At 37.7% G+C, this 72,089-nt stretch overlaps 2 protein-coding genes across 2 annotated transcripts in view; one reads left to right on the forward strand and one right to left on the reverse strand.

The window, feature by feature from the left end:
* Positions 1–14,926: 14,926 nt before the first annotated feature.
* LOC150086943 (sulfotransferase ssu-1-like) lies at positions 14,927–23,318 on the reverse strand. The gene is made up of 2 exons (XM_090371703.1): positions 23,244–23,318; positions 14,927–16,205 (listed from the first exon to the last, which is right to left on the reverse strand). The coding sequence occupies exon 2, from the start codon at positions 16,196–16,198 to the stop codon at positions 15,245–15,247; it is 954 nt and encodes a 317-aa protein (XP_090227829.1). The 5' UTR covers positions 16,199–16,205; positions 23,244–23,318; the 3' UTR covers positions 14,927–15,244.
* Positions 23,319–47,194: 23,876 nt separating this feature from the next.
* The window catches only part of LOC150086944 (protection of telomeres protein 1-like), a 186,486-nt gene continuing 161,591 nt past the window's right edge, over positions 47,195–72,089 (forward strand). The window contains exons 1-2 of the mRNA XM_090372328.1: positions 47,195–47,346; positions 55,619–55,694. Of these exons, the coding sequence (XP_090228454.1) occupies positions 47,221–47,346; positions 55,619–55,694 (202 nt within the window). The 5' untranslated portion in view covers positions 47,195–47,220. The remainder of the gene's footprint in view (positions 47,347–55,618; positions 55,695–72,089) is intronic.

Genomic DNA, 72,089 nt, shown 5'->3' on the forward strand with positions numbered 1-72,089 from the left:
TGGCAACCACTGGTGGATTTTTCTAGTGTGGTTATGCAAACCAGCAGCGTTGAAAATGCACAACGCAAGATGGAGTTAGAGCCATCGTTAGGAGGCATTATTCTCTCTTTCATTGTTTTTGTTCGTACAGGCTCCGCATTGCTTGTTGGACTGTTGTAGAAGGTTGAGGTAGCTGTTCCAGGTGACGCTAAATTAAGATGGTATTTGCAAAAGAACCGGAATCGCCGGTTCGACAGATGGAACAAACCCCTGTGTTACTACACTACTTCGAAACTTAACTGTTGGAACTCTTTTTTTCATCTTTCAGGAAGGAGCGAAAGATGGAAGAAATGTCATAACAGTCAAGCTTCGAAGTGGTCTGTATTTATTTTATATAAATAAAATGTGGTTTTTCTGCTCTCATCTACGTGAATCAACTTCATCCATCTCTATTTAACAGTTTAGTATTTTTTCTATTTTTGCAATTTAACTTTTAAGTATTTTTCCCCGAGTTCCAAATTTTTATTTTCATTATGAATTTAAATTTTGATCATCTTAATTTTAATTGTACTTTTAATTGTAGTGAATGAGGCGAAGATTTCAATTGTAGTGGCTGTTGCGTTTATTTTGATTTAGTTCTGTTTTCATTCATTTATTGTTTAAAATAGCGGTGTAGTTGTGATTTAATCTAATCTTATATTTATGTACGTACCATACGCGAGGACAGATATACTGGACGCAGTTGCTCCAGGTCCCCAAGGTGTCAGCATAGGTCGCCGTAGCTGAGTGGTCAAGCGCGCGGGTGCATAAGTACAAGTGCCTTGAGTGACCCGAGTTCAAGCCCGTGACTGCTGAATACGGTGCTGTTTCTTGTATTCTCTCTACCTTAAACTCCTTTTGTATTCTCTCTACAGCTCGCCTTTTTAAAAATTTGGATGTGAATTTGGGTCTGGAGAATCCTGATTAACTGAACACAGTTTTTGTAGCCTTATAAAAAGGAATTTTTATTTTTATTTTATTAATAACAAGATACACAACAGGTAACCATTAACAGTGTATCAGTGAATCAAACTGATCATGTGATAACCAATGCTGGTTATCACATGATCACTTTTCGCACCTGGCAGACTTACTGTAGTCCTCGCATGTAGCACAGTGGTTATAATCATAGTTCTCCCCATACTGAGTGTAAAAAGCCCTGCTTCGATTCGAATCCTGTCAGTGAGGCGAAGAACGTTATTGGGGCATTTTTTTTTATTTTTATTTATGAAAACCCCAAAAGCGAAAGGTATTAGAACCTACAGTGCTAAGTACTGTGCGTGAGTTGAAGGTTGGGAAGACAGAAACTTTGACATTAGACATAAATTCTGCAGATTGTATTTTTCAGAAAATACGCGTGAAGGCAGGTTGTTCCAGAAAGTTGAATCTGAAGTGAGGAAGAAGAAAAGTTGGCTCTATTAGTTTGAGAGTAAATGGACGATGACTGGTTAATGCATGTGTTCGGACATGTGAAAGATAATTCTCCCTCTCACTGCACGTGAGAAGGGGAATTACAGAAGCCAATTCAGAACAATACCCATGGAAGTATCTATATAAAAGGTATGCAGCAGAAACAGAACATCCGTGAGACAGAGTGGAGAGACTAAGAGACAGGCCATTAATTAATCTGACTGCCCGCTTTTGAATGGAGTCTAGAAGCCCAAGAGATAGATTTTGAGGACTGTTCGCCATCCCGGATGTGGAACAGTATTCTATGGTAGGATGGATATAAGATTGTTGTTTAGAAGAAAAGGATCGCCGAGAGCGAAAGAGAAAGCCCAGTTTATTAGATGCAGAGGAAGCAATATTTGCGATGGGCTTATGCCAAGAGAGATTAAAAGTCAGGGTAATCCCCAATAGAGATATGTGCTCTTGTATAGAATCTGAGTATCATCATAGGACCAGAAGAGTCTTTTTTTCAAGACATGACAGGACTAAGTTTTAGAAGGATTGAAATTAGTTAAGTTATCTTTTGCTGCACTGGAGAATCAGCATTTAAGCAATTGGTAATGGATATTCGGGAAGTTGAAGCTGTTGTGTGGAATAAGGTTTCTCCAACTGGAATGTGGAATGCAATGTGCTCTCATCAGCAAAATTGTGGATAGGATTTACAGTCAGTGCAAGTCATTAACATACAAGAGAAAAGAGTGAACTGAAGTAATGCTGATATCCCTGGGGAACGTCAGCATTAGTAGAGAAGTTAGAAGATTGAGAGCCAGCTACCATCACTCGTAGAGAGCGGTCAGAGATTTGTTATTGTTTTTTTTTTTTTATTTTTTTTAGGAGCATCGGCAACTAAGACCATGTTGCTCTGTGTATATTGTCTGTAATTTGCATGTGTTCCCAGGTCAATTTTCTGTTTGCTGGACGAAAAAACCGAGTTTCCGGGATAAAAAAGAAAAAAAGAAACCATGCTATCCTCCCCCGAGTGATCAGAGAGACAGCTTGACACCCAACTGCAAAAAAGCAATCGCAATCCGTAAGATGGAAGCTTGGAAAATCCTTTATTCCAAACACGATTGAAAGCCTTAGAAAAATCGAGAACGACTGAGTTTCAACAAACTATGGCTAATTTAGTCGTTCTCAGGGGAGGACAGCAAATCAACCAGAGAATGCGCGTAATTTATGGACATAATACACATAAGTAGAGGAGGTTATTCTGTTAATCATTATGAGATTTTTTTTAAAATTTATAATCTTGTTCTGTTCCAGCGATATCTGAGTGATCAAGTGGGAGGGGTACAAGAGTTCACGCACTTGTTCTTTTCCGTGTGGCTACTAAATGAGTATTGTTTATTACGGCAATGTTTGTTGTATCTTGTGAATTCTTCTGACCAAATGTGGTTCCCCCAAAGTATAAACAGAAAATTTATTTATTTCTGTTTCCCTTGTAATTGAATCCGCTAGTGAGACTACTTCTTGTAGATTCAGAGCATTCTGCACTGAGAGATTCAATCTCGGAGCTGGACTTCATTAGAGTGTCGCCTGGCATAGAATTATTGAAATTCTATGCATAGAATCTGGGTCTCTGTCGAGCCTCCAGTTAGATTTTTCTTAAGAGCCTCAATTCGTGTTCTGACAGCATCTCGCCTAGCAATACACCAGGTTGTAATTTATGGTCGTGGCCCTCTCTACTCCTAGCTAGCGAAAGCTAGACAGAGTTACAAGGAAAAAGGCCAAAATTTGCAGGTGAATCTCGTCAGTGACGATGTCCCAGTCGGTCATGACATCCTGTGACATGTTATGCGTACTTTATCCAGTTGAAATCATAAGTAAAGATTTAAGTAAAAAAAAAAAATCAAAATAAGCGCCGAGGAGTTATCTTTAAAAATGTCCGACTTGAAAATTAAACTAAAATTATCACAATGTATTGAAATATAAAGTATACAGATTTTGATTCAAAGTCCTTATCTGATTGTTATACAGCAATAACTGCAGTTCACACATTTTCTTGAAACATGATATAATAGTCATTTCATAGTAATCTTATTACTTAGAAATATAATGTTAATTTTAAGAAGACAATTTAAAACTAATTTAATATATTTGAAACGGCCTTGGATATCATATCGTTTATTCAGTGTTGTCGCGAGTCTCTTATTGTGAGAAGATACCCCACGAACTCTATTTTATTAGGAATGCCAGAGATAGGGCCGCTAGTAAGACTGCTACGTGTTTTCGTTTTTTTTTATGCATTTAGCAAATTTTATATTTGTTTAGATAAATTTTTAACTTGTCATTCTCCTTTGCGTTTGTAATTATTAAATGTGATTTGGTTAGCGAATTCTTCGTTCAGAACTTCAGCGGTAATCCTGAGTTTCCTTACTTCCAGGTACAGAACCCAGCCATTAATATCCGGATGGAATCCTGTTACAAATAACCTTTATTTGCAAGAAAACCTAATAAGATGTACTGAAACCTTTTTAACCTTTATAACGGCCTTTAATCTCCGTGAAACACCTTCCACCTTTTTTTTTTTTGTAAATCTCCGATACTTTCGGCCTTCAAAGTGAAGACCAGTTCAACCCTGTTTTTGGGCAGTATCTCCTCACACAGCATCCAACTATCCAATTCGTCCCTTAGGTTCTCTATAAGATTGAGGTAAGGGCTCTTGTTTCTTGCATTATATGCCGCTACTACTGCTATGTCCTCAAACCATTCCATCGCAACGCGATCAGTATGACATGGAGCGTTGTTCTTCTTATATAGGTATGGTCTTCCCCGACGTGCTACCACAACGTAGTAACGCATTATTGTCCAGGACGTTTAGATAGACTTCGGCATTCATGGTTTTGTCAGAAACAACCAATGCACCCAGATGATCACACTTTCTCTGTGCATCCGCCACACCCAGGTACGACAGTCAGACTGGCAAACTACTTACCCTGACTGGTCACTGCAAAGCACAGCTTTCCATTTGTGTATAGTCTAAAAACGGCAGGGCCTTACATCAAGCTAAACGGCATCTTGGATTAGTCAGTATCTCCTCACACAGCTGGTGGATAGCTGCACGACTGTGGTAACCTATATGATACAGCATCCAGCGCACTGTACAGTGCTGACATGTGTTCCAGTCATCTCAATGAGTGCCTGTGTGTGCTCGGACAATGTCAGCAAGCGTTTCGATTGGACGATTCTGTGCAGGGCTCTCCTCTCATGATCCGTTAGCTTCGGAGGTTTTCCGGGTCGTTTCTTGACGATTTCAGCACAAGTGTACTTTCATTTGCAGATCACATCACTAGTCGTCTACCTAGATATCTTCAGTGCCGTCGAAATGTCACATACACCAATTGTTTATGTGGGCACCCTATTTTCATTCGTTGCTGGAGGTCTGTGAATTCCGGGAACCTTGCATTCCAGTTGTAATGTCATCTCCTCGAAAGCCTAAGCATATTTGTAGTTGTATCTGACAATTGACGCATGGGATAGGACGTGACTGACTATCAACGAAGTGGTGTCCGAATATTGATGGTAGGGCAGTATATATGGTTATGACTGAATTTAATTTAAAAATTAATGGATGACAAACAGGAATTCAAAACCATCCTTTTGATAGTCAGTATGGCAAATTTGGACAAGCTCTATAATGCAACGAGATGCACTTCATCAAAAGGTGACAAGAAACCATAATTCCATCTTCTACCAATATTTTCTGATGTGTAGAATTTTTTTACAATAGTTTTTGATGTAAAGCTATCTCGGATAATGCAGAAAAAAATAAAACCTAGCATACATCTTAAATTTGAGCATTTTAAAACAATGCTTACTTATCTTTTAATGTGTCACTTTACGATACTTACCATTTTAATGTGCTGCGATTATACAATAACGGATACATCAACATCTTATTCCTATATCTTGTTATCTAGACTGCTAATCAGACAAAACGGTGGTGTAATCCTTATCGTATGATAGTAATACACGATAATCAATAAAACAGTGATATGGAAGTTACAATATGTTGTGATATACTTTTTTTATATTTTTATTCCTTTGTTAATACTGTCTACTAATACGCCCCACAATCACGAGATGCTTTACTACACCGTCATTTCCAGTATTATCTAATCTAATCGCTGTAGGATTTTCACAATAGTTTTTGAAAAAAATATGAAACAATAGTTTATGAAAAACAATAAAATGAAAAACATAATTTTTGTGTTTGCGTTTGTAGTGTAATTCATGTTTGGGTGGGAGATATTAAGGCCTAACTGTGCAGTCTAGCAATTTAGTGTGCTAGCAGATGTCGGTTCGCCTATAGATTTATGTTGAAAAAATTAAAATGAAGGAATATGAAAAGTACTTTAAAAATAAAGTACTTTTTATATTCCTTTAACTTTAATTTTTTATTTCATTTATTTGTGCGTTTAAAGCAACATAAAAAATACTCTTGTGGACATGGAAATACATTTTTCTGATAGTATTTGTATTAAATACTCCAGTCGATCTCTCTTATATAAGAAAATAACTAAGATTTATTATTTACTTTTTTTTTCTAATTCATAATATTTAGAAATTACGCAGCATCCGCTTTTCCTTTAATTATGTTTTAATAAACCGTCCTTGGCCGAAGTTGTCACTCACCACTCCGAATGAAAATGAAACAGCCCTTCGTGATTGTATACCTCTACATGCAGTTAATGTGAACACTCAATAGTAGTCGAGGTCAGTTGACAGTTCGCGGGACGAAAAAGTGGTGGTTGTGACTTGCCTCTTATTTATTTATTTTTTTGAAGCTTTCTAGTTTCACTTATCACTGAAGTACCTGAGTTGCAAACTTTCTGAATCTCAACCAAGCTGTATCTATAATGACGTTTTAGCTGGAATCCTTCTAGTGCATTGAAATACCATTGAATATAGGTCTCCACGCTCGTTGCTAGCTGACTTAGTGGGATGTCTGCAATTTATAGTTTTATTATGTTTATATGATTACTAAACACTGAGTTTAGTGAGAGTAGAAACTTAATTTCAAGACCTAATTACAAAAAATTGGGCTAATTGAAAATTAAAGTGATAGTTATAAATACTGATAATTACAAAATCGGTTTAACTCATTGAAAGAAGCATTTACATCATACTCGTCAATCGATAGTAATGCCCTCTTACAGAAGACAGTTATTAGAAATTTTAATTCCATGCGTTTAGCTGTGGTCACGCATTACAGAAACTTTGCCGACTAATCCAGATACATGAAATTTCATGCGAGTCTGCGAGCTGCCTCCTAGAACTCAAAGTAATCTTTATGGTTGGTAAGGACATTTCTTTGAGATATACCATGTAACAGAGACAGTAGCGATTATTGATTCCAAATAAGAATTTTCACTCGTCTAATTCAGGTTCTCAAAGTATGGTCCGCGGACCCCTGGTGGTCCCCGAAACACTTTCAGGAGGTCCGCGAGATCAAAACTGTTTTCATAATAATACTAAAACGTTATACACATGCACATAGTGGCCGTGTGGTACTATGTAAAGGTAAATGGGTCCTGAGATCAAAAAGTTTGAAAACCACTGGTCTAATTCATTAAGCTCAGTAGGAGCGTTCCAAATGTTTACTTTCCATCGATACTATTATGCCGTAGTATTCACTGTTTTCTTAAAACAAATCTTTTTTTTTTACAGAAATCATTGCATGCGAATTATTTGAAATCGAATAGTTCTGAGAGGATCGAAAAAAAAAAGTACAGTTTAAAACAATAAGGATCAGATCTGATTGGTTTTCTTTGTATCTGCATTCACGAAAAACTCTTTGCCCCCCCCCCCCCCCATTCACTGCTTTCTTAACCAGTGCTGCTTTCTCATACTCAGCCTTGGTCGCTCTGACGATTACTGTGGTACTATTACAGATTAACTTGCAGCAGTTGTAAGCTTCAGCTTTTCATTGTTCTGTAGCTTTCCCATGCTACCTTTTATTTGGCTGGCCAGCTCCATATTTATCTAATTCGGCATTCTCCTTGTGCTATATGATGTATATGTTTTCGTGGCATCTGTGTAATTATTCCTTTTAAAGATAGTCGATAATTCTAATGTATTCGTACGCCCTCCGCTATCTGTCCAATTGATAGTTACCATCTGGTAACTTAAACTGTGATATAATCCCCCTTCCTAAAATTAAACCCCCATGTCTTTGCCTTAAATAACTGCAACTCCTTTCTTCCTTTTCCATCTAAGGACAGCGTGATAACTTCCTGCTAATGGTTCCTGCAGCCCCATAATGTCATCTGGTATATTATAATTGTTAACCATTTGAACACGACTTGAGAGCTATTAAAGTTAAACATTATCATTAAGCCACTGAATGTTCCACAATTTTATTTTTGTTATGAATGAAATAATGTGTTTGAGTATTACTGTGCAGCGAATGGATAATGAGATGTTTCTAAAACGTAGTCCGTAATGGGATGGCTGCCATCATTAAGCAAACGTATTCATTCAACTTACATAAAAGTGCAATTAGTGCGAAATCCTGATTTGCGTTGTACCGAAATTTACGGGACTTTCCTCTGATTGCATGTGTTAAGTCATATGTCTAGTGACTCCTGAACGCCAGCTTAATAAACGCCGTAATAACACTGTACTGACACAGAATTTTGTAAAATATAGTCAGAAATAAGAGTAGTGATGTGTTCTTGTATTGTTTAGTTGTTTCTGGCTACTTTGCCACCTGGACACACAGATCGGGTCACCACAGTTCTCTTACACTGTCCTTAGTGGACTAATCCCTCACCTACAAGTGGTAGTGCAAATCTTCTGCTCAAATTGGTGGGACTCAATCAGTGGTATAAAATCAAACATTATAATAATAATAAACAAACGTCTTCTTTATGACAGTTAGCCTCTTCACTGAGGTGAAGAGGTTAGCTGTTCCCTAAAAAGGGACTAAAAAATAAATAAATAAATAAAATTTTAGCTTTTCACAACATTGAAGATGCCAGCATATCTTGCCCCTCAAAGGTGGACCAGAAAAAAAAATAATCATAAAATAAAATAATAAAGAATCCCACATCTTCATGTATTAAATTTTTTACCCTAAAAGGCAAATAAAAATAAATAGAATAAAATAATAAGAGTTACAGCGTCAGAGTATACAGGTCCCACTCGGCCTGGTCCAATTTATTCAAGTCTATCGGTCAAATCTGGAATAGACAAGTTCAGGGAGTCAGAAGCCATGTGTCTTCAATTGAAAAGATATTTGTTCTTTAGTTAATAATTGGTCTTACTACTGCATTGTCCATCCTTGTTTATTAAGATTTGAGTGAAGGATTTTTTTCCTTGAGAAGATGGAAGATGTAAAATTTTGAGACGTTTTAAAAGCATCTTTATTTTTCACAAACTGTGCATGAAGTTGACTATAATTGCAAACGTTTCGACTTTTAAGAGTGACAAACTGTTAGTCTGGAATTCGTTTCAGACGGGTACGCCGAACATTGAGCACGTTTAAAAACTAACAGAATTTCAGAGGGTGTATGATAGTTGGATGTCATATGATGGCAGGCGGTCTGGTCTTGTGTTGCTCATGAATTAAACATTCCCCACGGTGACAGCTAGCGACATGTTGAAGATATACATGTCATGTACAAAAATGACATTGAGTCCAAGACACGATCAAAAAAAAAGAGTAAAATAATGACTTATATGAGCCGACACAGCTTCTGACAGCTGATTATTTCATACCGCCATCAGACCATAGAGATTCTTTGTTTGGAGTTGCGAGTGGCTACGGGCAAACTTGAGTAATTCTACGACATACAGATAGGTGCATACCATGAATTTTCAAGGAAGAACTGCAGACCACAATCCTATGATTGCATACCGGATTGGTATGGTGCAATGCATACCGAACAGGGTCTGTGCATCGATGGAAAGGGTTCTGTGTAATGACGAATTGCAGTACACGCTATTCCAATCTGATGAACACGCTCGGGTACGGAATATTTCTGGGAAACGTTGGCTATTTGAGTGTTTTGTTCCAGCTGTGAAATTAGAAGGATTCACGTTATGGATGTGTTTCTCGTGGCATGAATAAGGTCCACTACTGGCAGTGTATAGAATCATGAATGCTGCATCCTATATCGATATTCCGGACAAGTCAATGTGCCTTAGTGTGCCAATTGTATGGAAGCGGTCCTTACGCCTTCCGAAGCGACAATGCTAGATGTGAAAAACGACAATTGTGAATGTGTGATTTGAAGAGAATAACATCCAATGATTTCAGTGGCGGGCACAGAGCTCCCTCCTAAACAAAATTGAACATATTTGGGATGAACTAATACGCTAAATTACGACAAGGCGAAACCGGCCTTCTTCGTTGGTGATCAAGTTGAATGGTGTACAGTTACCTATGGTCCTTGATACCAAATACCTGGGAGTTATTGTGGACAGTAAGTTATCATTTCACCAGCACTTATTATATTTAAGCAATAAAATCCGGAAATTTTCTGGTGCTATCATTAGAATTTCAAAGTCTGACTGGGGCCTATCACATAAAACACTGTTTCTGTATTACAAGGCAGTATTCCTTCCTATAACTACGTACGCTGCAGGAGCCTGGTTCCATAGAGTTAAAATAGGGCTAAACTAAATTCCATACAACGCATCATGCTTCTTGGTATTGTAAGAGTGTGTAGAACGGTGTCCACTGCCGCGTTGCAGGTGTTGGCCGGAGCGCTACCCTTGGATCTACATTTGTTGTATCGTGGTTTTTGCTACCGAATTAAGAGGGAAATTCCTACAGAACTTTTTGGTATAGAGATAAATATTCGCTCTGACTGCAGAGGCGAAAAGAAAAGATGTATGAATGAAATAATCAATTTATGGCAGACAAGATGGGATACCATAACTACTGGAAGAGTGACCAACTTGTTTATCCCGAACGTGACTTTTCTGAATGATAAAAAGGTTCGCAATTGGTTTACACCTAGTTTCCCGTCGTCATTTTTGTTAACAGGGCACGGGTCAATGAATGAGAAATTATATGCATTAGGACTAAGTAACACGGACCTTTGTTTTTGCGGGGCCAGGGAAGGCTGGCGGCACATACTATATGATTGTCGAATATATGACAATGCCAGGACAGCGATACGTGAAATTCTTGAGAGTATAGCTCCAGGAGAAGAAGCTATATTTTTAAGAGACTCTAGTAAGTTTCAGATGTTTCAGGTATTTGCTAAAGAAGTGTTTGAACTAAGGAAAAGTATGATTCCAGTGATACGAGATTGATCAAATCCATCTGGCTGGAGGCACCGAAGTGTTTTGATGCTGCCGTTCTTACTGGCTGCAACAACTGGAAGATCTACCCTTTTCTTGATCTCCCTCTCCCCCCCCCTTGGTTTTTCCCTTTTCACTTTTTGATATATATATGTATGTATGTTTGCGTATATATGCTAAAAACCAATATATATATATATATATATCCAAGTATGAAGATGCAAATATTAAATGTTATAATAAATATAAATATTATAATAAATATTATGTAGTCACATGAAATAAGCTAGTATATCATATTTTACCTTTAAAGAACTCTTACCACTATCAACTTAACTCATATTTATATATATATATATATATACTTAGTATATATTTTTATTATTTTTTTTTCTATTTATTTATTTATTTACTTTTTTTCTTTTCTTTTTTTTATTATTATTATTTTTTTTTTTGTTATCTTAGTTAATTATTTTTATTCATTTCTTTCTCTTCCTTTCGGGTTTTTTTTTTTTTTTTTTTCCCTCTGGAGTGTGGGCCCCAGAGAAGGAAAAAAAAAATTTTTTTTTTTTTTTTTTGTCTCATACTCTGAGACCATAGGTGTCCCATCTACTGGAACTGGCCCACCTTCCCGTGGTGTGGACGAGTACCCAGAATCATCTGTCCAGGTGACTGATACTTCTGGGTAGCCAAGCGGTCAGAACATACACATAATACACACACAAACCGACGTCACACACATATCTGGTTCATTTGTAGTGATACTGTTCTTCACAGAGATACGAGGCGGAGTTGTACTGACGTTCTAGGAGCCGCCCCTTACATAAACACATGTCCACATGTCTTCGTTGGTGAAGCTGAGAAATACAAATTAAGTAGGAGTGGAGTTCCCCGATTATAGTGCTCTAGTCCAGCGTTTCTCAAACTGGGATCCGCGAAACGTCAAGTAATATGTGTTTGTTTGTTTGTTTATTTATATATATATATATATATATAAGGTCCGCATAGATCAGTAGTCTGGGAGCCACTGTTCTAGTCCATTCCCATTAAAAGCCCCAGTAGGCTACTGACGATTGAAGCGGGACTGAATAGGGCGGTGGTGGGAGAGCCACGTGATTAATACCTTTACTGTTCTAAAGGAAGTTACTTCTAGTTATTTTCTTTCTTTTTGCTTTTTGTGCATAATTCAGCATTCTTAACCGTGGTCGTGAAGCTCCGACCATAAAATTCTAATTACGATTAGCAGATCCTGGAGCTGGAGAGGTTTTCTGTATGAATTTTCCCAAACAAAATGAAACAGGCGAAGAATATCAAGTGACATGATGTTCTTAAATTTAAACTGTTTTCTTCCGTGCTACCAGTTGTTGCTAACCTTGTTGCATGTCGGTTAACTCCTCTGGCTCTGTCATATCATAACTATATGTTTATAACTTTTCCCAGAAAAAAGGGAAAGAGATCAACAGAGAGCAATAATTTCCCCATAACCTTTTTCCCATAGTAGTTCTGTTATTTGGCTTGATACAACATCAAATTTAGTAGTAGTATTAACAATGACAAATGATGCAAGAAAGCATGCTTACTGTAACAGCAAAAAAAAAAAAAAAATAAATAATAAATAAAATAATAATAAATAAATAAAATTCCCATTTCACCTGTCAATTCCCCCCCCCCAGCAGCATTGCAGACTAGTTGCATGGTATCCTATCGATGATTTATCGAACATTTGCTTGTAGAGATAATAACGTCATAATCCCATTATATAAGTTCGACCACACTTGGAATACTGTGTTCAAGTATGAAAGAAAGACATTGCTTCTTGAAAGGGTCCAAAGACGGGTAACTCGCCTGGTTAGATCGGCAAAAGGGCCTCCATATGAGGAAAGACTTCGAATTTGTGGGTTGCAGAGCTTGGAAACTAGGCACCTTAGAGGAGACTTGATTGAGGTGTTTATGACTCTGAGAGGCATAAGCAAAATCAATTAGGACGAAATGTTCACGGTTATAAATGATTCTAGAACTAGGGGCCATAATTTTAAGTTATGGGGGGATGTTTAGACTCAATTGCAGGAAGTTTTATTTTAGCCAGCGAGTTATAAATTACTTTAATCAGTTACTTACATGGGTGGTAGAGGCTGACGGTTTGGGGAAATTCAAAGGTCAGCTTGGAGGAGGGAAACGCATAGGTTGTCTATTTCCTTTTCTCTTATTATTTTATTTTATTATTATTTTTTGGCTTGTGCAGCATAAGCCATAGGCTTCCTTGTACCATGTGGCCAATACTAATACTAACAGTTGTCTAATTCTTTTTTAAATTTATTAAAACTGCCCACCTCTACAACACCAGATGGAAGTTTGTTCTAACAATCGACTATAATTGAAGACAAATTTCCCTGCACATCCATCCTTCTTCAATTTGAAATGTCCCTCATAAGGATTCCATCAGCAGTGAACTTACTCGATTCAATCAGATCTCCTCGCAGGTGTCTGAATCTGCGAAAAGAACTGAAGCCTTTTCTGTAAAAGCACCATTTTTTTTTTCTCCTCACTAATCTCGTTGCTTTTCTCTGCATCCGTTCCAACAGATCCACATCCTTCAGCAAATGAGGCATCCAACCTGTATGAAGTATTCAGCTACGTAACTTAATTTCTTTTCCTCTTTCCTGGGTTCAGCTATTATTTTAAATGTCGGGACCCTAACTTTTGCTTCAATTGGATCACTAAGACAATTATCATGCCTTTTTTTTTTTTTTATCCCAATTCTAGTTAAATTTTTTAACTTCATCTCAATCCTCAAAATCCGCTTGAAATATTTTACTTTATCAAACTTTTTTTTTCAACAAATATTCAACGCTATTTTGAGATACGAATAAAAATTAATAAATAAATAAACTACAGCTGATTTTTATTAAAATGTCTAAGTTCATTTTCGGGCCACAGAATTCAATATTTGCAAGATAAACCTATCCATTCAAGAGCAGATCCGGAAGGGGAAAAGAAAAGATAATTACCTCTAAAATTATTCCAAAGGCATGTAATGTTTCTTTATTAATTGTAAACGGAAAATATGGCATTCTCAAGCAAATATATATCTCTAAATACGGAGATATTCTCGTATTCTTTCCACTTTGTAAACCCTTCTAACCCATGTGGCCTCTCTGCAGTATAAACAGAAAATTTATTTATTTATTTATTTATAAAGCTGATCTGCTAACATTCTAATTTTCTCCTACATTAATGATACTCTTAAATCTCCTCCTGTCATGACAAACACATCTCACTCAATGCTTTCTTTTATTTAATTCACGTCATCATTTTCTGCCTGTTTGGAAGAATGATGAAACCTTTATAACAACAGATTTTATTAGAACACATGATAAATCTGTTACGAAGGCAGGTTGTTCTTGAATGGAAAAATCCACTTTCATTTGGATTGCTTGAAAATTAAATTAAAACTCGTGGAAATTCAAAATCAATGATAAGATTTTTCTAACTTCCTGGTCGCCTAGAAACTATCTACTGTAAGGTTTCTTGGGGATGGCTCCTTAGTTTTTATCCCCCAAGAATACCAGCAATTCACAGATGCAATAGATGGCTGATAGTTTGAGGTATGTTTTGTACTGATTCAAAGGACTCCACGTAATAACGGTTTCTTAAACTTCCACCCATTTGTGGTGGTAGTATTTTGAGAAAAATATATTGAACCTTTACATCGTTTGAAGTTTAAGTGGTTCTTGCTCTGATGACTACTTTACAGCATTCTTAGAAATGCTAGTAAAAATAAATATATAAAATTGAAAAATGGAAATTCTAAATTGTTTAATTAAGAAGACAGTGGATACACAGTTTATATTTCTTTACTAAAAGAGGTAGGAAAGCCATAAGTGAAAAAATTTAGTATGAATATTTAATAAGCTGAAATGTAACTACATACTGATTATTTTCATGGTTTTCAATATCGTATGCATATTCTAGGATAAAAATAACAAAGCAATCCATATATGTATAAAAAATCTATAAAACAAAATAAGAATTCATGAAACAGTTTCATAAGATACAGAGAAAAAGTGATCTTTTTATAAGATATGATTAAGAAGTTATTCGCGCAATTGCAGTAACACTTATTACAAAAAAATATTTTATTTGTACATTATGAAAGTTTTGTACATACATTAAAATAGCCAAAATATCAACACATTTTCCACATAGATCTTTTAAATATAATTTTTAAATGAAGTCATTGTGCATCTCAGTATAACGGTATATCTATTTCTTTTAAATTGAATATAAAACCCTTAACAAATCAAGAATTGTGCACATTTGTGTCATTCATTGCACGAATGATGTTCCAAATCCTCTTAATTAACATTTTTATTCGTCACTTAAAGGACAGAATTAAAGTACCAAGTCAACACCTTCCAATACGATCTTGCTTGTAATGATTCTGAATTATGTTGAAAATACAATTAATTACTCTTTACCATTCCATCTTTCTTCGTGTTTTTAAATCGTAAGAATATAAAATTTACATGCAGTCTTTCCACATGTCTGGAATATCTGTTCCTTTTGTTTTTTCCAAATACTTCTTTTCTAATCGTGCACTCTGTTCTGGAGAAAATGCGTTCTTCCAGTCTCCAACGATTCCCTTGCGAACGAAATTCAACTGATCACGAGAAGCACCCTTAACTTCGGAAGTAACGGCTATCTTGATTCCTTCGGGAATTTTGGGATTATTTAAAATTTCTTCTTTGGGAGCGGTCATAAGTTGTTGCATAAAGTTGCCAGTTGTTTCTTTCATGTACTTCACGCTACTGTAATTCAAAATCTTATCTACAATCGTGGGATCTTCCTGGAGTGGTTCCAAAAACTCTGGGCCCAAAAATTTTGCAAATCTTAGAACAGCATCTTTCGGATCCTTTTTCATTGATTCATAAGTGATAAACAAAACGTTTGGATCGTCTTTGTGTGCATACCATGATAGCAAATGATCAAAATAATCTCCAAAATCATTTTCCCCCTTTAGAAAGATTTCAAAATAGTCATCAAACTCTCCATCTGCAAAATCGTAGATTGGAATTGATTTTGTGTGGTGAAAAAATGATACGCAACAGTCCTTAGGATTCCTAGCAACGTAAATATATTTGGCTTCAGCAGAATACGGAGTTAAATGGAATGGTAAATGAACTTTGATTGCTCCTGGACGTGGCATAGTTTCAGCAGTTTCGGCTCCCGTTAACTCTAAAAACGGAGTATTCGAAAAGAATTCATCCATTTCGGTAAATGGCCGACCTTTACGATAGATTAACGCGATTATTTGTTGTGTCCATGTTGTTCCACATTTAGGAAAGGTGACTATAAACACATCATCAGATTTTGGTTTGTATTCGATTGCAGATTTGTACCTTTCTGTACTGAATGCCTCAGGAATTCTGAATCCATCAACATCCTTGTATTTTGGCCATTTTGGAGAATTGCTCATGATTATGCTGAAAACAAGAAAAGAAAAAAAACAATAACTATCGGTTCTCTCTCTCTCTCTCTCTCTCTCTCTCTCTCTCTCTCTCTCACACACACACACACACAATAATGTGTTAATAATTGACGTATCACAGACTTTGTGCTATTCCGTATTGATGTAATAGCATAAATAGAGTAAATTTTATTTCTCCAATAATGTACGTTGGTAAGCTAAAAAAAAGTTTTTTTTTTTTTTTTTTTTTTTTTTTTTAAACGTTGAACCCAGCTTGTACTTTACCCGAAATCCAGAAGTATATTCCTCATAGCAACTCTACAAAAATACTGATGTGGATACCGGGCAAATTCCAGCATACATTATTAATTCTCAGTATAGGAAAAAAGAGAATTTGCTCCTCTTTAATCAAGATTGTAATCGAGCTGTTTTCTTTGTCGATATTATCCATAACGATTGATATTAATTACTTACTCTTTATACGACAATAAAAATCACTTATTATTCAGCATACGTTGTAACACTTTACTGGAACCTTGATCTCTTTCTCCGAAGAAGTGCTAGGGAGATATTTCTGAACCAGAGGCAATTACTCAGAAATATGCCACCTTCCTCCTCCTCAAATAACTATACCTTTTAACCCTTGGTACTCTAATACCGAATCTGGTTCAGCAATTCGTGATCATAGCTGATTCGAAATAAAATCGCCATGTTATTTTTAGCTGATATTTCGACCGTTTTTGAATGTCATGATTCAAATATTCGGCACTGCAATCTTTCTAGTCGATCGATCATATTAAAAATGTTCCTTTACCCCAATTAAAAATGCTATATACGAAGTGACAATTGTTAGGAGCGAATTTATGACATACTCTAGCAAAAATTATACCTACTGTTATATTTCTCAGAAAAAGTGATTTGTTTTAGCAGAACATGCAGATGTCAACAGTTCGATCATTTTGATATGTTAAAAGAATTCTATATTCAAAGCAGAACAAGAGCGTTGAAGTCTGGATGGTCAATTCTCTGACTTAAATCAAACAATTCCTGTTTACTCAATTCAAACAAGATCCTATGATTAAAGCCGGGCCCTTTCAAAATCGGCCATGTGGTAGGCAATGGCACCACCACATTATCTGATGCCACAGAGATCACAACAAAAACTGCTGTTAACTATATCCCGGATGCCACTGTGCCCTGCAAAATTAAATTTAAGAAGGAAGAGGGTAAACGTGGCCACACGGAATGTAAAAAGTTTAAAAGAAGGCAAGATAGATATGGTCATCCATGAAATGGATAAGTATAAAATGGACATTTTTGGAAGAACCGAAGTTGTGGACAGGACAAGGTCATTTCAAAACTGGAAATGAGTTTTTGGTTGTTTTTTCTGGAAGTGACCAAGTAAAAGAACATGATGTCGCTGTCATTTTGAATAAGGAATGTTAAAGGTCTCTTCTTGGATACAATCCTATTAATAGTAGAATGATGACGGTTAGACTTCAGAGCCAGCCAGTAAATCTCAGTTTTAGTTGCATATGCCACGACATCAACATCCACAGACGAAGATGTGGACGTTTATTCATGAAAATCTCCAGTCAGCTCTTGATCTGGTCACAAAAAAAAGGTTGTTTTTGATACTCATGGGTGATTTTAATGCAAAAGTAGACAAGACAGTTTCTTCTAGTCCGGAATGTGGTAGATTTAGTCTTGGCACTAGAAATGAGCGGAGTGAAAGTTTAATTGAATTTTGTCATCTGAACAGTCTTGTCATATGTAACACTTGCTTTCAGCAGCACCCGAGAAGGCTATACACATGGAAATCTCCTGATCATAAAACAAGGAATCAGATTGATTATATCCTTATGCAGCAAAGGTGGCGTTCCAGTGTAATCACAGCAAAAACTCTTCCTGGAGCAGATTGTGGCAGTGATCATCAGCTACTCCACATCGTTCTCAAGCTGAAGCTGAAAAAGATCATGAATAAGGTTTTCCCTAGACGATTGGATGTAGAAAATGTTCCAAACGATTATATGCTTGAAACCCGCAATCGTTTTCAACCTCTATTAGAACTAGATGACGATATGCTGACTGAGGAAATGTGGGAAAATACAAAAAAGCATTATTAAGGATTCAGCAAATAGACACATCAGAGAAAGGTAAAAGATCAGGAAGCCTTGGATTACAGAAGCCACTTTTAAACTTACTGAACAGAGAAGAACTGCAAAAACCCAGGATGTACAAGAAAATGAAGAGTATCAGAAACTAAGCAAAGTCATCAAGCGCTGTTTAAGCCAGGACGAACAGGATTATATCAATTGAAAGTGTAAAGAAATCGAATACCACAAGAAACGAGACAACACTAAAAAGATATATGATGTAATTAAGTCCTTAAGACAAAAGTTTCGACCAAAACTTAACGTAATTAAGGACTCCAAAGGGGAAATCTTAACAGAGGAGAACACAAAGGAAGGTGGAAAGAATACTATGAGCAGCTCTTCGGAGCACCTGCTGACACTAATGATCTGCTACCCCCTTTTCAAGAGTGTGATCATGAACCAGTACCACTGAAGGAAGAAGTCGAAAAAGCCATCAGAGAACTAACGTGTGGCAAGTCACCTGGAATTGATGAAATCCCAGCGGAATTGATTAAAGCTACGGGTGTGAAGGGCGCCGAGTTTTTTCATAAAATGATTGTAAAAATTCGGGAAACGGGACGGTGGCCATCACATTGGAAGAAATCAATTTTCATCCCCTTACCGAAAAAAAAAAAGAGATCTGAAAATTTGATCAAATTACAGAACTATTAGCTTAATTTCTCACGCTAGCAAGATTCTTCTTAATATCATATTAAACAGAATCTCAAGAAAACCTGAAGAAATGCCAGAAGAGCAAGCAGGTTTCAGAAGGGGTAGAGGAACCAGAGATCAGATCTTAAGTGTACGACTGATTATTGAAAAATGCAAAGAATTCAATGTTCCAGTCGTTTTGTGTTTTATAGATTATGCAAGAGCAGTTGATTGTGTTCAACATGAGAAACTATGGAAACGATGACTATTATGGGTTTCCCAATCCACTTAATTCAGCTGATTAAGCTGCTGGAACAGGAAGGAACTGCGAGAACGAACATGGGGAACACGGACTTTTTCACAATAGGTCAGGCAGGGCTGTATTCTGTCACCTCACCTTTGTAATCTTTATGCCGAAGATATCATGCGCGAAGCTTTGGAAGATTTAGAGATTGGCATCAAAATTGGAGGACTGAAGATAAACAACCTTTGTTATGCAGATGATACTGTGCTAATTTGTAATTCTACGGAGCATCTCAAAGAAACTCTGAGGAGAGTATGTGAAGCAAGTAAGAAAAAAGGATTGTTTCTGAATGTGTGTAAAACTAAAATTATTGTGATTTGTGATAATCTCGGTTTCAGTAAAGTGAAGATTAATGGGCAAGATATCGGAGAAGTTGATGGATTTGATTACTTAGGGTCAAGAATAAATAAAAATAGTAACTGCTCAAACGATGTAAAGAGACGACAGCCAATTGCTAAAACGTTGGTCGCTGATCTCATAATATTACGGAGAGATTATGAGATGCCCCTAAAGACAAAACTGAGAATCATTGATTCGTTTCCGGCAACCCAAAGGTCGCGGGTTCGGATCACAGTAAAAAATGCAAAAACCTTGGGCGGTGCATTATGGCTACAGAAGCCGATGCGCCAACAACTAACAAACAAACAAAAAACATTGATTCGTTAATTTTTCCAGTTGCCACTTATGCACAGGCACTGTTCACGAGGAGGAGGACGAGGAGAAACCAAATGGCCGCAGCCCACAACCCACTACCATTATAACCAAAGAACATCTGTTCTTCAGCTCACCGGGCTCCCTTGCCTGGTGCCTTTCCACCCCTCCCCTGCGCCGGTGGTGGGACAGTGCCCCCGGCGCCCCCTACTTTCTCCTGGTGAGGCATGGACATGCCTCACTGACTTCTGGGGTTGCCTACTCTATCATCCCCATATTTCTGCCTTAACCCCCCCCAGCCTTCAGTCTCCCACCCACTCTATCTTTATGCTAGCGAATGTCCCACACACAAAAACTTAATTATGTCAAAATTCCCGTTCGCCCATTCTTTCGGCCTTTATTATGCAAGCATTATCCCCCTCACCTAACGATCATCAAACCGACGATGATGGATATATGTCTCTGTCTGTACGTACGTGCATATAAAAGAGCGCGCGCGTTTTTTTTTTTTTTTTTTTTTTTAGGTCCTAGCCTCTGAAATCTCAGGAAATTAGGTGGCAGGACCTGCCAGAGTGAAACTAAAACTACTGGGTTCCTGGTCTGCCTCCACGGGGCGAAGGTGGGGCAACGTTGGGCCTCAGCAGGGGTCCAGCGGCTAAACGACCAGATGAACAACGGTACACGACATCACACAGATACAAAGCCCACACACTTTTAAAACTGGTACACCCACAATGAAAGCAACACGGAGATGGGGGAAACCCCTGGTGCCGTCTGACACTAACTACACCTTACACCTTATGGATGTGAAGGATGGAATCTGAAAAGAGTTGACAGGAAGAAAATTGAAGCATTTGAAATATGGTGTTACAGGAGAATACTGCGTACTTCTTCCTTGGATCGAAGACCAAATGAGTGGGTATTGAATAAAATTGGCAGGCCTAAAATTCTTCATAGCATCAACAAAGGAAAACAAGATTTTTGGTAATATAGTAAGAAGGGAAAACTGTTGAAGAATATAATGGAAGGAAAAACCAAAGGGAAGAGGTGAAGACCTGCAACTAAGTGGAACGATGGGATCAGTGAACTTTTGGGCATGACACTTTGCGATGCTGCTCATATAGCACACGATCGATGCAGTTAGAGGAATTTGTTGGTGGCCACAAAGAGCTCCTCAGGGAGCTAAGTGACTGGAAGAAGATCTGATATAAAATTAATTCCCTTGAACTGCTTTTCCTAGATTCTGTTCATATTTTAGAGTTCACGTTAGTATTATAATGTTCTTTTTTATACTCCGGCACGACCACCAGGTTAGTACAAACATTAATCGTATTTGGCAATTACGGGCTTGAACCCCGATCCACTCAAACAGCGTGTGCTACTGCACTCGCGCTCCTGACCACTCAGCTACGTCGTATACTCAGAACGCGGCAATGACCGTCATATATCCTAGAAAATCCCTAGCCAATCAAATGATTTTTCCATTAAATATTTCACTTCATATTTTTTACACTCGTCATTCTTTTGTGAATGAGATATGAACATTCTGTGTTAAAGGGATCACTATAATATAATAAATAAATAAAATTTTCTATTTATACTCTGGGACTAGACGATCACAAGGTACAGAGACACCGTATTTAGCAGTCACGGGTTTGAACCCCGGTCGCTCAAAGCACGTGTACTTATGTACCCTTTATCTTGACCACTCGGCTACGGCGGTCTTGTTTCTATTAAATGACCGGGTTCTGCCTTGCTTGTTTTAAGTACCTTTTTTTGCTATATTTAAACCGACATTTTTGAATTTAATGTTAAAACTGAATTAAGTATTGCCTTTTTAGATTTTACGATTTCTAAATTTAAAATTTCCCTAATCTACCACTTTTTTTTTCTTCTTTTTTTTTTTTGTTATCAATGGGAAAGTTGTTTTCCGTCCTCGTTTTAGTAGACTAAAGAACGTTTGTTTTTTGAGGAACATCTTTGGTGTACTTCTGAAAACTTAAACTGATTTTATTTGAAGACATGAATAAACAAACAACGGTTAAAGAATGAAATAACTATCCTTGTACAGATAAACGCGTGAGTTAACATCACATACAACCGTTGTGTTCATCCCCCCCCCCATCCCTTTTCAAATAAAGTCTATGTACGTTCGAAAATACACAGATAACGTTTTTAGACTAAACCGAGAACGGGCAGTAATTTTCTCATTGACGCAAAAAAGTAGATGATTAAGCAAAATTTAAATTTAGAAATCATGAAATCAAAACCGTAATATTTAGTTCAATTTTAACATAACATAACATAACATAACAAGGTATCCTACACGATGCGATTGTTTTAAACTTTTTAAATAATTTTATTGTATATACAAGCCGTGTAAGAGAATGATCTATATCTTTACACACCCTCTTAGTAGCGTTACAACAGTTGAATCTCACTGATTGAATTAATAATAATTATAACCCAGGCCTTTTCCACGAAGTGAGAGAATGTCGTAACGCTGTCCACATAAGGACATTTGAACCGGGTCGGTATTTCCTGTATGCCAGTACCGGCACCTTGATTTTTAGCGTATCAACGGTTTTATCACAAAGAAAGTACAGTATTTATCAGTTCAATTATTGACTTGCATAAACAAATGAAAAGCTAGGTTTTATTCAGTTATTTATAAATGAACAACTCAAGAAGTCTCTTAAAGTTGTTAAAATAAGGCCACGGGGAATTCTTTACAGTACAGTACTTCGTTTTTATCTTTAGTAACCGATTTTGAATTAGAATATATAATTTTCATTCTTTATTTTCGTTTTATATCCTAGAATTTAAAGATGAGTTAAGAACATGAAGAAAACTGGTTTGATGATACCCTAAACCAGTGTCATTAAGACTAGCGGAGGTTATTTATTTATTATTTTTTTTCTCATTTAAAATACTGGGTAAAACTTTATCTCATTCGTTTATTAATACGCTTGCACGAAGAAAAAGAAGGGAGGGGGCGAAATCACTAAAGAAATTAGTTCATAATAGTACGGATACCCCACATTCTCATATTATTGCTTATTAGTTTTTTTTTTTTTTTTTTAATTATATAAATTTCCTTTACTAATAATCCAAGGCTCGGAATTTACTGGAATACGCTGGAACGTCATTCTGATTCGTCATATGCATCCGTAATGTTATGTGCATACTTATTTATTAAAAATAAGGTACAGTATTTATAAATATTTGGAAACTACCAAACGCAAGAAAAGTTGCACAGTATTTGTTGATATTGAAACTGAAATATGATAACTACCCTAAATACTATACTCACAGACGTCTCTTTTGCTTTGTTTGCTGCGTAAAATTGACTTGGTCGTTACTGAAGGAAAAGAGGATTCAGCTCGTGCTGGTAAAGACAATTTAGTGGAGTTAATCATCAGAAAAGATAAAAGCTTGTTATTGGTTAGAGCAAACTTTCACTATCACGTGAATAAATACGTACAATACTGAAACATAATATTGTAATCTCTTCCGGTTACAGCTGGTTAGCGCTATGACAGCAGATTCTAGTGAAGAGACTAACTACCCTTGTGTTTTTTTGAATGGCCTTGACAAACAGTACAGTATAGTGTGTGTTCACGTTCAACAAATTATTTAAATACTAGGCGAGGAAAAAATACAGACCACGAGACAAAAATAAAAGCAAATAATTATGATACATAAACATGGCATATATTCAGAGGCGGATTTAACGGCGGGCGCACCGGGCGCGCGCCCTGGGCCCCGACTTCTTAAGGGCCCACGCAAAACCCCAACAAATTAGTTGAACATATTAGTTCAACTAATAGTTGAACTAATATGTTCAACTATTAGTTCAAAACTTTGTGATTATTATTATGCTATTATTAATTATATTATATATATATTATATTCAAATTTTATTGGAAATAAAATATTAATAGTACATAATATTTTTTATTTATTTTAAAAAATGGTTAACATGTATTTTTATTTTCCCTGTCTCTCTCTTTATTTTAAGGGGCCCAATATTTTCTTCTGCACCCGGGGCCTCAACAGACCTTAATCCGCTCCTGCATATATTGTCATTGTTTTATAATTTAATAGTAACAAACATGTTATTGGTGTTACAAAGTCTCATTTACGATTTAAATCAGTGGCTAAATTTAATCATGGCTATCCAAGGACGGGCCGTCCTGAGGGTCAAAGGGGCATTGCAACCGGGTATCAACGTTCAAGGGGCACCTGAAACTTACATACACATTAAGAAAGTTAATGTGTATGTAAGTTTCAGGTGGGTGTGGGCGCAAAATTGCGATTGGCACCCTGGCTCCACATTTCCTAGGAACTCCCCTGTGGCTACTCATACTTAACGATCCTTTTATGAAAATGAAAGGATTGCTGGAAAGCGAAGTTCCTCTTTAAATATCAGTGAACAGCAGACTGGAGTATCATTAGTAACGAATGGGCCTGGTGTACTGGGGTCCATGGTTGAGAGAAAAAAATATAGAGTATCATTCTCAGTTGGTCGTTTTTGTGGCAAAGCAAGGCTTTGGTATATTCAATCTGTAAGGCTTTGGTATATTCAATCTGTAGATTGCGTGTTATTCTTTAGTCAGTTTTACTATTTACTGGATTAAAAACCGAAGTTTCTGGTGTGTGTGTGTGTGTGTGTGTGTGTGTGTGTGTGTGTGTGTGTGTGTAACACGGTGTAAAAATGATAAATAAATAAAAAATTTCTCTCGTCTTGATGAGATTCGAACCGAGGACTTTCCACAAAGTATTGAAAGACAGCAATCGTAATCACAAAGTGATATCTCCTTTCACGCCATGAATGAATAATATTTTTTACCCTATGTCAAGCCATCAATGAAAATGATAAATTAAAAAGAATCACGGGCATCGAGCACAGACTCGGATTCAATATCAACACAAACAAGTTTATGATAACTAACCACTGGATTTATGTTTCTTAACCCTCTGTACATAGCACTCTCGCAGCTAGTAAAATGCTTACGATTGCTGTTCTTCCACGTCACGCAGGAGAACAGCAATTGGACCAAAATCTTTTCATGTCACATGGAAAAGTTTTGGTTCGAATCAGGTTAAGAAGGGAGGAATTTTAAGAGCCTTTACTCTGGACAAGTTAGTCAGTCTCTGACGAAGTTTGTTTCTTTCCTCTTTGACAATCGAAGTCGGAACTGTTATCCAGAAAAACAGGCAAAAAACTATGAATGGACACAATCTACAGTTATTATAGTGATGTTTCAAAATTGCATGGAAAAAATGCAGAGGCATATCCTCCAGCTGTAAATCAAGAAAAGGTTCCTATAAACGTGTGTCTAAAAATTATTTATTTCAGGTATATTAATCGTAAATGGTGCTTAAAGGGGAACAGGTATCCTGTGTGTTATCAGACACTCAGCCTAAAACACTGATGGATCCAATATCTCTCTATTACAGAAGATTTAGAAGTCCGGTTGGCCTGCCTCCCTAAAATCCACTCATGCACACCTTCTCGATGGTAAGCCCTGTTACGTCACTTAGGTGGCAACGAACGTGTAGAGTGGTTCTCTTCAAGACGCCTGGTCAGCGTGAAGAGGAAAAGACCAAACCCTCCAGCACATGAAAGCACAACGAAACAAATGGCCCTCAGTCCCCAGCAGCTTTCACTCTCTCTCTCTCTCTCTTACGGCAGCGAGAGGATCAGAGTGGAAGCAGAGGGTGCTAAGAATCTCTGGGTACGACCAGGCTGCCATGCACGGAAACTGAACTTGGCCTGTTATAACGTAAGAACACTCATTGGTGAAGACAGGATATTAGAGCTGGAAAAGGAATTAGAAAATGTGAATTGGAATATCATTGGTTTGGCTGAAACAAGAAGAAGAAATGAATCACTTATAAGTTTATCAAGTGGAAATCTGCTGTACACCAATGGAAACAGTGAAAGGAGTGAAGGTGGAGTTGGGTTTCTGGTCCATAAAGATTTTAAAAACAACATTTTGGAATTCAAAAGTACATCACCAAGAGTGTCAAGACTAATACTCAAGATTTCTAAGAGATACAAGCTAAAGATTATAATGATTTATGCACCAACATCGAGCCATGATAATGAAGAGGTTGAAGAAATGTATACCGAAATTGAGAGTCTTCTAGATGAGCAGAAAACCCACTACACTATTATTATGGGAGACTTCAATGCTAAGGTTGGAAAAAGACAAAACAGCGCAGAAAGGGGAACAATAGGAAATTTTGGAATTGGTGAAAGAAATGAAAGAGGTGAAAGACTTGTGGAATTTGCAGAATCTCAAGGATTGTCAGTAATGAACACTTTTTTCAAGAAAAGGGTGAACAGAAAGTGGACATGGAAGAGTCCAAATGGATTAACTACTAATGAAATCGACTTCATCCTCACTAACAGAAGATATATTGTGAATGATGTTACTGTCCTGAATAAGGTAAATGTTGGAAGTGATCACAGAATGGTAAGATGCACACTTGATATAGATGTAGGAAAGGAAAGGAAAAAACTGACTCGAGTAAATAATACAAAGGTATTTGAGATAACAGAAGAGGAGAAAAAGCAGTATGTACTGGAACTTAAGAACAAGTATGAAATTCTGCAGACTGCTGAGGACCAAGATATCGACGAGGAATATTACAACTTTTTGAAGTGATAAAGCCCAAGAAACCTATAGGGAAAAAGAAATCCAAAGAAGAAAAAATTAGTCAAGAAACACTTGTCATGATGAACCGAAGACGACAAATGAAAAGCAAGAAAAACACTGACAGGGAGAAAATTGAGTATACTGAGTTATGCAAAGCCATTAGAAAGAGACTCAGAGAGGATATAAGAAGATTTAACACAAGAAAAGTAGAACAAGCATTAAGGGAAAACAAAGGAATTAAATCAGCAGCCATGAGCAGTAATACAGAAAGACAAATGATACTGAAACTGAAGAATGAAGAATAGCGATGGTGTACTTATAAACAGCAGAGAAGGCATGATTCAAATAGCAGAAGACTACTATAGAGAATTATACAAGGAGCAGGGGAATGATGCCAGCAGTGGGGAAGATGGATTGCAAAGCAGCAACACATACGACATACCCAATATTCTTCCTGATGAGGCAGAACATGCATTGAAGAAAATGAAGAATCAGAAAGCCCCGGGGGAAGATGAAGTTACTGTAGAGTTGTTAAAATTGGGAGGAAGAGACATAACACAAAAACAGGCAAGGCTCTTCACAAAGTGCATTAGAAAAGGTGTGATGCCTAAGCAGTGGAATAATGCAATCATAGTTTTGCTGCATAAGAAAGGAGATAAATCAGAAATTGGAAATTATAGACCAATTAGCTTGCTGTCCCACATCTACAAGTTGTTCACAAGGGTCATTACTAACAGATTAGAAAGAATACTTGATGAGAATCAACCGAAAGACAAGCTGGCTTTAGGACAGGATTCTCAACTATGGATCACCTTCACGTAATATCACAGCTAATGGAGAAAGCAAATGAATATAAAACACCATTATGCCTGGCATTTGTGGATTATGAAAAGGCATTTGACTCCATACAGCATAAGGCAATGTTTCGGGCACTGGAAAGACAAGGCAGTGATACCCCATATATTATGATTTTGAAGAAAATATATGAGAGTGCTACCTCCTTTATTAGACTAGACAAAGTCAGTAGGAAATTTAAAATTGAGACAGGAGTTTGACAAGGAGATACAATATCTCCGAAGCTGTTTACTGCTGCCCTTGAGGAAGCTTTCAGAAGATTAGACTGGTCGAAGAAAGGAGTCAATGTGAACGGAGAGTATCTAAACCATTTACGATTTGCAGATGACATTGTGGTCATTAGCCACGATCCCAAAGAATTAGAGGAAAATCTTAATCAGTTATGCACAGTTAGTAAGGATTTTGGACTAAAGATGAATATGGCTAAAACAAAAGTAATGATGAACAAGTATGCCACAGAAAGGGAAATAATGATTGAAGGAGCAGTAATTGAAAAGGTGGAGTCATATAATTATCTGGGACAAGTCATTAGCTGTAATAATGATAAATGGCTGGAAGTCAAGAGAAGAATAAATTTTGGATGGATAGCATTCAGGAAATATAGTCACATACTGAAGAGCAATATCCCAGTTTGTCTGAAACGTAAAATAATGAATCAATGTATACTCCCCACCATGACTTATGGAAGTGAAACTTGGGCACTCACCAAAAGAATGGAAGAGAAGCTGAGAACTACACAGCGAAGAATGGAACGAATGATATTGGAAATCATACTGTTAGATAAGAAGAGAAACACATGGATTAGGCAACAAACTCAAGTAAATGACATTCTGATGAAAACTAAAGAACTAAAATGGTCTTGGGCAGGACACATAGCGAAGAATGGAACGAATGATATTGGAAATCATACTGTTAGATAAGAAGAGAAACACATGGATTAGGCAACAAACTCAAGTAAATGACATTCTGATGAAAACTAAAGAACTAAAATGGTCTTGGGCAGGACACATAGCTCGAAGACATGATGACAGATGGACTAAGAAAATAACAGAATGGTATCCAAGAGGAGCTAGAAGAAAACCTGGAAGACAAAGGCGGAGATGGATAGATGAAATTCATGAGTTTGTGGGTAGTAAATGGATGGCCAGTGCTCAAAACAGAAGGAACTGGAAAGTTGCTGGAGAGGCCTTCATCCTGCAGTGGATTGAAAATGGCTGCTGATGATGATGAATCGTAAATTACAAAACCGTGTAACATGGCTAAATATTTTTGTCACAAAAACATGACTGTGTAAAACGGGTTTTAAACAGAACAAAATATACGTACCAATGCTAACATGAATAGTTGTTTAACAACATGGATCATAGAAGTTATTCAAAGTATATACAGTACTAGATTTAAATTTTTTGTTACTTTAGTTTCAAGTTATACGACGACTACCTCGTTGTTTGCGGTAAGTTACGGCATTTGTTAAATTAATATCGGAGATACTACAAATATATTTACTTTTGCAGAGTTAACTAGTGTGATTTTTAATGTATGGCGAGGTTCATAAGAATTTCCCACGTGCTGTTCGCAGATACTCTGAAAATTTTTAAACTTAATGAATAAGAAATCGTAAAACATTTACTGCTGTAGAGAGAAGACTTAGTAAAACGGGCAGGCTGAAACCATGAGTAAACGATAGTATAGGGTTTTGACAAACAGCAAATGTTGAAGAGTAAATACTTCGTACTGTACAAGCATCTCCACAAGTACTGGAAAGCTATTGGGTCGCGCAAACGTTTCATCCGCAAGCATGTGGAGGACATTTTATAGTACAAGAATTGTTGCCATAAGATATGAATAAACGCAGGAACTTTTGTAGTCAGTGGCTCATTTTGGAATGTGCACATGATCCAGTTTCTCAGCCATTTTCTGGTTACAGATGAATCACGTTTTACAAGAAATTGAACTCTCAACTCCTAAAACAATGCACAATCAATACAATGATAACATGGTGGGCCGAAGAAAATCCATATAGTGATTGTCAGTACACATTGTTTGGTGTGATTTTCTTTGGGACAATCTTATTAACAACAAAGACTTTGACGAATGGCATACCTATAATTTCTGCGGAACAATCTGTAACAACTATTGGCAGACCTTGAAAATCGGCAGAGGATGTGATATATGCACGACGGTGCGCCAGTCCTTTTACCTTGATGTTTCTGACCTTTTAACTGCTGAGTACAATAACCGATGGATTGGTCAGAAAGTCCCCGTTCAATGGCCACCACGAATATACGCATGACGAACTGCGAAATCACGGATAAGACATGTCAGAGAACCGTGGATTCATCGCATTGAATGAAGCATTCAACAAAATGGAGATCACTTTGATAGCTACTTTAAATGTTTTCCTTTTAGATGTTTATTCAGTTTCAGACATTCAAACATTTGTAATCAGCCCATAAGGCTATCTAAAAGAAAAATTAAGTAACCGGAAGGACGTGATTGATTTATGGTCTTTTTAGGCCTCTGATTGCAGGAACTTGCCAATACTTATTGGGTAGTGCTCAAAGGGATCATTTTAATACTAAGTAAACTCATGAAGGGAGCAAACCAAGTTTGCAGTACTGCATCATTACTATAACATCTCATGTCAAATTCTTCGCAACGAATAGTTTAAAATGATGTCTTAAAGCACTACCAATACACGTACATGTATTAGTAATCCAGATCAGAGGATTTTTCCTTTTAAAACATGTACATAGATCGTTATAATGTTTTTGAAGATTTTATTTTCTAACATGCCCTCCCACATCGGGACTTCGGTGAAGCGAAAACATACTGGACGGGAAATAATTTTCTTTCTACTGTACTATATATTTGTTATGCATGTGTTTTAAGCACCGAAGAAACTGTTTATGAGACATCAATGTAGTGTGTCTGTAAATTGTGTGTATTTTGCGTCAGATTTGCCCATTTTATTAGGGAGGGGGGGAATAACTTACTCTCTCAAAAGAAGAAAAAAAAATTTCATTGCTATGCACTGAAACGTAATATTTTTGGTGCAAATTTTTACAGTATTAACCCCCGAGAACATCTCAATGCTGTATGTTTATTTACGTACTGCAATCCGTCAAAAATCCACCATAAAGTTGGATATTTGTTGTTGTTGTTTGGAGCATTAACAACTAAGACCATATTTCTCCTGGAATATGCGGTGGTCATTCCCTGACCTTTCCGCATCCTCCGTATTTGGTGGTGACGGGCTCGAACCCCGGTCTAATCAAGAAGCGTGTGCTACGCACTGCTGCTCCTTCCCACCTGGCTGCGAAGGCGCCAGTTGGATATTTACAGACGATTAGTAACCTAGCTTCAGAGTTGGTTGGATGGCGTTGCCAATAGTATTTCCCCCTTCTGTAATCTCCTGATGTTAGGCCCGGAGATTACCGAAAGTCTGTGCACACATCCTTTGTGCCTGATCTCAGAATTTTCTGAGCTGGCGCTGGTTAGGAATAAATTTCATTCTGCATGCAGGGCGGCGTTAAGGATTCTCTGGATCGTGGTGCCATTGTAATATAAAGAATTTTCGGGTTTTAGATAGTCTGGGATGTTCCTTGCGCAAATAAGTTGAAGCGCCCTAAAATTAAGTTCATGGAGCCCTGAACTAATAGTAATCGTGATGTTCTAGGTCCCCTGAGACCTTGAGCCCTGGAACAACTCAACTACGTCACTGAGATAATCTGAACTTCAGCTGGGGTAAAATGTTAACAGTTTTCACTTTGTTAACATTAAGTAAATACAACCTAAGTCAAAGAGAAGGAAGCTGCCAGTAAATCAGACCACGTATACACATAGGGTAATGGGCTGCAATAATTTCAGATATCTTTTCTATCTGCAATAAATATTTCGGTTGATGGCAGTGATAATTTGTATATATGTCCTTAAAATGGCTCCAAGATCAGAATGATATGAAAGGTTATTTAGGGTGATTGAAAAGGTTATATTAAACGGGGCATGTTTCCAGGTGAATATTATTTATTTAGGTTTTGTCGATGGACAGGTTGAAGGGATGCAGATTTTCTACAGTAAAATTCCGTTACAACAAACTTCGCCAACAAGTCTCCAACAATGCCTTGCAAATTGCTCAGGATGATCCTAAATTTAAAAATAATGGAGAAAACTAGAATTTATGACAAAGTATAATATGTCTTTGGAAATTTATGGAGTAATGGATTGTCCTGATATAAGTAAAACCTATGGGAACATAGGTTTTACTTAAAAGAGGTAAAAAAAAGGAAAAAAAAAGAAGTTTTATATAGTAGACCAGAGATTGTGGAAGGCACGTTGAAGTGGCTATCATGTGGGTCGATTGATCTATAGTTTTATATCTGATGTTGAAGTTCTGTCAACGATAAGAAGACTTTGGGTCAGGCAGCCAGTCTCTTATCTTTGACATCATAATGGTTTATGGTCATGGATTGAAAGCACGGTTATGTTGTTTAGAAATTGTCCAGAAAGATTCGGAACACATGTGAAACTAATTATTATCAGGATTTTAAACAAATATTGGAAGGTAGTGGAAGAGAGCATGAGCTGTATAAATGATAGGTAGATTTATGTTACACTAGAAGCACACATAGGAAGAAATATTTCCAATTTGAAACCAAATCGGTTAGGTGCATCGTACGTCATGGCTACAGCTAGTTGAACCTTTGCGCAAATTTCGCAATTGGTAGCAGAGTTTTATTATTATTTTTTATTTTTTGGAACAAAGGACGCGATTATGCGAACGTGCAAATTGTTAATCAGAAAAAAATGCCTTATCAACTTAGATAACTGTTTAACAGTTAACATCTTCCTGTGGCTCCATCTATGAATTAAATGTTGAACTATTATTGTTTGTGGTACAAAACTGGCTCGTTCCATTAAAATAAAACTATTCGGAATTTTTAAATTTTAACAACTTTCTGCTCACCTATTAAGAAATGTCTTCAATTTGAGAACACTTCCAGCCCGATCGGTTTAGCCTATTGTTCACACTGACTGTCGAAAGAAAACGGCTTCCGTAATAAATATATAGATGCTTGAAGTTTGTTAGTGTTGTTTTCTAGGAGAACACGTTTGACGATTGTAAATAATATATATTCATTGGCCAAAAAAATTCGGAACCTTTATTCATTATCTAGTACGGCCAACTTTTGTCCGAATTACAACACGTCACTTTCTCTCTAAATTATCCAACTTATCCAAACTTTCAGTAAACTTGACGCCGTTTCTTTTTGATACAAACACTGGACGTCCACTAATTTCCTGTTTACTTCCTAACGGTGGCTTAGATCAAAAGAGACACTTCGTAATAACGTTTCACGGTGCTATTGTTCTTGTCCTCAGCAACCCTTTCACGCCTGTTCTTAAATGGCACCTCTTCCCTAGTCCTGCGCTGTCTCGTTTGTTCTCTTGTATTATTTAAATTACTTGTTTACCTTTGGCCGCTATTTTAATCCACACATTTAAAACTGTCTATTCCTAAATCCAGTATTTCTTCAAACTTTAACCTTATTTACATTAAAACTAAATATTCAATGTATTTATACTGTATTTATCTTAATACAAGGGCATTAATGCTAATTCTCACTTTCCATCGCCCTTCTTGGATTTATTTTAGCAAAACAAATATTTCTATTTTAATTTGTAAGATCTACACCTTACAACATTATTCATACAATTAACAGTGTAGAAAATTATTTACCAGAAGAATTTGAACCAATTTTAGAATGGTTTACCAAAACATATATAGGACGTCTCAGAAACAATGGTACCAAAGCAGCAACCAACATTTCCCTCTAATATTTGGTCCGTGTACCAACGAATTAAGTGAAAGCGATAGAACAAACAATTTTGCTGAAGTTGCAACCGCAAATTACAGTTAGCTTTGGGTAGTAGTGTTGCTCGCCCTACTTTGTGGATTTTTATATATAAGTTAAGGAAAATTCAAAAAACCTACGATATAGATTTCGAAAGAATTATTGCCGGCCATGAACTTCAACGGAAACGAACACGCTATAAAGAAGCTGACCGTAGAAATTTAAATAAGATCAATAACTATAATAGGCAAAATATTATAGAATATCTTTGTGGTATATCCTACAACTACAATATAGATTTTTTTTTTATGAAAACCCCAAACACGAAAGGTATCAAAACTTAAATAGAACTTAGTACCGTGCATGGATTGAAGGAGAATGTGCTCTATGAAACTTTGCTCTAGAGACTAAACATGGGTTTCACCACTTCAAGCCTCCAATAAGCAAAGTGGTGATATTTCACCGGTTGATGAAAGTCATCTACCACCTACATTAAACGTTCTTTCGAAAATGAGTACAATCGCAGCCACATTTATTGCACACGAAACACTTATTTCTGTGCATGACAGCAGATAATTACAATAATAAAAAAATAAATACACAAATAATTATAACAATAGTAAAAAACAGACTACTTAAAACAAAATTTCTACGTTCAACTGAAAGTGAGGGCGCTGGGATAAATTGAGCAAGATTTCACTCTGTATCTTACTTCTCTGTGGTGTCTGAATGACACATGCGATTACAGATATAAGCATCCACCAATTAGAAACGGTATGAACAAAGGCGACCTCTAGACAAGATCAAACGAAGAAAAAAAAAAAAAAATTATTCCTTCCCTTAGAACAACTACGGATACAACTTTTTCATAGTGTAAGACACAGATCAACACTTCTACGAGAAGTACCTAATATATACTTATATACATAAGTTCGACCTAAGACATCACTTTAGTGAAACCCTAAATTCCTAACTATATCTTGTGGGCAGATATTAACATGCCATAATTTTATAGCAATAATAATAGCTCTATTGAGATATGAATAATATATGAATTCATATGAATATAATAGCTCTATTGATATGAATTTAAGAGGAAAGCCATTTTTACATAGCTTATTGATAAAATCGTTTAGGGATGCTAAAATATTAACTCGACTATTACATTTTCTTAATCCTTGCGATTTAATTATATTGCTACGAATTCTACGTGAGATGTTCGAATGCCAATGCGTGAGATTTATAGTCTCAAATTTAAAATCCGCACGTTTGTGGTAAACATTAGTATCAACCTTCCCAGCCTTAATTTTTATATCAATATCTAAAAATGTGGCAGCAATGATACTATCATTATTGGTACGTTCAAGCTCCAGATCCGAAGGATAAAAAAATTGCCATTTCTAGTAGAAATTTTGGCTCATTAATTGCGATAAGGTCATCAATATATCTATAAAGTTTAGCACTGTTATTAAATTTACTTTCAAAGGGGTGAAAATATAGATTGGCCACAATACATGAATTACATGCACCCATAGTTATACCCATATATGTTTTAGGCAACATATATAGTTATATATGTTGCCTAAAAACCGCACTTCCATTGACTATGACGCAATTAAATAAACATAGGTCTATTAAATTATCCCAGTAATACTTATCACAAGGGATAACCCTATAATATTCATTCAAAACCTTTCTTAAATTTTCATGCGATATACTAATAAACAGATTTTTGAAGTCGTATGTACCAATATGTTTAATTGGCTATGAAGCAATTAAGTCTAATAACAGTGCCATACTTTATAGATATATTGGTGTGTGTCCGGTGGCGGCACGTTTTCGAACTGTTTTGAAAGAGAGAGAGAGCTGAAATTATAGACGCCAATTCAGAAGAACAGTGCCCATGGAAGTATCTGTAAAAAAGGCATGCAGCAAAAACAGTACGTCTATGAGCCAGGGAGTGGAGAGACTCTGTTAGAGACGAGTCATTAATTAACCTAATTGCCCTCTTCTGAATGGAATCTAGAAGCCTGCGAGCGGTTTTGGGGGTACCGCCCCAGATGTGGGAAAGATATTCCATGGTAGGACGGATTTGGGATTTCTACAGCAGCTGTTTGGACGAAAAGTAACGCTGAGAGCGAAAGAGAAAACAAAGATTTTTATATGCAGAGGGAGCAGTATTTGTAAAATTCTTGCGCCAAGAGAGATTAGAAGTCAAGATAATCCCCAAAAGAGATATATCATTTTGCCTAGAAATCGGAGTGTCACCAAAGATAAGCATAGGAGCAGAAGAATCCTTTTTGCGAGATATAGGACAAGACAGTTTTACAAAGATTGAAATCAACTAAGTTCTCTTTGCCCCACTGGAGGATTACCTAGAGATCGGCATTTAAGGAATTGGTAGCAGATTTTCGAGAAGTTGAAGCTGATTGAGCAGGGCAAGGTTTCTCAAATTGGAAAGTGGAATGCAATGTGCTATCATCGGGAATACTATGGATAGGATTGCCAGTCAATGGAAGAAGGTCATTAATGTACAAGAGGAAAAGAGTGGGGGGAAAATACTGAACCTTGGGTTACACCAGCATTATTGGAGAAGTTAGAAGACAGACAGCCATCTATCATCACCCTCAGTGAGCGACAAGAGAGAAAACTGGATAAGCATAAGGTGGAAGCTTGCTTAGAAGACCTTTATGCCCAACACGTTCGAAAGCCTTTGAGATGTCAAGAGCAACTGCTTGAGACAAATTAGACAAATTCAATAGACAAATTCAATGGACAAATAGACAAATTCAATGGAAAAGTTCGCTGATTGTCGCTTCTCCATTGGAGAAGCGACGACCACCGAACTTTTCCATTGAATTTGTCAATAAATGGGTAACAGAAACCAGAATATCACCAGTGAATCGACACTGACGGAATCCGTACGCCGACCGGGCTAGCCGAGTGGGTAAAGTACCTGCCCGGCAACCCAAAGGTCGCGGGTTCGATTCCCGCCTCGGGCTTGGATCAAAGTACTGCAAAAAAAAAACCTTGGGAGGTGCAATATGGCCACAGAAGCCGATGCGCCAACAACTACCAAATCAAAAAAAAAAAAAAAAACAATCCGTACTGGTGATCGTTGGTCAGATGGGAGGTTTTGAAGTAGTTTAAGAGTTGGCGATTAATTGATCTCTCCAATTTCTCCATTATTTAGAAAGAGTGGAAGTAATTGCAATGGGACGATAATTGGATGGAAGGAATTTGTCACCCTTTTAACGAACTGGCTGAATATGAGCAAATTTACAAGCAGAAGGAAAAAACTTTTGTAATAAGAAAGTGGAAAAAAGGAGTAAAGAACAGTAATAAGTTCAGGAGCACAGGTTTTGAGAACAAGTGGAGAAATACCATCGGGACCTGGAGCTTTCTTAGCATCAACATTCGTCAAAATCCTTCTGACATCCTTTTGATGGAGGACCACAGGAGGCATTGAATGGAGCGTGTTGGGAATGGTGAGAGATGTTTTACCAAGATCATTAATACATGAGTTGGAAGAAAAATGGGATGCTAGCAGGTTAGCTTTATCCTTGGCTGAAATGACAACAGAACCATCTGTTTTGACAGAGGTGGGAGCAGAGAAGGGCAAATGTTGCGGCCAATAGCGTTGGCAAGAGACCAGAATACTCGGCTACCATTAGAGCAAGAAGCAAGTTTTCTACTTTTAGCCTGTTCAAAATCTAGTTTGGACTGGTTAATAACTGCTTTATAATTATTGCGAACTTTGGAGCAGGCAGGAGATGAAACTGAAAAATTGGAAACAACGGAATTACGATATGCAACGTTCTTCTCTTGAGCAGTCTTAGCACATTTATTAGAAAACCAAAGTTTAGATAAAATACGCGATTTTAAAGTGGAGTGCGGAATAAGGGATTCCATTCCTACAAGAATAATTCCACTAACATGATCTGAGCAAACGTTAGCATTCGTAGAGGCATTTGATGCAAGAAAGCAAGCTTATGCAGCATCAGCCAAAAAAAAAAAATAAAAATAAATAAATAAAAAATAACCACTTCCACTTCACCCCTCTGTTCGTTCGAAATACCTGTCCAGCTGAGGTTTAATCTTATTTAGGCTATCAACTTTCACGACAAGGGATGGAAGTCTGTTCCACCAACCAACTACCCGCTGGCTAAAGGCAAATTTCCGCACGTCTATCCTACATCTGTCTTTCCTCAATTTGAATTCATGCCCTCTCAGGTGATTATTCTAAGCAAGAGGAAGAATCTCATCAGCATTGAGCATGCTCAAACCATTCAAGGCTTTATACACCTCAATCAGATCACCTCGCTGGTGCCTAGTCTCCAGACACTGTAATTTCCAAAACTTAAGCCTTTCTACGTATGAGCACCCCTTTGTTCCATTCACCAATCTTGTTGCCCTTTTCTGTACTCGTTCCTGCATCCCTACATCCTTCTTGAAATGAGGCCTCCAGTCCTGTACTCTAGGTGTGGCCTGACCATTGCCTTATACAAGGGAATAATCACCTCCTTATCCCTGCTAGAAAAATTCCTATATGTCATCGACAATACACCATGAGCTACACTTGCAGTCCGTCTGCACTGCTCAGAAAACTTCATATCTGCCTGCACAACCAACCCAGGTCCCTTTCATTCTCTACCACTGTCAGTGTAGTACAACAGAGTTGATACGTTGCTCTGTGGTTGCTGTTTCCCATATGTAGTACTTTAAATTTGTCAATGTTAAACTTCATTTGCCACCTCTCAGCACATCTGCTGAACCTTTCCAGATCCTGTTGCAGTAGCATAGTGTCAGTTGACAACCCTGCCAACCTTCATATCGTCTGCAAACTTGGACATTAAGCTTGATATACCATCATCAATATCATTTATAAATACAGAAAACAATAATGGACCCAATACTGAACCCTGAGGGACTCCACTAATAACATTAGTGCACGATGAACAGTGTTAATTGATTACCACTCTCTGTCTTCTCCCCCTCAACCACCCCTTTATCCATAGAAGCAATTTGCCTCCAATGCCACACTGTTCCAATTTGTGCAGCAGACCTCCATGTGCAACAGTATCAAAAGCTTTTCTAAGATCCAAGTATATAATATCAAAGTTATTCCCTGCATCCAGTTCTTTTGTGACTGCATCATAGTATCCAATCAAATTGATCAGGCAAGACTTCCCCTTAACAAAACCATGGTATGTCTGAGCTATAACTGAAGTCTTGTCTAGATGATCCTGCAGTGCTTCTTTAACCAGTGCCTCCATTAATTTTCCGGGAACAGAAGTTAAACTCACAGGTCTATAATTGCTTGTGTCAGCTATTGATCCTCCTTTGTGAATTGGGGTCACATTTTCACATCTCCAGTCCATGGGTACTTCCCCTGAGTCCAAGGAAGCTCTCATAATTATGGTTAAGGATTTGCTTACTTGCTTTGCTGCCTCCTTTAATATAACTAGATAGATCCCATCCACCACAGGTGCCTTTCTTGTATTTATCTTCAACAATTTCTCCTCCACTTTACTCTCAGTTATTACAAGATTCTCTGCGAATGTCGATGCAAAATATTCATTTAGTTTGTTAGCTACTTGAGCAGGATCATCAACAGTTGACCCATCGATATCAAGTGGACCAATCTGATTCATCCCCTTCCTTCTAGAGTTTACATAAGTAAAGAACTCTTTGCTGTTTTTCTTTGCATCCCTTGCCAAAGATTTCTCTTAATCTGCCTTCGCCTGCCTAACCTCCTTTGTAACTTAGTTACAGATCAACTTATATCTATCATAGCCTTCTGTGTCATGTGTTAATTTGTATGTATCCCATGCATTTTTCTTCTCTGCCATATGCCTCATTAGTTCATCTGACATCCATTTTGGCCTAAACCTTGAACAATATTTCTTAATTGGTATGTAAAGCCTAGTAGCTTCCAAGATAAGTTCTTTGAATGCTTCCCATTTTGAATTTGCTGTTGGTAACATCATCAGTTGGTCCCACTGTATAGAATTTAAATATTGTCTCAGTCCATCGTAGTCGCCTTTACGAAAGCAATAACCCTTCCCTGTACCCCTAATGGTAGTTACCTCTTTGAGTAAATCCCACTTCAGTACACTGTGATCACTGCCACCTAGTGGTTCATTTACTTGCAGATTCTTAATGCATGAAGAATCACTACTGATAATCAAATCAAGAGTATTACTCCCTCTAGCTGCTTCCGGAACATGCTGATGTAGAAAACAATCATCCAATAAATCCCCAAAAGCCTTGCTAGTGTGTGAGTGACCAGCCCCAAATTCCAGTCAATATCTGGGAAATTAAAATACCCCATTATAAGACTCTATGATTTACCGGCCCACTCTATTTCCCTGTACAGTTTCTTATTATACTCATCAGAGTCATTAGGCCTATAGCACACTCCTACTCTCAATTTTGATCTCCCAATGCTCATGTCACACCAAACTGACTCGACACTGCACTGTCCAGCAATGTCCACTGGCTTCACTTCCTTGGATTTTATGTATTTCTTAACTAATAGCATAAACCCTCCTCCCTTCCTATCCTGTCTATCCCTTCTGTAGACATTGTACTCCCCAAATTCCAGTTCTGCATTCCTTATATCTGTGTGACACCACGTCTCTGAAAACCCCACAATATCTGCCTTTGATGTTTTGAGCAATACCTCAAATTCATCAAATTTGTTTACTAAACTCCTAGCATTGTTGTACACGCAAGTATACAAGAACCTGTTCTTTTTTTTAGCTAACCTAACACAACCCATGTGTTTACTCGCACCCCAATGATTCCCAGCAGTCTCTGAAATATCCTGCATCTTATTTTCCAGGCTGTGGCTCATTCCAATAGAAGCAGTGCAAGAATCACTTTCAACTCTGCCAGTGGCTACTGTTAATCTATTAGTCCTTGTATCCCCTAATCTAGCAGTTTTCCGACCCACCTAACACTGCCTCGATAGCATCAGCAAACATTCTTGCAACCTTTCTATTTAAGTGTATCCCATCCTTGTAGAAGCAGTCTCTCCTGTTAACAAGTACAGACCAGGCTGAAAAAAAATTCTACCCCTTGAGCCTTGCACAATCCTTCCAGGGCCGAATTGATCCACAGGGCTCTCATCATATACTCCCTCCTATCGTGTCTGGGCAGAATTGCAGACACTTTCAAATTCAACCCTAATTCACGGCTTTTTTTCAACAGTGACCTGTACTTGTTAAGTAATTCCGCCGGTCTCCTACTCTTAATATCATTAGTGCCAACGTGTACAACTATATCACCCTCTGTGCCTTTAAAAGATGATATCCGCTCTACAACGTCATCAGCCTTTGCCCCTGGCAGACATACCCTGGTCCTGTTCCACCTATCCTTTTTGCAAAGCATGTTTCCCGTTTACTTGACAATAGAGTCACCGACAACTACTAGTTCCTGTGGGACCAGTGCATTCTGCCTTGGGGGCTGCCTCTGTGTTGCGCAATGACCAAGTGCAAGCTCTGGCATTGGTGTGTGGGCAGCTGAGAGCTTGATGGGCCCCCTCACTTTTAATCCTTCGAGGGCATCCACCCTGTCCTTCAAGCTCTCTTATAGACCTATAACAACGCTGAGTTGTCGCCTGATTTCCTTACACTCCTTGCATCGCGCACACACAAAGACATCCCCCATGGCAGTGTCATGTCCCGTACCCGACTGATCCACAAACATCAAGCAAATAGTGCATTTTAATAGGCTGTGATTCAGAGGGCAACTTCCCCCCTCAGTTCTCCCCTGAGCCACAGCACTCCCATTAGCTTGAGCCGTTTGCTTTGCTGCTCTGGTCTGAGTCATTATTTCGATTTAATTTCAATAAATTTCAATTTCAGTACAAAAATTAAAACCCTAAACTTATATCCCAACACAGTTATAACGCTATATTTATGTTTCAGTATCGAGTGTTATATACGAAATCCCTTTATATAACTTCCGTATCAAGTTAAGTATTAATTATTTATTTTTTACTAATTATTTATGTTATGTAACCCAAGTCGTTATATGTATAGTTAAAAGTACAATTTAATTGACAATGAAGTTCAACAAGATTAATTATCTGATTAATTGACAATATTATGTACTATACTAAACTATATTAAGCTTATGCTATCTAATATCGCGTAACAATTGCGGCAATTTACGAACGGTAAACACGTGAATTTGATACACTTTCCGATACTAAGTAATACCTACAAAATCTCTAAGTTACTTTAAACTAAGTATCGTAAATAGAATATAAAGCTACTCTAGAAAATAAGTTAATATGCCAATTTAAGCTAATAAATCAGAAAAAAACTTCTCTGTTCCAGGAGCGGCAAAAATGTACGTCCGCACAGGCTACCCTTCAAAATTTTACATCAGAAGTTTTGAAACAGTGAACCGACCAAGGGAAAGAAGAAAAGAAATCTCGCAGGTCATCCCATTTTGCATTCTTCCAATGCAAAACAATACGAGGTTGGGAATAGCCATGAGATAAAGATCCATTGGAGAAGCGACAATCACCAAGTTTCGATCTGAGGTGCCTAAAGGACCACTCACTTCGACCATGTACTATGAGAAAAGATCAGGTGTGTTGGCTGTATGGTTAGGATTATCCGGTATATTTGTAGGTCATTAGTAATTGCAAAAGCCTGAGCATCTCGACCAGCTGGGTCGGTGTGACTAGAAAACGGAAGCATCTGGAGTTGTGAACATTAAAATCACCAAGGAAAATTACCTCACTCTTAGGAAAGTTGGACTGGAGAAAGTTAAATTGCAAAGAGAGGAAGTCAAAGAGCTCTAAGTGATTATTGGAGTTGGGAGAACGGTAACGACCACAGATGAATTTGACATAATGAAGTAGAGATTTTAAGCGAGAGAAGATCGAAAAGAGGAGATTTCCAAATTACCACGTCTCTGACAGGGAATATCGGAACGAACATATGCACAAGTATCACCTTTGAGGCGAAAGGAATCATACAGCGAATAATTTTGGCAACTGAGATAAGCAGTAGTTGAATCAACCGATAACTGAGGTTTTGTCAAAAAACATAAATGGGGTTTGGCAGACCTTAAGTGGAAATGGACATCTTTGAGATTAGAATTGGGACCACGTATGTTTGTGAAATAAACTAGGAAGTGTTTGGGAGGTTTAGATCTTTTTGCAGATAAGCTTACTCTATTCGTTGGACAATTCATGGTGTATTCAATAGTGAGAAAAGTGGTTGTGACATGCTGTATGAAGTAATGAAATTTTTGGATATGGCGTCCACATGGTAAGAATATACCCCGATCCTTGACATAACGTGGCCTCGACAGTGCCTCCCGCCTACATACTACTTGGACTCCCTCCAGTCACTATCTAGCAGAGTAGAGGTAGCAACATTATACACTAGCTGATCCGGAAGCCTCCTAAAGAGTTGCCAATAGGTTCGGTCCGGTGTACTAACTAGCGGCTGGCCTGCAAACACCGTTTTAGAGTTGTACCCTTGAAATGTAAGTAAGGTTAGATATCGCCATGATAATCATCATAACAACAAAAGTCATCAGTCACACTGCCTGATGGAAGAGATGGTGAAGGGTTGATCGGAACTTAATAGTGCTGGAGACTAAACATGGATTCCACCACTTCAAGCCGCGAATAAGCAAAGTGGTGGTATTGCACCGGTTGATGAGTCATCTACCACTAGTATTGCCTGGTAACACAGAGGGGCGTTATTCCTCCACGTGGTGTGTTCGCCACATCTCGACCCCTGCTTACGTTAGTTCTCACCTGGGTGGTCACCCACAGTGTGCTTGAGCATGGAGGATATACCCAGGATTTCTAACGGTCCCACCATCGTAAAGGTGCAAGCAGAGGATTTGGCTGTCACAGACCGTCTGGACCCCACCGAAATTGGATCCACTTTACTTGAATATCACCCAAACATCAGTTCCATCAGCGCTTTAGACTCCTAGGTAGCAAGTGCAGCTTGTCTGGCGTATCTGAGAGAATGGCTGTGATAGCCTTAAGGGCTTGTGTTCTGTAGTTGATTTGCAGTTTTATGGACAAAAATCCTAGTTTCCGGAGTGAATATAGGTAATTACCATGAAACCATGGTATTCTCGACTGAGATCAATTAATTCAGTCACATTGTGAAAAAGGCCCATAGAAATTCCTTGCATCATTCTCGGGAACCGAACTCCGGTCTTTTCCACTCGATGTGCGGAGGATGTGATTATATCACTGTGCTACTGACGAGTGAAATTTTTTTGGTCAGTGAGTGTTTGTTTATACGCACCCACATACGTACGTTTGCTGGACCATGCCTCCCGCAAAAGATTACATTTTGTAGATCTGTGATATGCAACTGTGGTGAATATGTCTATCCACGTAATCTCAGAGATGTTCTATGGGATTCATATCAGACCAATTCGGCAGCCATTGTAGAACCTCGAAACCACTTTCATATTTCGTGATCGACTCAAGAACAATAACTGCCGGGGGCATTATCCTGCTGACTCACACTTGTGCATTTGTAAAAGGAATTCACCGTGAAGGAGTATATCTGGTCAGCCCCAATGGACAGTTTTTTGCCTTTAGGGTACAATCTAGAAGTACAAATGCCCCAAGAGATTTCCAGGAAAACATCCTCCATACAAAAACACTGGCGCTATGTCCTGTTTCCACACCGATGTTCAGGATATCGATGTGGCTGCAGTTTTTTTGTTGTACCTTTCATCCACAAGAAAACGTAATTCGTGGAAAAGTTGCCCTTTTCCATGAATTACAACTTTTCCAACTCATATCAGGAAATGTAATTCATGGAAAAGGGCAACTTTTTTTCCCCCCAGTCGTCAATTTTTTTTAATGTAGCCGTTCAAATGCAAACTTTAGGCATTTCCTTGACAATGAGTCAGTGTAAGCATGGGTGCTTCAACAGGGTACCTACATCTGCGACACGCCCTCATGGGTAGCTCATTTGGTAGAATCGCCATTCTCCCCACACCAAGTGGAAAAGACCTGCATTAGCATTAGTTGAGGCATATGATGCAAGAAAGCAAGCTTATACAACATCAGCCAAAAAAAAAAAAAAAAAACCCTTCCCATTTAACCCATCCGGTCAAATGTTTGTCTAATTCAGCGTTAAATTTATTTAAACTATCAACTTCCACAATAACAGATGGAAGTCTCTTCCAGCAATCGACTACCCAGTGGCTAAAGGCAAACTTCTGCACGTCTATACTACAACTGTCTTTCCTCAGTTTGAATCTCCTCAGGTTCTTAATCTGAGCAAGTGGAAGTATCCCGTCAGCATTGAGCCTGCTCAAACCGTTTAAGACCTTGTACACCTCAATCAGATCACATCGTAGGTGTCTAGTCTCCAGATGCAGAACTTAAGCCTTTCTTCGTAAGCGTACCCCTTTGTTCCTCTCACTAATCTTGTTATCCTTCTCTGTACATGTTGATGCTAATGCGCCATAAAACAAACAAACAATCTGTACTTGTTACAACAGCTCTACATCCTTCTTAAAATAGGCCTCCAGACTTGTATACAGTACTCAAGGTGGGACCTGACCATTGCCTTATACAAAGGGATAATCACCTCCTTATCTCTGCTAGCAAAATTCCTATATATCATTGACTCCATAACCTGCTCTGGCCGGCGTCTGCACTGCTCAGAGGTCGAGTCCCGTCAATGACGTAAGGAATTTTTATGGGCCGTTTCCACAACGTGGCTGAGTTAGTCGGTCTCAGGCGTAGACAGCATGGTTTTTCTTCCATTAAAACAGAAAATCGACTACAGAACACTTGCAATTTACAGACAGTATATACGGAGCAATATACCCTTAGCGTTGATGTTCTTTAAATCCTAATACAAGAACAAAAACCACTGACACAGGAGGACGATTCGTTTAATTTTGGTCTTGGAGGCACCGCTGATTGTTGTTGACACATGGTCATCTGTCATATTAGTGCCATCGAAGACCGAACTTAAGTCTATGTGTATTATGCCATAAATTGCATATGTTCTGTGGACGATTTCACTGTTTTGGTGTACGAAAAACCGTGGATTGCAAGTCGAAAAACCGAGTTTGTGGGAATTCGGGTCTTTCCACATGCATTCTTTGCCTGAAGCCTACTAACTGAGTCATATATTAAAAAAAAGCCCGTAAAAGACCATGTCTCAAGTCAATGGGTAGTAACCGCTTTTATTTATTTATTTTTTTTTTTTTGTAGTAGGTTTTTAGGAGCGTCGGCGGCTAAGGCCATATTGCTCCGTGTATAATGTCTGTGAATTGCATATGTTCTGAGATCGATTTTAGGTTTGCTGCACAAAAAACCGAGTCTCGCTTCCAAAAATCACGCTACCCTCGCCTGAGATCGACTAACTCAGCCAGGTTGTGAAAAATGCCCATAAAAATTCTTCTCGACATCAACGGGACTCGAAACCATATCGTTTCCACCCGGTGTGGGGGAGGACGGCGATCCTGCCAACTGTGCTACCCACGAGGGCGACCGAGTTGTCTTGGAGCTCACAGGGAATTGAAGAAAAAGTCAAGATCGAAATGACTGATATCTCTGGATGGTCGGTAATTGAAGAGGTGTATGAAGATCGAGTTGAAAAATCGTGCAAGATAGGGAGCATAATGGGCTAAAATTAAGGGGTTAGACTGAATTCCGGATAGCAGTCTTCAAGTATCCCCAGGGGGGCTCACATCTGGTGAGTATGGGCTGGCACACCCAGGGTCCTGAGCTGGATAGCATCATTCTTCCCTTTCTTGGTGATTTCTTTCTACTTCTCTCTCTCAGGGTAATAGGAATTTTTTTTTTTTTTTGGCCGGTGCAGCATAAGCCTCAGGCTTCCTTGCACGATATGGCTAATAATAATAATATTAATAATAAGTGTAAATTCTTAATAAACCAATTGGTTACAGCGTCAATATTCTCATTGTTAGGAGGGGAGATAAATGGCTGCATAGTTATTTAATAGGGATGTCTGATCTCTCATGTGGCACAAATAAATTAAGGAAGGATAAGACGATCCAGTTTACGACTGGATATATGATAATGTAGTTTTACCCAATGGTTAAAGCTACATTATCATATATCCAGAGAGAAGCCTAAAGGTGTGGGCTTCTCTCGCGGGTATTACAATGGATATAATTACCGTCCTCTCGCAGTGTGGAAAAAAAAAAAACAGAGCTGAATTCGAACTCTCTCAATGACGTGAGGAACTTTTGATTTTTTTCAACCCCACAATGTGGCTGAATTAGTCGGTCTGAAGCTAGGACTGGTTCGTTTTATTTGCCTTTTCCTGTAGAGAAATCGACCACAGAATACACAGACACAATATACTGACGCCCCACAGTCTTAGTTGCCCTTGGCGCTGTGGACACATTCCCATTAACTAGGTAGTTAATTAAGTAAAAGGTTAGGTTAGAAATAGATTACTTAATAATACTTATTAAGTATTCACAGTTAATTCACATTAATTACGAAACAATCTTGTAGAACTGCATAAATGTTAAAAGGACTTTTTTTTTTTTTTTTTTTTTCAATAGAGATGATGCTATATAAGCCCGGTTTTCTGGCATCGATTTGCATTTATTAATATTAAATGATTTATTAATACTAATATTTTCTTAACATTAATACGAATACTATGGGATAATTAAGTAACTGAAACCATGAAATTGCATTTCACTCCTAGAGAGGTGGTAATTCTTTGTATATTATCACAGGGCCACTCTGTGCACAGAGCGTTCCTGGCGAAAAATTTAAATAATGTGGACATCCACGAAATGTGCTTGAGGTTGAAGTCGAAGTACAGTACTAAATTGTGCACTTCAGCATATTATTTAGTTAACTTGTATCAGTGATATAGTGGTGCAATAAGTATGTAATCTCAAAATGTCCAGTGATGATGCTGTCGATCTGGGTTTAAATGCTTTACTGGTATATATACCGCTTAGTCTCCAACGGATGAAATTATCAGAACTTGTAGAGGGCGGAAATTTTGAAGGGAAGTACATTTTAGTAAGTTACCCAACGCGTGACCTTTAGTGACACAATGAGTCGTAAACGCAGAAGTGAAAATTTTTGCGTTTGCAAATTTATTTTGCCTTTAGGGGTTGGCAGATGGGGCATATGCCCACTTAACCAAAAATTTGAATTTAAAGAAAGCGCAGGAGGCGTTCTAAAAAAAACTCAAAAGCCTGGTTGGCAACCAGTGGTTGCCATACCCTCCCTTACGATGATATCTGGATATGCCCCTGTTTGCCTTTATAATATTATGACACGTGTTATTGGTAATTTGTTCAGATACATGTTATGTAGATTTTACATTTCTGGAACTGAAAGTGCAGCCTTAAATAATTGAATCATTTGATTCATAGTACTCATACAAAAATATTTTAGTATTGAACTGACAGGAACAAGCAATAAAGATGATAGTTTCTAGTGTATGTTTATTGAGCCATATATTTTGAAGAATTGTTTATCTTTAAAAAAAGTAACAAGTTGTTGATTTAGGGTCATATAAATCGAAACAGAAAATTGTGAAAATCTAAGCACGTCAGCTTGAGTAGAGTGAAATCTGTCTTTAATTTCTTGAAGGAATGCGGATGATTCTCAGATGTTTTATGGTACTTCCTGTACTATTTCATGAATGAATTGCTGTCAGAAAATTAGCTATAGTCTTTAATTTTAAGGACAGATTTCACTCTTCTCCAAAATAATAGCACTAATTTTATTACAGTAAAAATACAGAAACAGTATTTATAAGTCAAAGAGGAAACTTAGGAAGCTGCAAATTTTATTTCAAGTACTATGTTATGAAATATTATTATTACAGACTGTTCAGAACAGTAAAGATTTAGAAAAAAATATAGCCATTTAATGAATATATAGGATCTTTCAATCGAATTGTCAGTGAGAATGTAATGATTTTGATTCAGTCAATTCTACAAACAATTTACATAAACATCACCACTGCAATTGGAGAAAATTCACTAAAACCATTTTTCAGTGTTGTCTTGTTTTAACTGGATCATGGTCACCACATCCATTGCTGTCAGCTTCAACAGCATTGGTCCTATTTTCAGAATTATTTAGTTTTAGGGGTGTCAAAAATCAGCATGAGGCCTAAGATGAACAGCCTCACTGAGCCTATCTTCCTCCAATTTCTGTTTTCTCTAATTTATGGCTGTGGTCCAGGCTCCTACTCAATGTCCAGGTCTAGGGTAGCTTAGTTCCCCTAATTATATTATCCCAATGCTTCTACTCACCCAATAGCTGTATTTAGTAGATTGGTTGTGTATGACTACTATTGTCCAGTTCAGTTTGCACCCAAGTTTAGACTACTGAACCACAGGTGACCTCAGATCACACTGAATCTATTAATTGGGTTTATGTAGGAGGGTACTGATTAATTCATCCCTACAGATGTAAGTACAAAAGATGGGCAGCAGTTTTAAATGTGATGGATGACCATTGTCATCTAGGCTACCAAATAAAGGTAAAGATGAAACAGTTTCAGTTTGAAAATAAAACTTATAAATACTTTGAATGTGGTCTGCTTAAATCTTGCTTTCACCAATAAGTTCTGGAAGAAAATTTTAATTAAATGAAATGGTTACAGTGCTGATCAAATGTTACATAGAAATTATACCATTGATATCTCTGTTTAAGTTATACAAGTGATGTATAGTAAGAGACTAGATTTTTCAGATAAGAAGCCTCATTTAATTCTTATGCTGTATTAGTTGTAGACTAGAAAATGGAATACTTTATTTAACTCACTTATAATGTAATAGTAATTGTGGCATGTGATGCAAGAAAGCAAGCATGTGAACTTATGTAGCATCATCCAAAAAAAAAAAAAAAAAATCACACAACCATTCCCTCTAAATGTTTGTCCAGTTCCTCTAAATTTATTTAACCTATCAACTTCCACAATGACAGATGGAAGTTTGTTCCAGCAATTAACCACCCACTGGCTAAGGGCAAATTTCCGCACATCTATTCTACAGCTGTCTTTCCTCAATTTGAATTTATGCCCCCTTAAGTTCATAATCTGAACAAGTGGAAGAATCCCATCAGAATTCAGTGTGCTCAACCCATTCAAGGCCTTATATACTTCAATCAGATCACCTTGCAGGTTCCTAGTCTCCAGCCACTGCAATTTGCAGATTTAAGCCTCTCTTGATAAGAGGAACCCTTCATTTCTCTCACCAATCTGGTATGTGTGATGATTGTGACTGGTAGCAGTTGGATCTGTTAAAGCTGAAGAGACATTCCGTGTAAAGCTGTCAGGTTGCAAGATAGTTGTCATTAGCAAAAATGCAAATTCTGGGCCTTCCCCTGTATGTGTTAACCTTTGCCTTCAATTTAACAGACACTTGCATGGCACCTGTAAGATACTCTTTTTGTTTTAATTATAAAATTTTTTTAGCTTTTTTACTGAATTGAAAATGGTGATCCATTAATTATGATGTGCTAAACTTAAAAGATATCTAATTAGTATTAGTATTAGTAACGGCCGCATGGTGCAAGAAAGCCTATGGCTTATGCTGCACCAGCCAAAAAAAAAAAAAAAATCCGAACAAAACAATGATAAAAACAAAAAAAAAAAATAAATAAATAAATAACTAAATAATAATAATTAATAAATAAAAAAAATAAAATAAAAGGGAAATTAAACCTATCATCCTATGTGCTTCCCTTACCCGAAAGTACTATCCAGATGACCTTTGAATTTCTCCAAACTGTCGGCCTCTACCACCCATGAAGGCAACTTATTCCAGTAATTTATAACTCGCTGGCTAAAATAGAACTTCCTGCAATCCAATCTAAACATTTCCCCCCGTAACTTGAATTTATGTCCCCTAGTTCTAGCATCATTTATAATCTTGAAAATTTTGTCCTCATTCATTTTACTGATGCCTCTCAGAGCCTTAAACACCTCAATCAAATCTCCTCTAAGGTGTCTAGTTTCCAAACTCTGCAACCCACATATTCGAAGTCTTTCTTCATAAGGACGCTAGGCGCATTATAGCCAAAGTAGCTTATGCGCCATCAAACCTCCATATCAACAACAACAAATAAGGACGCCCTTTTGCCGATCTCACCAGGCGAGTTACCCTTCTTTGCACCCTTTCAAGAAGCTCGATGTCTTTCTTCAGGTGCGGTCTCCATACTTGAACACAGTATTCCAAGTGTGGTCTAACATAAGCCTTATATAATGGGATTATCACGTCCCTATCTCTACTTGCAAAAGTTCGATAGATCATCGATAGGACACCATGGGCCTTCCTTGCAACATGTTTACAATGCTCAGAGAATTTCATGTCTGACCGTATCGTAACACCCAAGTCCCTTTCCTCCAGTACTGGCTTTAGTTGAACTCCACCAAGTGAATAAGTTTTTTTGGGATTACTGTTTCCCAGGTGTAATACCTTACACTTTGTTGGATTAAAGCACAGCTGCCATTTTTCTGACCATTCCTGAAGTCTATCTAGGTCTCTGAAGAAGCTCAGCTTGACAGTGATCATTAACTACTCTCCCAATTTTAACATCATCTGCAAATTTAGACATCACGCCCTCTATCCCTTCATCAATGTCGTTTATGAAAATTAAAAACAACAGTGGTCCTAATACTGATCCTTGGGGAACCCCACTTCTTACATCAACCCAATCTGAGGAATAGCCATTTATCACAACCCTCTGCCTCCTGCCCTGAAGCCATCCTATCCATCTAAGGATTTTCCCAGTGATTCCAACCTGTTCCAGCTTATAAAGCAACCGCTCATGTGGGACTGAGTCAAAAGCTTTGCTGAAATCTAAATAAACAATGTCGAAATTATTCCCTAAATCCAGCTCGTGAGTGACCCTTTCGAAATAGCGAACCAGATTTGTTAAACATGATTTTCCCTTTACGAAACCATGCTGAGTATCCTTGAGAATTTCAATTCGATCCAAATGATCCTGAATTCCACCCTTGATCATTGCCTCCATGATTTTCCCTGCTGCTGAAGTCAGACTGACAGGTCGATAATTTCCAACTTCACTTTTAGAGCCACCCTTATGTATGGGAGATACATTTGCACTTTTCCAATCCAAGGGAATCTCCCCAGAGTCTAATGATGCTCGCATAATTAGCCTCAATGGTTCAATGCACTCGCTTGCTGCCTCTCTTAAGATTATAGGGTATATTCCATCAACTCCAGGAGCCTTACTGGTCTGTAGGCTCGAAAGTTTTTTCATTAAATAATCTTGCGAAATTTCAATATCATTAATTACATATTTTTTAACTTCGCTCCCACAATTTCCCTTTGCCACAAAAGGCTTTTCATTTGTAAATATCGATGCAAAATAACTGTTGAGTTCATCTGCAACGGCAGCTGGTGTATTTATTACTATCCCCTTTCCCTTACATAAAGGTCCGATCTGGTTTGTCCTGCTGTTCTTGGCATTTATATATGTGAAGAATTCTTTATCCCCCCTCTTTGCTCTGTTTGCTAGTGATTTCTCATAAACTGCCTTTGCCTGTCGAACCTTTTCTGTGGCTCTATTACACATCACCTTGTAGCTGTTATAGGCTTCAGTACTTTTTATTGTTCTGTAACCTTTCCATGCCACCTTTTTCTGCTCAAGTAATGCGGCAACTTCACACTAGTCATCCAACTTGGAACCCTCCTCGTGGAGTATTTTTTTAATGGTATATACGCATTCAAGGCATCTGTGATTAATGTTTTAAAAGCGTACCACAGTTCAATTGTATTCATTCTCTGCGCGATATCTACCCAGTTAATAGAGGCCATGTAGTACCTTAAGGCATCGTAATTTCCTTTTCTGAAATTAAAACCCATTCCTTTGCCTTTTACTTCTGCTACCTCTCTCGTCATCATCCACCGTAGAACTCCGTGATCACTTCCTGCTACTGGTTCCTCTACTGTCAGCCCTGTTATGTCATCTGATTCATGTGTGATGATGAGGTCTAGGATATTCTTTTCTCTAGTATTTTCCCTGACATGTTGATACAAATAACAGTCATCTAGTTGATTTAAAAATTTTGTTCCCCATGTCGAGTTTCCTTCCCATTTACTCCAAACAATTAGAGGCAGATTGAAATCACCCATAATAAGGCATTGACACTTACTTGCCCATTCCATTTGCATGTAGAGGCTTTTGTCATAATCTTCACAATCACCTGGTCTGTAGATTACTCCTACTCGCATTATACCTTTGTTTCCAACTATCTCACACCATACAGACTCTATACTAGCATGTGAGACGTCTGAATCCGGGAAAGCTATCGTCGCACTCAGGCTGCTTCTGATAAGAAGCATTACCCCACCACCCCTTCTATCTAACCTATCCTTCCTAAATACATTATACAAGCCGTACTGAAACTCATCATCCCCAATTTCCGGGTGGCACCACGTCTCTGTAAGCCCTATTATGTCCGCGTTACTTGTTTTAACCAGCAGTTCGAATTCGCTCATTTTATTGACGACACTTCTAACGTTACTGTATAAACAATTAAGATTTACTGTTCTTGTATATTTAACAACCCTAACACAACCCTTGAAGTTTTTTAGGCTCTCTTCCCTGGCATTAGCTACCCGCCCACGTGAAACGTTTGTGCCCCCAGAACATCTAGATAATACGTCCAGTTGGGGTAACAGATAAGAACTCTTGAGGTATGTGCAAGAGTTACTTTGACCAATATTATCAGATAAACGCGTGTCAGTATTACCCACATCCCCCCTAACTATCAGTTTCCCTGAACCTTTAAGGTATCCTCTATAATACTGGCAAAAACTTTTGCACCACCTTTGTTTAAGTGTATCCCGTCTCTACAAAACAAATTCCTTCTACCTACAAGTGTGGGCCATGCTGATAGAAATTTACCCCCTAAAGCCTTGCAGATTCCTTCAAGTCTTGAGTTAATCCACAAGGCTCTTAACATATAATCCCTCCTATCGTGTCTGGGCAGAATTGCAGACACATAGACATTATGGCCTAGCTCGCGACATTTCCTCAGCATGGTCCTGTATTTTTCCAACAAATCGTCAGATCGTGTACGTTTAATATCGTTTGTCCCCACATGAATAATAATATTTTCTTTACCCCCTTTAAAATCTGACAGTCTGTTGGTGACATCATCAATAGTTGCTCCCGGCAGACATACCCTGGTTCTCCTCCACCTATCTTTATTACAAAAAATATTCCCCGTTTCCCTGACAATGGAGTCTCCTAATAATACAATGTCCTTTTTAACCAGAGTAGTTTGCACTTGGTTTTTCTGTTTTGAGGCTCGAATCGGGTGTGCATCACTTGGTAGATTGCTGGATTTTTGAGTCCCTGACGAGCTCCCAGATGCATTATTTTCGAGGGCAAGCACTCGTTTTTTCAGGGACTCAAATTGTTCCCTCAGTGCACCAAATTGTAATTTAAGATCGGTGCACTCCTTACATCGATCACAAAGAAAAGAATCCCCAGGTGAGGTAGGATTAGTCACCAGGTCGACCTTGGAAAACATTCCACAGGTTCCACAACGGATTAAATCATGACTCACCCGTAAATCGCCATCTGCTATTTCCGTGTGAGTCACGATACCCTGTGACGTGTTTAAGGCAGATCTCGTAACTACCATTATAAAATTAAATAAATATCAATGAAAGTAACTTTAAAAAATTATATCTATAATATTATTAAAATCAAACAGTTACAGGAAAACCTATAACAAAATAATCCAACAATATCTAAATAAATCAAATATTTAAAAGCACTATCCAAAAGTAAACCACTTAACTGAGGAGCCCTGTCTAAGCGCGTCCGCTCACCTCGAATGCCAACCTTGAAATGATAAGGTTGAACATAAACCAAAAATAATAATTTTTACCATAATTTTTAGAATTTAAGACACTCATCCCCTGGTTTGACACTTGCATGGCATCTGGCTAATGCAATGTGAACATCTGTATTTTTGTCAGCTATTCACAATTAGTTGGTGAAACCAAAGCTCTACCACAAGATTATCAGCCTGTTGCTGGCTGATTACAATGCCATGTGGGAATGAGACTTGCTTTGAAGAAAGATAGATGCTTTTGCTCACCTGCCATCTCTAAAATGCCAAAAAAAAAAAATTTAATGTCTTGTCATTCATAGTGTATTGCAATGTCAGCAAAATATTCTATAACCAGTTAGAGGACATTGGTGGGAAAAGTTACGTAGGAGGATTTGATTTCCTTTACAAATTTAAAAAAAATAGACATTTAAAGAAGCGGAGTCTATTAGATACCATACTAGCAATGGAAGGTTAATAACCATATCAAACCATTTCCCCCCCCCCACCACCACCACCACCACCAACCACCACGAGGATGGTGTGGTTGTTTTTTACCATTGGGAAATATTCAGTTTTCGATAACTGCTGTAATTTTAATATGCATTATTAAAAATTAGCTGTTTAGATTCAAAAGGTTAAAAATTAACAAATTATTAAAAAATAAATTGGCTGGAAATAAAAAGCACAGCTGTAATGAACTTATAAATTTGTTTAACTGTAATTTACAGTTGAAAACTTGTAGAGAAGCTAAACAAAAGTTTAATTCTTAAAATTATATTGCAGTATAGAATGAATTTCTATACGTGTGGAAGTTGATAGCTTAAATAAATTTAAGGCTGAACTAGATAAACATTTGGAGTGACCAGATGGGTGAAATGGGAAGGGTTTTTTTTTTTTTTGGCTGATGTTGTATATGCTTGCTTTCTATCATATGCCTCAACTAATGCTAATAATATGGAACAGTTTTGGTACCAGTTATCAGTGCTATGCAGGGTATTGCTGTACATTACTAGTTAATTAACGTGTGCTCTCTATTTTATAAATCCCAGTTAGCTTTTCAGCCTGCACAACTTGCAAATCAGCCCATGAATACATACTTTACAGTGCTTTAACATGGTCCAAGTTGCTGATGTGCCTAAAACTGTTCAATAACATCTTATAAATTCCTCTCTTCCTATGTCGCTCGCCCAGTGTACGGATAAAAATTAAGATAATTTTTGATAATTAACATTTGCAATACTGTTTACCTGTTCAGTTCTGTATTTTGGTATTGTATTATGTTTCTTGTTTATATTTTATCTTGTAGAATTTTGTGTGTGTGTGTATATATATATATATGTATATATATATATATATATATATATTTTTTTTTTTTTTTAAATTTTTTTTTTTTTGTTCTTATTTTTATATCTATATTGTTATTTCAAATCTTATATCTCATTTTACATATTTCAGGGTAAAGTATGGCATACTTGGCCTCTTCAGAAAAGATCACCTTCTGGATTGCTGATGAAACTGTTAATTTCAGAAGGTATTGTTTGTTTTCATACTTATGCAATTCTCATTACATTAGGTAAAGCTCCAGATCTTGGGTACTAGTCCATATTTCGACAAAGGGACATGAACAAAGCAGTGATTGGCAGGTGCCACTCACTGGTTTCCTCGCCCACTGGCATCATAGGTTGATATGTCTGTGGTGTTTTTATCCCCATTTGCTGCTGTTTTCAAATCGGGAACTTGTTTTCTGATTTTAAAATAGCGAGATGGGGGATAAATGCCCTACCTAAGCTAAGCATCCCCTCCCCTCTCCTCGACAACACAAAACAATTGGAAAGAAAATGCCTTCACAATAATCACCTAATCACAGAACTCGACTGTACAATCACTCCGTTCCACGCCCACTGCACGAGACAAGTGGTACCCAAATAATGGAGTTTAGTCTTACATTATATTATCTGGCTCAGAATTTATTACCTATATTAGTAATTCATATTTGAATTATACTTAAATATTAAATGATTTTGAATGTATTTCTTTATATTCCAAGTCATAGTTCTGATAACTTGCGAATCTGAAACCAAGTTTTTAGCTGCTGACACGGGGTTATATATTTTAGTAATTGAAGATGCACGATGAATTATTTTTAGACTTTTCTGCTCTTTATTTAGATAGATTCTTCAGTCATTTTCTGAAGAGTGTTTGAGGATTGCTTTCATCTTATCATGATAGTGTATTTGTCAAAGTTACTGAGCAAGACAGTTAGAGAGGAAACCATATTATTTTCATACTGTGGTTTCCACTTTATTACTGTTATCAAAAACAGGTTAAAAAACTTATCAGTTTTGTTTTCCCTCTGCTATTCTCTTCTTGCCTATTCTTCTCTGGTTAGGATAAGTAAATAGTGAACTCACTGAAGTTTATGCAATTTGGCTTAATCATCTTAAGTTCTTAATGCAAAAAGTTTCTTTTATTTTTTTTGTAAATAGAAATAAAAGAAACCTTTTCAGTCTCCTTACTTTGAAAGTCTCTTTATTTTGAAAAAATAAATGAACCCTTTCACATTAAGAAATTTAGCCAGGTGGCTTTAAAACAGAAACATGAAGAGAAATATAGGGAACTGTGGAAATGGGCCTCTCAACAGTAAAATTAAGTAGGGCTAATGGAGCATGGTGGGTAGGGTCTGGGGAATGAGATGCTGTGAGAACACTAGACACTGAATCGAAGATGCTTTGTAGAACACGATGTCAACGGTTAAAGGCTAATTTGTAATCTTTGTTCTGACTCATTATGCATGCAAACAAGACCCCAGTAAAGGGTTTATTAATGTGATGCTTGTGTATTAAAATTATTTGTTGTGGTGTTTAAAGTGTTTGAATAGTTTATTTCTTGATTTATGGTGTCATATTTCACTAAGGTAAAAATTTGAGTAAAAATTGTTTGATATAAATTTTGACATAAATGTTTCTCCTTTGTGATGGTTGTTTGAGTTAAATATGGTATTTTTTTTAACAGTAGATAAATTGAATTGGATTTTATCTAGAGAAAATGGGGAGGACACTACAGTTTTTTATTTTCTAGTTTTTGCAGAAATCTTCTTTTTTTTTCCATTGCTGAGTGGCAATACTAGACTTAGTGCGATCAAGTTTTCTTGAACAAAATGTCTGCAGCAAATGTGCACCCACTAACCTGATTACCACAAAAACACCCCTCTTGTATTAGCACTGGTTCTTTTTTACAAAATTAACATAAGACCATCAGTTAGAGGGGAAAACTATTATTTCTAGCAGTAGTACAGCCAGTGCTGGCTGGCTGCATTATTACTATGAATATGGGTAAATCCACTCCCCCCCCCCCCCATATATACTGTGTGCAGGAAGATTGAGTTTATAGAAAGCATCCTTTCTATAAACCTATTATTTTCTTGATCAAAATCCACCACTATTCTGAAGTATCACTTTTGTCTTGAGATCGTATAAAAAACATTATGGGACTCCTTTTGTTTCGAAACTTGATACTGTGACATGTTGGACAGACAACTTGTGTAATCAAGGCACACTAATATTCATAAAATCGGATGAATGCTAACTTATTGCGATTTTATTTTGTAGAGGATCTGTGTCCTCATTTTAAATTTAATTTTTAAATCATTGGTTTGATTTTAAATCAAATAAAATTAAAATATTAAATACAATATATAGGATATTAAGAAATATTATTATATTGCTAAAATATAATACTTTAGAAATTCTCTTACCTGGGATTTTTTGGGAATAACTGCATCCAGGTAAGGTATAATTAGAATAGATAGAAATAGTATTGAAAGACCTGCCTACAGATTGATGAATCTTTGTCCTGTTACAAGGTTAATTCCACTAATGAGTCCTCCATTCCTCCTTAAGAACAGTGACCAGTTGAGCTACCTGTGTGAGACATGTTGCTCTGACCCTCACCCACCATTCCAGTTCATGCTGTAGGTGTTCCATAGAGTGCAAATCAGGGTTTTGTTGGCCATTCCTTATTTTGTACATTCATGTCCATGAACCATTTTTGAACAGCACCAGTAGTATAGCATGGGATATTATCCTGTTGAAACAAATATGGGTCTTTACCAAAGAGCTGCTACATTATAGGAGAAATGGAATTGTTCAAAATACTGAGATTTTTGAGTGCAGGATCTGCATTCATGGTTCCTACTAAAATCACCAATGATCCTGGATTGTACCATGAGAAACAGCATCACACCATAACCACTCCTCTTCTATATTTCATTGTTTGTACAATGCACTCCAACAGCAGATGGGCGCCTCCATAGCCAGGTGGGAAGGATCAGCAGTGCGTAGCACACGCTTCTTGATTAGACCAGGGTTCGAGCCCATCACCACCAAATATGGAGGATACGGAAAGGTCAGGGAATGACCACCGGATATTCCTGGAGCAATATGGCTTTAGTTGCTAATGTTCCTAAAAACCAAATAACAACAACAACTAACAGCAGATGTTCTTTAGGCATCATCCACAGCAACCTGTCTGATTGGAATAGGCTGTAGCATGATCTGTCACTCCATAGAATTGATTTCTGCTTCTTTTTGACTAGTTATAGTTTGTTGTACCATGCAATGTGAATTCACTAATTGTAGTTGGTGATGCTTGGCTTTTCCACCACTGATCTCTTATGAAAAAGACTGTGAAGCTCCATATGTAGTGTATTCCTACAGATGTCAACCTCTTTTTAATATGTTAAACTCCTGGTTGAAGTTTGTTGGAGTTATGACAAGATTTTCACACTTCCTTTTCAGTATTTTTTTTTTCATGTGGAATGAGCTTCTCTGGCAGTTCATTCCATGGAAGCTCACTGGGCAATGGTAGTACAGTCATGCTCAATTTTGTGATAATATCGTCAGTGGTTAACTTTGGATGGTGTTGGTGCTCAGAAATCAAGCCAGCAGTGTGACTGTTTTTATTGTCCCATGGAGAGTGAAAACAGAAGTGTCCAGATATTTTTGGTTGGTTAAGTATATGTAAAATCATAAGCAGCAAATATCATTTTATGTACAGGGTATAAAACAACATGATCAATTTTTGAGGTACAGCTCCGAAACTTGGAGTCAAATGCAGTTGAAAAACTGGAGATATTTTGACATGTGATTTATAAGTACCAACATCTTAGAAGGTCTCAATATAAGAACCTGAATGGGATTAAGCATGGAATTCCTTAGAAAATCTGTTGGAGATGGGAGAAAATATGTCAGGATGGTCACTGGCTTCCTCTAGGAGATTTCACAAGAAGATACATGTTAAGTCAAAAAAGTAGCTTCACACATTTGATGCCTTTATAATTTTTTACTATATTTACAGAGAAGAAAGATTTTTCTGGGAGAAAATTAGTATGAATCTAAAGTTGCAGTGGAAGTAACAATTACACTAAACAACAAATTTTGGGTCATATCTTGTTACGGGCATGAAAGTAAGTTTTTACTTTATAGATTTTGGGGTCTAAACAGAAATAGTGCTTAAAATGGCAGATCTGCTCTTGTTTTCGAAAAAAGTAGTTTTTTTATATTTATACAAGGTATTTTTTATTTATATGACATATAAATTTTTTATCTTTACAAGATGTAGCTCTGAACATACCTATATCAAACATGGGACCTTTTCGCCTTTCGCTTGTATTCATCTTTGGCAGCATCCCTTTTCACCATTCAACAGTAATCAGCTAACATGGCGGCACATCATTTGCTATTGTATCTTTGTTCCTCGCTGCGATGTCTTGATGGAAGTGCTCACCATGTTCGTCGCTGATGGCACCACAGTTTGGTGTGAAGAAATCCAGGTATGAGTGCAAGAAATGCATCTTCAATGACATGTTGCACCCAGTTTTTCATAAGTAATGAGATCTTCCACAAGCAGCCTATAGCTGCTGGCTTTAACATTTCCTAAAGTACAAGTCAATGTTGAAAAAAAGTTGAGTTAGGGTTGAATGTGAAAGTGTCTGCAATTCTGCCCAGACACGATAGGAGGGAGTATGTGATAAGAGCCTTGTCGATCAATTCTGCACTGGAGAGATTGTGCAATGCTCAATGGGTAGAATTTTTTCAGCCTGGTCTGTGCTTGTTGACAGGAGAGACTGCTTCTACAGGAATGGGTACACTTAAATAGAAAGGGTGCAAGAATATTTGCTGATGCTATTGAGGCAGTGTTAGGTGGGACAAAAAACAGCTAGCTTGGGGGGGGGGGATACACAGACTAAAAGGTTTAACGGTGGCTGTAGGCAGAGGCAAAAGTGATTCTTGCACTGCTAGTATTAGAATGAGCAGCAGCCTGGAAAGCAAGGTAATGGAGTTGTCCAGGACTGCTGGGAGTCATAGTGGAACAAGTAAATACACTGGCTGTGTTTTGGTAACTAAGAGTAGGAACAGGTGCATGTACACCAATGCTAGGAGTACAGTTAATAAATTTGAGCTTGAAGTGCTAGTCAAGACATCGAAGGCAGTTATTGTTGGGATATCAGAGACGTGGTGTCACACAGATATAAGCAGTGCAGAATTGGAATTTGGGGAGTACAATGTGTACAGGAAGGATAGACAGGACAGGAAGGGAGGAGGGGTTATGCTCTTAGTTAAGAAACACATAAAATCTAAGGAAGTACATCCAATTGATGTTGGTGGACAATGCAGTGTGGAGTCTGTTTGGTGTGAAATAAGCACTGGAAAAGGAAAAATGAGAGTAGGGGTGTGTTATAGGATGAGTATAACGAGCAATTGTGCAGAGAAATAGAGTGGAGTTGAAGTAAATCAGAATGTCTTATAATGGGAGATTTTAACTTTCTGGATATTGACTGGAACTTGTGGGCGTAATACCCTTGATCTGATTATCAGCAGTGATTATTCATGCATTAAGAATGTGCAGATAAAGGAACAACTGGGTGACAGTGATCACAATGTAACTGATGTGGGAATTACTTAAAGATGTAACTGCCTTCAAGGCTAAAGGGAAGGGCTTTTGCTTTCGTAAAGGTGACTACAGTGGTCTCAGACAGTTTTTAAATTCTGTACAGTAGGATCAACTGAAGATGTTACCAATGTTGAATTCTAAATGGCAAGACTTCAGGGACTTAATTTTGGAGGCTACTAGGCTTTTCATTCCAACTGAGAAATACTGTTCAAGGTTTAGGTCTAAATGGATGTCAGATGAATTAATGAGGCTCGTGGCAGAGAATAAGAATGTATGGGATGCATATAAAGTACCAGGTGACCCAGAAGTCTATGGCAGGTATAAACTAGTCTGTAATCAAGTCACAAAGGAAGTTAGGCAGGCAAGAAATTTTTGGAAAGGATGCGAAGAAAAACAGCAAAGAGTTCTTTACTTATGTAAACTCTAGAAGGAAAGGGATGAATCAGATTTGACCACTTAACATAGGTGGGTTGACTATTGATGATCAGGCTCAGGTAGCTGATAAACTGAATGAGTATTTTGCATCTACATTTACACATGAGGAGTCATTCAGTGAGGGAGTGCTAGAAGTTTATCAAATGTTAACAGGGAGCTAAGTGATTTTGTAATAACTGAGGGCAAAGTGGAGGAGAAATTGTTGAGGTTAAACATAAGTAAGGCATCTGGGGTGAATGGGATCTATCCAGTTATATTAAAGGAAGGAGCAAAGGAAGTAAGCAAATCCTTAGCCATAATTATGAGAGCTTCCTTGGACTCAGGGGAGGTCCCCATGGACTGGAGGTGTGCAAATGTATCACCAATTCACAAAGGGGGTTCAAAAGGTGATACAAGTAACTACAGACCTGTTAGTTTAACTTGTGTTCCCGGGTAAAATATTGGAATCACTGGTTAAAGAAGCATTGCAATCTCATCTAGACAAGACTGCAGTAATAGTTAAGACACAGCATGGGTTTGTTAAAGGGAGGTCTTGTCTGACCAATTTGATTGGACACTATGATGTGGTCACAAAGCAACTGAATGCCAAAAATAATTTTTGATATAATATACAGTGGATTCCAGTTATTTGGGCTACTGGTTAATCGGGGCAGCGATTTATTTGGGGCAAATCATAAAAACAGAAACCAATCAAGAAAATAGCCAGGGTTTACTTCGCTTAATTGGGACAGCATGCCGTTTAATCGGGGCAGGAGACTGCAGCACTGCAGATTACCCTACGATTGTCTCCGACGGTACCACGTGGTTCGGTCGAAATTCTGGAGGTCGCAACCATAAAACAATAAAAACAATTAGCAGTCACCTTTTTATTGGGCTTTTCTGTTAGTGAAATCTATCATAAACGGACAGTAAAATTGACCTTACTGAATTTGCAATAACACCAACAGTTGGAATTCTGTGAGTTATTATGGTGAAATGTCTTTACATTTCCATGAAATCATCAATCATATAAAAAAATTAATTTTCAGATCTTCTCTTCATTCCTATTTTTAAAGCTTTGTAACTCGTTACTCCGTTTTCACTTGCGCGTATTGTGTGTGCCGTGTTCTTTGTTATTAATTGCTTATCTTTTTACTGTTTTAAATTTTAACCCCATCCACAAATGTCAGTGAAGAGAAATGTCAACTAGTTCGTACGTACATATTATAGTACATATTAATTATTCCAATTATCACCTATATTCTTCCGATTTTTCATTTAATTTTTTTAATTGGAAAGGTAATAAAGGGTAAATTTGTGCTTAATATATCTTTGCTTTTATAGAACTGTTTAATAGAATTAAAATTCAATTCACAAACATGATCACAATGACCGGTGCTTACTGCACATCGTATAGTACTTTACTAGGACTCCATCGTAACGTGATTTGATTGTACAGTGAACCAATTGTAAAGGGGGAGTACATTTTATTTTTAACTATATATGTGAAACTTCGGATAGTTGGGGCAGCCGCTTAATCTGGCCAAAATGCACTAGTCCCGATGTGTCCTAAATAACCGGAATGGACTGTACTTGGATTTTTTTGCGAGAATTAGCAAGAATATTTGCTGATGAATTGAGGCAGTGTTGGGGGGGGGGAACTGCTAGCTTGGAGGGATACAAGGACTAATAGATTAACAGTAGCCACTGGCAGAGGTGAAAGTGATTCTTACACTGCTTCTATTAGAATGACCAGCAGCCTAGAAAACAAGATGCAGGGTATTTCAGAGACTGCTAGGAGTCATTGCGGTACAAGTAAACACATGGGTTGTGTTAGGGTAGCTAAGAATAGGAACAGGTGCATGTATACTTGCATGTACACCAATGCTAGGAGTTTGGTAAATAAATTTGATGAATTTGAAGTATTGCTCAAAACATCAAAGGCAGATATTGTTGGAATATCAGAGACGTGGTGTCACACAGATATAAGGAATGCAGAACTGGAATTTGGGGAGTATAATGTGTACAGGAAGAATAGACAGGATAGGAAGGGAGGAGGGGTTATGCTATTAGTTAAGAAACACATAAAATCCAAGGAAGTGAAACCAGTCGACATAGCTGGACAGTGTAGTGTCCAGTCAGTTTGGTGTGACATAAGCATTGGGAGATCAAAATTGAGAGTACAAATGCGTTATAGGCCTAATGACGCTAATGAGTATAATAAGAAACTGTACAGGGAAATAATGGGCCAGTAAATCAGTCTTATAATGGGGGATTTTAATTTCCCAGATATTGAGTGGAATTTGTGGGTTGGTCACTCACACACTAGCAAGGCTTTTGTGGATTTATTGGATGATTGTTTTCTACATCAGCATGTTCAGGAGGCAACTAGAGGGAGTAATACTCTTGATCTGATCTGATTATCAGTAGTGATTCGTCATGCATTAAGAATCTGCAGATAAAGGAACCACTAGGTTGCAGTGATCACAGTGTGCTGAAGTGGGATCTACTCAAAATTGGTAACTACCATCAGGGGTAAAGGGAAGGGTTTTTGCTTTTGTAAAGGTGACTACAGTGGTCTGAGACGGTATTTAACTGATGATATTACCAACACAAATTCAAAATGGGAAGCATTCAAAGAATTAATCTTGGAAATTACTAGGTTTTACATACCAACTAAGAAATATTTCAAGGTTTAGGCCTAAATGGATGTCAGATGAACTAATGAGACTTATGGCAGAGAAGAAAAATGCATGGGATACATATAAATTAATGGGTGACACAAAGGCTTATGATAGATATAAGCTGGTTTGTAACCAAGTTACAAAGGAGATTAGGCAGATTATGAGAAATCCTTGGCAAAAGATGCAAAGAAAAACAACAAAGAGTTCTTTACCTATGTAAACTCTAGAAGGAAAGGGATGAATCAGATTGGTCCACTGGATATTGATGGTTCAACCGTTGATGATCCTGCTCAGGTGGCTAACAAACTAAATGAGTATTTTGCATCTACATTCACCCATGAGGAGTTATTCAGGGAGGGGGAATGCCAGAGGTGAGTTAAACTCTGGCAGTGAGCTAGATAATTTTGTAATAACTGAGAGGAAAGTGGAGGAGAAATTGTTGAAGATAAACATAAAAAAGGCACCCATTGTGGATGGGATCTATCCAGTTATATTAAAGGAGGCAGCAAAGGAAGTAAACAAACCCTTAGCCATAATTATGAGAGCTTCTTTGGACTCGGGGGAGGTACCCATGGACTGGAAATGTGCAAATGTGACCCCAATTCACAAAAGAGGATCAAAGGGCGACACAATTATCACCTTTATCTGCAAATTCTTAAGAATTAAGAATTTGCAGATAAAGGAACCAATAGGTGGCAATGATCACAGTGTACTGATGTGGGATTTACTTAAAGATTTAATTACCATCAGGGGTAAAGGTAAAGGTTTTTGCTTCCGTAAAGGTGAGTACAGTGGTCTCCAACAGTTTTTAAATTCTGTACAGTGGGATCAACTGATTATGTTACCAACAGTAAATTCTAAGTGGGAAGCATTCAAGGAATTAATCGTGGATGCTACTAAAAGTTTCATACCTATTAAGAAATATTGTTTAAGGTTTAGGCCTAAATGGTTATCTAATGAACTAATGAGACTCGTAACAGAGAAGAAAAATGCATGGGATGCATATAAATTATCAAGCGGCTCAGAAGCCTATGGCAGATATAAGCTAGTCTGTAATCAGGTCACAAAGGAGATTAGGCAGGCGAAGGGAGATTACGAGAAATCCTTGGCAAAAGATACTAAGAAAAACAGCAAGGATTTCTTTACTTATATAAACTCTAAAAGGAAGGGGATTAATCTGATTGGTCCACTTGACATCGATGGTTCGACTGTTGATGATCCTACAGATAGCAAACAAACTGAATAAGTATTTTGCATCTACATTCACACATGAGGAATTATTAAGGTTTGAAAATGGCAGAATGTTATCAAATTGTAGCAAGATACTTAATGATTTTGTAATAACTGAAAGCAAAGTGGAGGAGAAATTGTTCAAGTTAAACATAAGAAAAGCACCTGGAGTGGATGGGATCTATCCAGTTATATTAAAGGAGGCAGTAAAGCAACTAAGCAAACCCTTAGCCATAATTATGAGAGCATCCTTGGACTCAGGGGAGGTTCCCACGGATTGGAGATGTGCAAATGTATCCCCAATTCACAAAGGGGGATCGAAGGGTGACACGAGTAATTACAGACCAGTTAGTTTAACTTCTGTTCCGGGTAAAATATTGGAGTCACTGGTTAAAGATGCATTGCAGGATCATCTAGACAAGACTGCAGCAATAATTCAGACACAGCATGGGTTTGTTAAGGGAAAGTCTTGTTTGACAAATTTGATAGGATATTATGATGTGGTTACAAAGAACTGGATGCAAAAAATAATTTTGATATCATATATTTGGATTTCAGGAAAGCTTTTGACACTGTTGCTCATGGAAGACTATTGTACAAATCGGAGCAGAATGGTATTAAGGATAAGTTGCTACAATGGATAAAAGGATGGTTAAGTGGGAGAAGACAGAGGGTGGTAATCAGTGGGTGCTGCTCTTCGTGGACTAATGTTATTAGTGGAGTCCCACAGGGTTCGGTGTTGGGTCCACTGTTGTTTTGTATATTTATCAATGATATTGATGAAGGTATATCAGGCTTAATGTTGAAGTTTGCAGATGATACAAAGGTTGGCAGGGTTGTTAATGACAGTAATGGCAGCTTGCTACTTACTGCAACAGGATCTAGATAATTTGGGCAGATGGGCTAAGAAGTGGCAACTGAAGTTTAACCTTGACAAATGCAAAGTACTGCATATGGGTAGAAGTAACCCCAGAGAAACGTACCAACTGTGTGGTGCTACACTTAAGGTGGTAGAAAATGAAAAAGACCTGGGAGTAATTGTGCAGTCAGATGTGTAGTTTTCTGAGCAATGCAGACAGACTGCCAGAGCAGGTCATGGGGTTTTGTCAATGACATATAGGAATTTTGCTAGCAGGGAGGTGATTGTCCCTCTGTATAAGGCAATGGTCAGGACATGCCTTGAGTACTGTGTACAGGTCTGGAGGCCTCATTTTAGGAAGGATATAGATTTACTTGAGCGTGTACAGAGAAGGGCAACAAGATTGGTGAGGCGAATGAAGGGATCCTCTTACCAAGAGAGGCTTAAGTTCTGCAAATTGCAGTGGCCGGAGACTAGGCACCTGCGCGGTGATCTGATTGAGGTGTATAAGGCCTTGAATGGGTTGAGCACGCTGAATTCTGATGGGATCCTTCCACTTGTTCAGATTACGAACCTAAGGGGGCACAAATTCAAATTAAGAAAAGACAGATGTGGAATAGATGTGCGGAAATTTGCATTTAGCCAACGGGTGGTTAATTGCTGGACCAAACTTCCATCTGTCGTTGTGGAAGTTGACAGGTTAAATAAATTTAAGGAGGAACTGGACAGGCATTTGGAGGGAATGGTGTGATTTTGTTTTTTTTTTTTTTTTTTTGGCTGATGCTGCATAAGCTCATACACTTGCTTTCTTGCATCACATGCCACTACTACTACTACAAGTAATTATAGACCTGTTAGTTTAACTTCTGTTCCAAGAAATTTAATGGAGGCACTGGTTAAAGAAGCACTGCAGAATCATCTAGACAAGACTTCAGTTATAGCTCGGACAGAGCATGGTTTTGTTAAGGGAAAATCTTGCCTGACCAATTTGATTGTATACTATGATGTGGTCACAAAGCAAATGGATGCAAGGAATAACTTTGAAATCATATATTTGGATCTTAGAAAGGCTTTTGATACTGCTGCACATGGAAGACTGCTGAACAAATTAGAGCGGTGTGGCTTTGGAGGCAAATTGCTGCTATGAATAAAAGGATGGTTGAGTGGGAGAAGACAGAGTTGTAATCAATGGACACTGCTCATTGTGGAATAATGTTATTAGTGGAGTCACTCAGGGTTCAGTGTTGGGTCCATTGTTGTTTTCTGTGTTTATAAATGATATTGATGATGGTATATCAAGCTTAATGTCCAAGTTGGCATACGATATTAAGGTTGGCAGGGTTGTTAAGGACACTAATGACAGTACTCTGGTGCAACAGGATCTATAAATGTTGAGTAGATGGGCCGAGAGGTGGCTAATGAAGTTTTAACATTGACAAATGTAAAGTACTATATATGGTAAGCAGTAACCCCAGAGTGACTTATCAACTCTGTGGTACTACACTGACAGTGATAGAGAACGAAAAGGTCCTGGGGGTAATTCTGCAGGCAGATATAAAGTTTTCTGAGCAGTGCAGACTGTCTGCATGAGTAGCTCATAGTGTCTTGTCGATGATATACAGGAATTTTTCTAGCAGGGATAAGGTGGTGATTATCCTCTTGTATAAGGCAATGGTCAGGCCACACCTTGAGTACTGTATACAGATTACAAGAATGTATTGAAAATTTATCTTCTAAGGATTTGAAACAACAGATATTGGAGAAATGTTTTTAAATAGGTTGGTACGTTTATGTTTTTATATTCATTTTTTTTTTTTTTTTTTCCAATTTGTAAAAATTTTTTTTTTATTTCAACACTGAAATTGGTTGATATATGTTTATGTTGTGGTTAAGTGTGGAATACTATATACTGCTGGAAATTAAATAAAGATTGGTAAGACAAACAACCTTTTGTATTTCATCAAAAAATCTCCCCTTTTAATGTTATCAACCGCTTAATGCTATCAATTTCTGTAAACCAAATATGATCGCAATAAGCAGCACTGCTCTGACTTCTTGATAAGATAATATGTTCATTAGTTTATAATTAATTTATTTAGGTATTCTTTGTCTTTTCTATGCTATTAGTTGTAATTCATATAACCTCATATTATTATGTTAATATTTACTTAACTCCCTGTGCATCAGGGAAAAAAAGGCCATTGTTAATTAAAAATTGTTTAGCATTAACATTGGTTGAGGCATATGATGCAAGAAAGCAAACTTATACACTATCATCCAAAAAAAAAAAAAAAAAAGAAAAAAAACCTTTCCATTTCACCCACCCGGTCACTCCAAATGTTTGTTTAGTTCAGCCTTAAATTTATTTACACTATCAACTTGTACAACAATAGATGGAAGTCTTCTCCGGCAATCAACTATCCATTAGCTAAAGGCAAACTTCCACACATCTCTTCTACAACTGCCTTTCTTCAATTTGAATCTATGTTCCCTCAGGTTCTTAGTCTGAGAAAGTGGAAGTATCCCTTCAGCATTGAGCCTGCTCAAACCATTCAAGGCATTATACACATCAATCAGATTACCTTGCAGGTGCCTAGTCTCCAGATGCTGCAACTTGCAAAACTTAAGCCTTTCTTCATAAGCCACCCTCTCACGAGTCTTGTTGCCATTCTCTGTACTCGTTCTAGCAACCCTACATCCTTTCTAAAATGAGGCCTCAATATACAGTACTCAAGACGTGGCCTGACCACTGCCTTATACAAAGGGATAATTATCTCCTTTTCTCTGTTAGCGAAATTCCTATATATCATTAACAAAACTCCATGACTGCTCTGGCAGTTTCTCTGCACTGCTCAGAGAACTTCATATCTGACTGCATTTCTCTTGGGTTACTGCTACTCATATATAGCACTTTGCATTTGTCAATGTTAAACTTCAGTTGCCACTTCTCAGCCCATCAGCCTAACTTTTCTAGATCCTGTTGCAATATCATACTGTCTTTACTGTCATTAACAAACCTGCCAATCTTTCTATCATCTGCAAACTTGGACATTAAGCCTAATCTACCTTCATCAATATCATTGATAAATACACAAAACAACAATGGGCCTAGCACTGAACCCTGGGGGGGGGGACTGCTAACAATATTAGTCTACGTAGAGCAGTCTCCATTTATTACCACTCTCTGCCGTCTCCCACTCAACCATCCCATTATCCATTGCAGTAACTTGCCCTTAATACCATACCGCTCCAATTTGTAAAGCAGCCTTCCATGTGCAACAGTATCAAAAGCTTTCCTGAAATCCGTGTATATGATATCAAAATTATTTTTACCATCTAGTTCCTTTGTGACCACATCGTAGTATCCACTCAAATTGGTCAGACAAGACTTCCCCTTAACAAACCCATGCTGTGTCTGAACTACTGCTGCTGCCATGTCTAGGTGATCCTGTATCACCTCTTTAACCGGTGACTTCATTATTTAAACTAACAGGTTTATAATTATTTGTGTCACCCTTTGTGAATCCCCTTTGTGAATTTGCACATCTCAAGTCCATGGGGACCTCCCCTGACTCCAAGTATGCTCTCATAATTATGGCTAACGGTTTGCTTACTTCCCTTACTGCCTCCTTCATTATAACTGGATAGATTTCATCTGCCCCAGGAGCCATTTTTATGTTTAACTTCAACAATTTCTCCTCCACTTTGCTCTCAGTTATCACAAAATCACTTAGCTCCCTGTTAGAGTTTGATAAACTTCTGGTATTCCCCTCCTTGAATAATTCCTCGTTTGAATGTAGATGCAGAATACTCATTCTGTTTATCAGCTACTTGAGGAGGATCATCAATAGTCGAACCATCTATGTTAACTGGACCAATCAGATTCATTCCCTTCCTTCTAGAGTTTACATAAGTAAAGAACTCTTTGCTGTATTTCTTTGCATCCTTTGCCAAAGATTTCTCGTAATCAGTGTTCGCCTGCATAACTTCCTTTGTGACTTAGCATTAGCATTGGCATATGATGCAAGAAAGCAAGCTTATGCAGCATCAGCCAAAAAAAAAAAAAAAACCCCTTCCACTTCACCCCTCCATTCGTTCCAAATACCTGACCAGCTGAGCTTTAAATTTAATTAGGCTATCAACTTCCACAACAAGGGATGGAAGTCTGTTCCACCAACCAACTACCCACTGGCTAAAGGCAAATTTCCGCACATCTGTCCTACATCTGTCTTTCCCCAATTTGAATTTATGCCCTCTCAGGTGATTATTCTGAGCAAGAGGCAGTATCCCATCAGTATTGAGCATGCTCAAACCATTCAAGGCTTTGTACACCTCTATCAGATCACCTCGCCCGGTGACTAGTCTCCAGACACTGTAATTGGCAAAACTTAAGCCTTTCTTCGTAAGAGCAACCCTTCGTTCCGTTCACTAACCTTGTTGCCCTTCTCTGTACTCGTTCCAGCAGCTCTACATCCTTCTTGAAATGAGGTCTCCAGACCTGTATACAGTACTCAAGGTGTGGGCTGACCATTGCCTTATACAAGGGAATAATCACCTCCCTATCCCTCCTAGAAAAATTCCTGTATATCATTGATAGGACACCATGAGCTACTCTTGTAGCCCGTCTGCACTGCTCAGAGAACTTCATATCTGCCTGCACAATTACCCCCAGGTCCTTTTCATTCTCTACCACTGTCAGTGTAGTACGACAGAGTTGATATGTTGCTCTGGGGTTGCTGTTTCCATATGTAGTACTTTACATTTGTCAATGTAGTACTTTACATTTGGACATTAAGCTTGATATACCATCATCAATATTATTTATAAATACAGAAAACAACAATGGACCCAACACTGAACCCTGAAGGACTCCACTAATAACATGAGTCCACGATGAGCAGTGTCCATTAATTACCACTCTCTGTCTTCTGCCATTCAACCATCCCTTTATCCATAGCAACAATTTGCCACCAATGTCACACTGCTCCAATTTATGCAGCAGTATCAAAAGCCTTTCTAAGATCCAAATATATAATATCAAAGTTATTCCCTGCATCCAATTCTTTTGTGACTACATCATAGTATCCAATCAAGTTGGTCGGGCAAGACCTTCCCTTAACAAAACCATTCTGTGTCTGAGCTATAACTGAATTCTTGTCAAGATGATTCTGCAGTGCTTCTTTAACCAGTGCTTCCATTAATTTTCCTGGAACAGAAGTTAAACTCACAGGTCTATAATTACTTGTGTCAGTCTTTGATCCTCCTTTGTGAATTGGGGTTACATTTGCACATCTCCAGTCTGTGGGTACCTCCTCTGAGTCCAAGGGAGCTCTCATAATTATGGCTAACGGATTGCTTACTTCCTTTGCTGCCTCCTTTAATATAACTGGATAGATGCCATCCACCCCAGGTGCCTTTCTTGTATTTATCTTCAACAACGTCTCCTCCACTTTACTCTCAATTATTACAAGATCATCTAGCTCACTGCCAGTGTTTACTTCATCTATGGCATTCCCCTTCCTGAATAAACTCCTCATGTGTGAATGTAGATGCAAAATATTGATTTAGTTTGTTAGCTACCTGAGCAGGATCATCAACAGTTGAACCATCGATATCAAGTGGCTGATTCATCCCCTTCCTTCTAGATTTACATAAGTAAAGAACTCTTTGCTGTTTTTTTTTTTTGCATCCCTTGCCAAATACTTCTCGTAATCTGCCTAACCTCCATTGTAACTTGGTTACAGATCAACTTGTATCTATCATAATCTTCTGTGTCACGTGTTAATTT

Source organism: Mastigoproctus giganteus, chromosome 4, assembly GCF_048544385.1.
Source record: "Mastigoproctus giganteus isolate SK-2022 chromosome 4, ASM4854438v1, whole genome shotgun sequence".
Lineage (NCBI taxonomy): Eukaryota > Metazoa > Arthropoda > Arachnida > Uropygi > Thelyphonidae > Mastigoproctus > Mastigoproctus giganteus.

Bases quoted from the DNA above. Each gene is read 5' to 3' on its own strand.
- LOC150086943 (XM_090371703.1), bottom strand. From the start codon at position 16,198: ATGAGCAATTCTCCAAAATGGCCAAAATACAAGGATGTTGATGGATTC.